This window comes from Prionailurus bengalensis, chromosome B2 (assembly GCF_016509475.1).
Source record: "Prionailurus bengalensis isolate Pbe53 chromosome B2, Fcat_Pben_1.1_paternal_pri, whole genome shotgun sequence".
NCBI lineage: Eukaryota > Metazoa > Chordata > Mammalia > Carnivora > Felidae > Prionailurus > Prionailurus bengalensis.
In genome coordinates this window covers 5,820,096-5,892,184 of record NC_057349.1, presented here as the reverse complement: position 1 = coordinate 5,892,184, position 72,089 = coordinate 5,820,096, and the positions used below count along the sequence as shown (strand labels likewise).

General features: G+C 40.0%; 1 protein-coding gene across 1 annotated transcript; it reads left to right on the top strand.

Moving 5' to 3' along the window:
- Window positions 1-46,297: 46,297 nt before the first annotated feature.
- Window positions 46,298-46,721, top strand: LOC122490259 (nuclear transport factor 2-like). Its single transcript, XM_043592856.1, is given in 3 exon segments — window positions 46,298-46,439; window positions 46,442-46,459; window positions 46,462-46,721. Coding segments are annotated over 3 exon segments (420 nt in total).
- Window positions 46,722-72,089: the final 25,368 nt, after the last annotated feature.

Below are 72,089 nucleotides of genomic sequence, written 5' to 3'. Positions count from 1 at the left end.
TATTTGCAAATTAGATGTCTCACAAAGGAATGGTACCAGGGTGAGGGGAGGAGAGTGTAACAAAAAGGCAACATGAGAGAATTTTTAGGGTAATGGAACCATTCTTTACCTTGATGGTGGTTGTTACACAACTGTGTGTATTTGTCAAACTCACAGAATATACATTAAAAGGAGTAAATTTTAGTGTATATAAGTTAAAAAATAAAGAAAAGATGATGTGAGTCGACAAATTTTTAACCATTGGTACGGCCATATGGATGTGTACTAGGTGAATAACAGCTCTGAATAAAACCAATACCCATGAGAAAAAATTTAAATAGTCTTATGAACCACGTGCTTTAGGTCTGTATCTATTTGAGGAAGTGCTTGATTTGTGTAGCTGGATTATCTTGTCTCTTCAGGGTTGTGACACTTCCAGGGAAAATTCTGGAAATGAACTGAGTTTGTCTCCAGAGAAAGACAAAGTGCTACCTCAAGAACCGTCTCATGGGGGTACGACTCTCGAAGTAGAGCCAATGGTGTTGATAAAAAAATCAAGACTAAATATTTAAAGGATTCACAGAGCCCGTGTTGACTGAACAATTAACATCTCCTGGTCTGCAGACATCCAGAGACAGTCTACATGGGCTTTTCACTTCTCAAAAGGAGAAAACGGGAGCTTCTGAGGAGAAACTGAACACATCTTTTAGTCTCCAGTCCCCACCTTTCACATTTGCCCCCTCATAGATCAGAACCTCAGGAGGAAACCTGATCTCAGTAGGCTGGCCTTATAACTTTGAGCGTGAGGGTAAACTTTGCAAGTGTAAAGCATGAAAGCTGAACTAGCATAGGACATCCATCAATGCAGTGGTACCTAGAACCTTAAAGAGCAGGAAACCTGAATTTTGGAGGAAATGCCCCCCCACCTCACTCTGCTGCCACTCTGGCCTTTTTCCCTATGCACAGCACCCTCCCCCCCTCCCCACACACACACACTAGCCCTCCACTTTGGAAAACAGTTCTTGCATGCATCGGTGTTCATTTACATCAATCCATTTACCGATCCCAAAGGCACATGCATGTTGAAACCTCACCTAATTAAGAAATGGCAGATATATGACACCTGTTAAACATCCAAGCTGGTGAGAAAAAGTTTAAGAAGCTTGGGAACGCATGTGTGGGTGTGGTGGGTGCTCACAAACAACCCCACATGGACGGTTTTGCTTAAAAAATGAGGATAGGTTTATTGGCTCGCACTGTTCAATACTCCTTATTCAACTAGCAGAAAGTTTCAAACATCAGGGAATTTCACAGCCATGCAATGGCTGTTTGGGAAGCAATTTGCCAGATGTCTATGAGAGTTAACTCACTGTAGGTCCCTGTGCAGCCAGGCCCCTAGTTGACAGCTTTGGAGCCATTAAAAAATCTCGCTATCAGTTGTCTGGTGCAATATCCTTTATCCAGAAATGGTCCCTGTGTGACACCGCAGAAGAGAACAACGAGCACCTGGCACACGGTGAGCATGAACTCAAATCTTACCTCCAATTGTAAAGCCTCCAAATGGGAGAAATAGTTCCCTGACACAAGTGTGTCGTTAATACGTGTTTACTGCAATCACTGGTCAGAACTTCTTTTCATTAAAAAGAAACAGGTCAGAAATCGCTCAGCAAATGAGTAAATGCTGAGGATGCTGTGATTCTTTAGAACTTGAAAGAAAACGGTGAGGCTTCAGGAACACTGCTGAGTTTGCTCTGCCCCATCTCCTTCCAAAGAGGGAAATAAATAAATAAATAAAAGCAAACTATTCACTGTCTGGGAAAGAAATTACTAGTAAGACATATGACAGGGATCAGTGTTGGGAGGGATTGCAGATTTTAATTATGTATACAAATGACTCGGTACTGAGAACAAGATTTGCAGATTACATTAAACGGGAAGGGGGAGGGGCACAGCACAGTAAATAATAAGGTACCCAAATGCCAAGCGGCAGTCAAGGATTTACATTATTATGTGTTATATGTGGGCTTAGAAGATGGAAAATGCAGATTAAGTGTAAATAAATGTCAAATAATGTGCCCAGTGGCCAAGAAATATTGAAAGTGAATCTGAGATCAGGGGAACAGTGCTGCTGCATAATGATCAGGATGAGAAGCAAACATGGGCTTGTTCCACCCAAACACGCTTCCAGGGAAGCCAGAATGTTTCTGTACAAACTGGGATGAAAGGGAAAACCTACTGCCTCTGGTACACAAACATCCACCTACTACCTCCCAACCACAAAGGCACTGGCTTCTCCGTCTAATTCATCTTTGATCTGCAGGTGGCATTTCGTTGGTATTTTAAAAGGAAGCATGGAGTTACGGGGCTGGTTTTACTTAGGTCTATGTCTGTCACTGGCCAGCTGGTCAACCTTGGACATGCTGCTTCATATCTCTGGACCTGTTTTCTCATCTGTAAAATGATAAGATAGGCTCGGTGATGTTCCTCACATTTATTACAGGACCTCTCAGCCAACTTTTATGACAAATGGTCACAGAGAGCTTTGTCAGGGCTGAGATCCCCTGCACGTGGCAGTGCCCTGGCATCTTGGATACTTAGCACACTAGGAAAACATCTGTTACATGTCGAATGAATGGTTGGGTCCTTTGTGACATGTTCACTTCCATGATTCAGTTCATCCCTTGTTGAAATTTCTTCTTTAAAAAAAAAAAGAGTCTTGGGGCGACTGGGTGGCTCAGTGGATTAAGTGTCTGACTCTTGATTTCGGCTCAGGTCATGATCTTACGGTTCACGAGATCCAGCCCTGTGTCAGGCTTTGTGCTGACAGCACAGAACCTGTTTGGGATTCTCTCTCTACCTCTCTCTGCCCCTTACCCCTCTCTTAAAACAAATATATATAAATACTTAAAAAAAAAGAAAGAAAAAAAGTTCCTTTTTTTAAATTAAAAAACAGGGGCTCCTGGGTGGCTCAGTCAGTTAAGCGTCCAACTCTTGGTTTCAGCTCAGATCATGATCTCAGGGTTCCTGAATTTGAGCCCTGCATTGGGCTCTGTGCTGACAGTGCTGGGCCTGGTTGGGATTCTCTCTCCCGCTCTCTGGGCCCATCCCTCATTCAAGTTGTCTCTGTCTCTCTCAAAATAAATAAATAAACTTAAAAAAATGTTTTAAAAAATTAAAAATTAAAATAAATAATTTTTAAAAGATTTAGTGTTTCAAATAAATATTTTCCAATTGAAATCTAGAAGTCAAGGAAATATCTGATTCATTAGAGAGCAAAAAACTGGGTGTTTCTTGCCAAAATATCTCAGAGTCCAGAATCATATAAAAGCCACTTGTTTAGAATCCCTACTTGGAAGGCAGGGCCACTCTGCTATCAATTTCTAAGGCAGTTTGACATTCATTATTTCAAGTTTTACAATAGTCCTTTGAGTTAAGAATTGTTAACACACTCCCTATTGTATAAATGAGAAATCAAAACTCAGAGAAGAGCAATGATATATATATATATATGGTAATATAAATGGCATATATTTATATATATAACATATGTATTCAAATGGCCATTTTTTTCTGTTTTCTTAATTATGCAAATAGTTCAGATAAAAACATAAAGAATGAAGAGTTTCTAACACAACTTACGTAGACAATAGCCTGAATACTAGAGATTCACTCCTTAAGGTAATTGGTAAGGACCTGGGAACTGGATTCGCACCTTATGTGTGGCTGCTGGCCTCCCCACTTACTAGTTGGGTAACTCCAAGCAACTTACTTCAGTTTTCTACTATTAAGCTGCCAGGTCTATAAAATGGCAATAATCAGAACCCCTACTTCAAAGCACTGCTGTGAATATGAAGTGAGATCACACATTTACAGTAATTGATATGTAAGAAATGCTCAATGAATCCAAGCCACTGAGTACGAAGAGCATATAAATATGGGACTAAAACAGGCCTGAAATATACATTTTAAAACATGGAGGATGAAGCTCAAGAAATAAATATTTTTGAAGCATGTTAATAATATAACACAAAGATGAGAGAACAGAACAAGATATATAGCCCTACATTCAATATCACTTTGTTGAATAACAATATAAATGGTTGAAGAAAACACTGGAAAGAGAACTCCAAAGTATTTGCAGTATTTGTTCCCTGGTGGGGACATTATTGATGATATATTGATGAATAGTGATTTCCTATTTCAGTGGCCTCACCAGAAAAGATGAGCCTCTGGCAAATCATCTTACTCATTTAACCAGTGGAAATACTGCAAAGTAGCTCAAATTCATTGCCTCACACTTCAACAATAAGAATGAGCAGGCAATGTGAAAGGAAGTGTGTGCTTAATTAGTGAACTCTGCAGAGCCCAGCATTACAAGGACACCATCCCACTCATGGAGGTTCTTCCTTGGGTTGTGTCTTATTAGTACTTCTGTCATCACTAGGTATATAAAAACAAGAAATCAGGACTTGAGAACTAAAACATAATTTACAAGCACCTCATAGGACTTCTTCAATGTATGATTGAAAGAATACAGGTGCAACTATGTGACTGGACAAGGTCCAGCAACTGGCTAAAGGTACAGTCTGGTCAGGAGTCCATGTTTTGTGATCTGCAGGCCCTTGAATTTCCCCAAACACCCTTATGGCCAAGAGGAAGTACATTGACATATCCAGCCAAAATTGCCTTAACCAAATATTAATGAGGGAAAGGATGTGAGTTTCAGCATATGTACCCAAAACAAATATTTAAATCCAGAACAGCTTTTCAACAAATCATCAAAGTTCCTTTGCCTTTCTATTCAAATGAAAACAATATGCAATACAAACAAACAAAAAAATCAATCCCGAAATCAAATCCCTTATGATGTACGTTTTGCACAGGTAACAACAGCACTCTTATCTTTGAAGGTCACAAATATCCACGGTGTCATTCATTCACCAAGAAATAGTAATGGAAAGAGGATAAATATTGCCTCATATAACAATTACATTTTTTTTTCTGAAGGGCAAAGTAATATGTCTTGCATAATCTCAGAGATTTTTTTTTTATTAGAGAGGCAAGAACACCAAATCCCCTTTTCATGAATGCTTCACATAATAAAACTCAGGCTCGTAGGCAGATAGGCAAGCCAATGTGGGCAGAATGATTAAGATCCAAGACTATGAAGAGCTGAAAAGGAAGGCAGGCTTCTAGCAGTGAGGAGTAACAGAGTGATAATGAAAACATAGGGATAGTGCCCTGGAAGGGAGAGGAAAAGGATTGGAGACCTAATGGTTTTGGTCTCCGAAGCGAAAATCCATCTGCCCATAGATTTGATACACAGAGCCCACCCACGTCAGACCGTGTGCTACCCAGCGGGAAGGCTCACTCTGCGTTTGAGCAGCCCAGTTCTGAAATTCGAGCAGCAATTGAGAATTAATAGCTGCGAGGAAGGTTACTTGGGCATCTTGCGTGTCTTCCCAAGAAGAATCCACCTTCACAGCTTCCGAATTCTCTACCCAAGGCTGTTCAAGCTTAGAAAGAGAGACCTGAACACTGGGAGTCTGATCAATTATATTAAAAGTGAACAAGTCCCCTTTCTGCCTTGAGAGCAAGCCACAGAAATACAGTTGATGTTGTCACCCGGCAATTCACCTCTTCATCAGAGAACGTGAAAATCTTAAAGAATGAAAGACGCCACTTGGAAGGTGATGAGGAATAATAATGGCAAGCTGTCCAGGTTGTCTAACTGGGCAGCATAAAGAACAGTTGAAAGAAACAGACCTAAGAAAGTATTTTACACATTAAAAAAGAAATCGTAATTGCCTTCCATGCAAGATTGTTAAAGGCAGAAACTGGGACCATTTACAAAGCAATTAGGTGTTATCCTGGGGAAAACATAACATTAAAAAGATTACGGTCAATTGTTCAAAGCCTTTTCTTGTGTCCTGTAGGGTCCTGTGCCTTAAATGTCCCATTGAAGAGCTGACCTACCAGGGATATCTGGTGAGGTTCTCCAAGCCACGACGCTGATGGCAAAGGACAGCTTCATTACAGTACAATAACAGCTCAACTTGGCTGCTTCTTACAGACCTGAAGTGCCCCCAATATAATTGGATAGTTTCCCCCCAACTGAATTCCAACATCATTGCCAGTCATTGACAGAGGACAAACTCAGCATTACACAGAAAGTCCAAGGACACATAAATTAGTTGAGGAGAGCTGCTTCTAAAACATGAAGGGTGAGGGAAGGTAAAGCAAGAAGACAGATGAACAGCAGAGACGTTCCCCTGCTTGCATCAACCTTGCAATCATCTGTTTTCCTCGGGGCACTCCTCTTTATCAGCTGAAGCCTCTTATTTCTTAGTTTTCTCACGTTTCAGCCATTAAACAAAAATCAGGGGCTAGTGGTCACAATGCTTGCTGAGATGGTTCACCTGGGACTTTCCAACTGGAAACTCGAGCCATGAATTCCTCCCTTCTAACAGGAATGCTGTAGTCGGTCCTCTTATTCCCTGGAGTGTGTGTCCGCATTGTTCGTTCTGTAATCTGCCCCACTTCCAAACCCCTCCAGGTTTCCCTGAATTGCTTTTCTCTCCTGCCTTATCTTCTACTCATCTGCTGGGTCAACATGTGCTGCTGTTTTCCAAGAACTAAAATATCTGTATTCCATGTACATTTGTTCTGGACGTGCAACCAAAGTGAAATTCTGTTGGATAGTACATGTTTAAGGTTATAACCAGCTCCAACCTTTGGGGCATGTCAGTTGGAACAGTGACAGCGAGTACAAATGGAAATTAATGCAGTACTAGCATGTAATTGTTCATTTTAGACTATGGTTGGAAAGATCAGAGTGTAAGGGGGAACTAAATAGATTTATCGGCACAGGTTTTATTAGTAGCTTCAGCTATGCCTTAAATACTCAATAGCAAAGACCTTTATAGCACAATGATGAAGAACAAATATCAGACTACTTGGATTTGAATCCCAGCTCCCTTTACCGGCTTTGTGACCTTGACCTTCAGCACATTATTCAACTTCTTACAGTCCCAGTCTTCCCATCTCTAGAATGGACATAATAATAGTATACTGTAGCAACAATTATGTGAGATAATCTTTTAAGAGCTTAGCACAAAGCAAACACACAGCATCAAGAACTAAACAAAGGTTAGCTGTCTTCGGAAAGTATTAAAGAGAAAATGAGTGGAATTAAGGTTCATTTTTCTTAAGGGACATCCTAGAAAATTAGTGAAATCTCAGCAACATCAAAATTTCAAGAGCCAAGATTCTCAAATTTTAGCAAGCATCAGAATCATCTGGAGGGCTTGTTAAAACTCCAGTTGCCGGACCCCAGCCCCAGAGTATCTGATTCAGTAAGATTGGGGTGGGGCCTGAGAATCATTTCTAACCAGTTCGAGGATGGTGCTACTGGTCTGGGGACCACCTGATGAGAGGCATTCCTATACCAACAGGAGGGCTAGAGCGAGCTGATTAACTATTAGGCACCTACCATGTGTCGGCCACTCTGTACACCCACCATATTTAGTTCACTGAGAGGCACCGACCTTGCTCTCGAGATATAAAAGCCCATATTTCTAAGTCAGTCATAAATTTTGCCATTCAATTCTCAAAGGTTGGCTGGTATTGAGATATTTTCTTGGGCAAGAAAATTATTTTCACTTACATACATATGATTTGAATCAATTCTGCTCAATCACTATACCCAATAAACAGATTTCTTGATCTATTAGTATGCTTTGGAGGTTGAATAATATACTCTACCCAACGCTCCAAGATTCACATGCCAAAGGATATGTCATACCTAAACGAAAAAGGAACACGGGAAGGGAAGTAAGTGATAGGTCAGGAAATTAAATTCCTAATAAAAGTATCACTTTTCAATATTCTCTATTTTGGTATTAATCCAAATTTAGCTATAAGTAACATTCATTTCGTTATTAGTGAAATTTTAGTAAGAATAGTAACTACTCTCTTTCTGATCATTATCAGCACTTAAAAAAAATACAAGCCACATAATAAAATAACATCACAACATGAACTGAAAGTTTAAATCTATGTTTTAAAATTTTCACAAGCACGTGGCAGAACGTGATTTGAGGAAAAGAAAAGTTTCTTTAAAATGGGAATGGGATAGGGGTGCCTGGGTGGCTCAGTCAGTTGGGCGGTCGACTTTGGCTCAGGTCATGATCTCACGGTTCATGGGTTCGAGCCCCACGTCAGGCTCTGTGCTGACAGCTCGGAGCCTGAAGCCTGCTTCAGATTCTGTGTCTCCCTCTCTCTCTTCCTCTCTCTCTCTCTCTCTCTCTCTCTCTCTCTCTCAAAAATAAATAAGCATTAAAAAAATTAAAATGGAAATGGGATAAAGGCTCTTTTAAACCCTTGAAACTCCATGTTCAAGATGAAGAATGAGGACATTTCTACCTTTCATCTAAAATATTATTCAGAGTATAATTTTTGGGGCGCCTGGGTGGCGCAGTCGGTTAAGCGTCCGACTTCAGCCAGGTCACGATCTCGCGGTCTGCGAGTTCGAGCCCCGCGTCAGGCTCTGGGCTGATGGCTCAGAGCTTGGAGCCTGTTTCCGATTCTGTGTTTCCCTCTCTCTCTGCCCCTCCCCCGTTCATGCTCTGTCTCTCTCTGTCCCAAAAATAAATAAACGTTGAAAAAAAATTAAAAAAAAATATTATTCAGAGTATAATTTTTGAAGTCAGTTAAATCAATAAATGCCATGCAAAACTCTGGTATGAACCAGGTGACCTCATTAATGCCAGCTTCACAGTTTAATGACACTCCATCATATTGAATGTTAAGGTGTAAAGTACAAATTAATCATGGCAATAGGAGTGTGTGGTCCCATTTTGACTTGTTAGAATGCATTCCTTGACTACAGTTAATTTGACCTTCCTAGCAATACCAAATGAAACAACTTTTAAAATAAGTGTATAACAAGCCTCTATTGGGTGAAATTTAATACCTTCTTTCAAATCACTAGCAAGTACCTTCTAGAGCAAAGCTTCTTACAAAATGCTTTAGTTTCACTAATGCTCAAATAATAATAAATCAATCGCATATTTCTTCTAATTATTGGCACCTAAATCTTGGATTTCCCCAATCTTCTTGAATGTTTCAATAACCAGGAACATGTTCAAAGAACTGTAATCTCACAAATAAAAGTGTGATGTATGACTTAAGAGGAAAGCATTTCATCTCCATTTTAAATACATTCCTTATTGTTATGTTAAGCCCTCTCTGCTTAAACATAGAAATAATTATCAACTGATGGATGGATAAAGAAGATGTGGTTTATATATACAATGGAATACTACTTGGCAATGAGAAAGAATAAAATCATGTCATTTGCAGCAATGTGGATGGAACTGGAGGGTATTACGCTAAGTGAAGTAAGTTACTCAGAGAAAGATATCATATGTTTTCACTCATATGTGGATCTTGAGAAACTTAACAGAAGTCCATGGGGGAAGGGAAGGGGAAAAAAAGTTACAAACAGAGGGGGAGGGAGGCAAACCATAAGAGACTTAAATACAGAGAACAGACTGAGGGTTGATGGTGGGGGTGGGGGGCAGGGGGGAGAGGGGAAAGTAGGTGATGGGCATTGAGGAGGGCACCTGTTGGGATGAGTACTGGGTGTTGTATGTGAGCCAATCTGACAATAAACTATATTTAAAAAAATAGAAATAAATGATATTTTGAGAGGAAGATTTCTGTTGCTAGGAGTTTGAATATTTTTCTTTAGCCAAAGTGCAAACCAGAGCTCATTTTTGCCTCTAAAAATGGGCAATAAATATTCTTCTATCTCATAAAACAAAGCCTAATTTTCATGACATGCCTTGGTTAGCCAGATTACCCCATTTAGCCTTTCAACACAGACATTTTCTAAAAGCTGAGACCACTGAGATAATAAGGAACAAAATGTGATGATGAAGATTTGCTGAAGGAATAAGGAATTCTAGGCACATCTGATGAGTCTGTTCACCAACAATTATGGGAGCCAGGCTCCCTACAGAAATAGCTATTCTCCAAGCTGTGTAATTATTGATCTGCAGATGCTGTACATGAGCTGACTTGGGGAAGAAGCACTAACTCCAAGCCCTCTCTGCTTAAACATCATCAACTGATCTTCTTCTACCCGTCAGCCATTATTCTGGAGATACCAAAGGAAAAGAAAAAGACATTGCCCACCCATCCTCACACCCTTGCCTCCCAACTCAACTCTGTTTTGCAATCTAGAGGGTTTGCAGTCTCCTGGGAGAGAACAGTCACATGCATATTCTGTCCTTCTTTTCTTTTGCTGTCTCCTGCAGGTGCCCTGAACTCTAGCACGTTGGTTCTTTCAGGTTCTTGAATGCACCATGGCACCTCCCACCCCAGAGCCTGAGTACATGCTCTTCCCTGTCACTCGGAAAATGCTCTCTGCCTTGATCATGGTACATATTACTCAATCTTCAAGTTTCTTAACTCACATTGCTTTCTCAAGGAAGCTATCCCTAACCCCCTGTTCTATATCCTCAGAGCTCTGAGATTTTTCCTTTATAGCATGTAGCACAGTTGGTAACCATGCATTAGAAATACTTGATCCATATCTACGCTGCCCACTTGTCAACATCCAATGTTCTTGGTTGCTTACCATGTGCCATGTAGAGTGTTGGGAAGATAAGTGTGTTGGGAATTTGTGTTGGGAAACCAGACAGAGTCCCTATCCTCATGGAACATTCATCAGATAAAAATCAGAATAAATACTATGAAAGAAACACACAAGGTTTTATGCTTTGTGTTTATACCTAGGTGTTTATACCTATTTGATATAATGGAGTCAGGGACACTGACACATCAGAAATGAGATGGTGCTAACAGAAAATGTATTTCAGGGGCACCTGGGTGGCTCAGTTGGTTAAGTGTCCAACTTCAGCTCAGGTCATGATCTCGTTGTCCGTGGGCTCGAGCCCCATATTGGACTCTGTGCTGCCAGCTCAGAGCCTGGAGCCTGCTTCGGATTCTGTGTCTCCTTCTCTCTCTGCCCCTTCCCTGCTCACGCTCTCTCTCTGTCTCTGAAAAATGAATAAACTTTAAAAACAATTTTTAAAAAAAAGAAAGAAAATGTATTCCAGGCACAGGGCGAGGCCAGTGCAAAAAGGCCTGGAAGAGCTTCCTCCAAGAAAACCATCAGATAAGGCAAACAGAACTGGGACTTAGCAATGGGGAGAGGACTATGGGATAAAGATGAAGTGCTCAATTAGGCAATAAATCCCATAGTCAAAGAAAGACTTGTTTTTACTCTGAACCAGGTGGAAGAGTGGATTTTAGTACAATCAGGGAAGTGGTTTTGCTGAATGAGAAGAAGCATGAAGTGCAAAGAGCATGGACGGGAGAATGCAAGAGGTCATAAAGGGACCAGCCAAGAGAAAAAGGAGAGGTCATTAAGTCTACACATGGTGGCTTGTTACTCGGTTCTAAGACAACCACTCTTTAGCCGACGTTCTGGAATAGACAGGATACTGCAATCACCCATGAGGCACTGTCTGTTGTGCCAGCCTAACCACCTAAAACAATAAAGAACTTCCTTTATGCATTGGCATTAAAAAAAAAGTCTACACACATTGCCTTTGCAACTGGAGATTTCACAGAAAAAAACATATTGAGTTGCTAAGGTCCTTTTACAAACACACAAGTCCTCTTCATGCCCCTGTAAAACAACTCTATTGATATAAAAGACTGAAATGAGCAAAAATAAATGTTTACTGTCAGCTCGAGTCAAAGGTGTGTGTTCAGTGGTCTAGATCAAGGAATGGCCAGCCATGTGCTCAAGATCTTGGACTGCTGCATGCATGGGTACAGAACCAAGCCAGGGTAAAACCACAAGGCCTCTCCATAATGTGTGTGTGTGTGTGTGTGTGTGTGTGTGTGTGTGTGCGCGCGCACACACACATAATACAACCATTACCCAACATTTCAGTTCTATGGCACCGGAGAGAGCTTTCTCAGTGGAAAGCCCAGGCAGTACAATTTTCAGCTGTCAGGATCCTACAGCACTAGATGGTTGACGCATGACTAGAGAAAAGTGCCCAGACAGCATCTTTCCACTACCCTCTTAGATTCAGTGACTGTAAAAAACTGAAGCCAAAGTAAAGGTTTTCTGTACTATGATGTTCTAGCCTAATATACCCTGGAAGACATAAATATTATAAACAAAAGCAAGGGAACGTAGGGGGAGTCAAGAAGTTTCCTTAGAAGAACGGGTCTGGATGTGGGATGCTAAAATTTTTTCTGAGGGCTGCCATAACAAATTACCCCAAATGGGGCCATTACTCTCTCATGTTTCAGGAGGTCAGAAGTCCAAAATCAAGGGGCTGGCCCCTTCTGGAGGCTCTGAGGGAGAAATGGCCCCATGCTTCTCTTTCTTAGCTGCTGATGGTTACCATCAACACCTGACTGTACTGTGCACGTCATAGCATCTGCACACAGCCTTCTTATAAGGACCCTCTAAATCCTGAATGGTTTCATCTAGAGGTCCTTAACTAATTACATCTACAAAAGACCCTATTTCCAAATACGGTCACATTCCGAGTTTCCATGCAGACATGAACTTGGCACAACACGACTCAACCCACTCCAGATGCTATTCCTGCTGCATGACTCCCACACAGAGTTTCTCTAGGCTCCAAATGGCAAGGGAGGGGGTTCCTTTAGGTCTAGACTGGTAACTGAGCACTTTCTACTACAAGGTTAACAGAAACGATGCAGACATCTCTCTGTGTGTCTCCTCCATCATGGCTTTTGAAATGCTTCTTTGAAAGAGAACCCCCTGCGCTAATATGGTTCTTCACATAGTTTATCAGTACAACCTCAGGAAAATTAAACCATAAAGGCATTTCCCAAAAAGCACTTTGGGAATTTGAATGACGTCCACAAAAGTTCAAAAGCAAGAATAAATCCTGGTGTCTGTGCCTTCTCCATTCATGAGGCTTTCCGGCCGTTCAAAAACAAACAAACAAACAAACAAACAAACAATGCCAAGCACAAAAAGATTGCTGGCCTAGATTTAGAAGTGTGAATGTGGAGAGCTTGGCTGTTGGCTTAGAAGAGTGGACATCACAAATGCTTACTGTTGCCTTCATTCAGGTGGGTGCTTTTTTTTTAACGTGGCTCAGTCTTTTCTGCCATTAGTAATGAAAGAAATACCTTTTGTTTAGCTCAGCCCAGGAAGAAGGGCCCCAGCCTCCCATCAGAATAGAGAGCACAGAGATATAGCCCCAGGTGGCACAGACCCGACCTAATATAAAACTTAGGGCTTTACTGTTACAAAATATCAGAGAAGGCCACACGTTAGCTTCAAAAAAGAGAGGTCAAATTCTGTAGATCTTTCTTAGGCAACATTCCCTGATGCTCCATTATTCCCTTGGTTCCTTACAACGGATGGCAGGCTTCATTTATACGGCGTTACAGGAGAAGGAAATGGTACATGATACTAAAAGTCCCTGGATTACACTTGGAAACTGGATGGGAAAAAAAAAAAAAAAAAGAAACTGGATGAGACTCTGTAAACCTCCCTCCTCCTGTCTAGTATGGCTGTCAGCACAAGGAAATTTGGGGAAGCTTCCATTTTTAAAAGAGATATTAAGGAAGCACATGTTCCGTTTGTCTTTGTTACATCCTTTTGTGGCACCATTTCATTCAGTTGGATTAAAGACTGCATTCACTATTGAAGAGTCAGGACTTGGAAGTCCTGTTGGTTTTCTGCTTTCTCTTCATTACCAACATCCCTCAGACTAATCTTTGACAAGACTGGTCACTATGTTATTTCAGAAATGCAGAAAATGAGAATTCTGAATCTCCACAGCCATGCGCAGTGCTTTGCACAACTGGGCAATCTAGAAGAATTGGTTGAAATAAAATGAGACAGAGACAGAAACCACCCTTCAGAAATTCACTGTTCGGGTATTAGAATAAAATTGACAAGGGGCATCTGGGTGGCTCAGTCGGTTAAGCGTCTGACTTCGGCTCAGGTCATGATCTCACAGTTCATGGGTTTGAGCATCGGGCTCTGTAACTGACAGCTGGGAGCCTGGAGTCTACTTCAGATTCTGTGTCTCCCTCTCTCTCTCTGCCCCTCCCCTGCTCACACTCTGTCTCTCTGTCTCACAAAAATAAATAAAATGTTAAAAAATTTTTTTAAGTTGACAGAAAGTGCCATGATGTATTTAGGATGGGGGAGTCCTAGCTCTTGATGCAAGAATACCATTTACCTTCTGGCACTATGACAGCCACACTGTTGTGTCCTTTGGACTGAAAAAGGTAGACATGTTCAAACTCTGGAATTACATAAATTACAGCCCAGATAGAAAAAGAGAGAGAGAGAAGGCAACACTGGTCTATTTCACTTCAAAGCTGCACACTTTCAAAGCCACCTGACACGTGCTGAATTTCTCCGTGTTATGATATGTCATTCTTTGGCCTCACAGGAAATTTGAGCCACCACATTGAGCAATCAATAAAAATCCTCTTTCTTCTCACAACGCCCAAGTAATATTTCCTAACTTTGTTTTGAGTCACTCAAAGCAAGCTTTTTTACAATTCCTTTGATATGTGCTTCTTTAAAGAAACACCCTTGTGTTTCTGTTTCAAAAATCGAATGCCATTTTGAAATAGACTTCTAAAATTATGTTCTGGTAATCCTGGATTGTAAGAAAAAGTATGCCGAGGTTCATGCAAGCTTCAGAAGAGATGGAATTTGGAAGATCACCAGGGTTTCATCCCAGTTAAGGTAACAGAACACTGGTTTGGAGGAACCGGGAGAGGAATGTTCAATGTGTAAATCTAATCACAGTCTCTAGTAATAACTGCAGTCTGGCTTTGCAAGACCTAGATGCTAACACGCACTGAAACTGTGGTGGACAGTGGAAAATGATACTTTAAAAAATAATAATAATAAAGACTTGACATTATCAGCTGTGTCACTGAGCTGATAATGTGGATATCTCTTCTTTGTAATTTTTTTTAAAAAAATTTTCCAGAATCTTAACAAAGCCAATAATAAATGGACGTGTACCCACCACTTAAACTTACTATGAACATTTGATTCAGACCTTCGTTTTGTGAAAGATCAAAAGTACTATGGGTAGAACTGATCTCTTCTCCGACCCCTCCCCCATCCTATACCTCTCCCTCTATCCCCAGCATCAGTCACTAGCCCATACTGGTTGAGTATACAATCCGTATTTGTATGTATTTGTAACTAATACATATTTGAAAACAATGGACAAATCATACATACAGCGTTGTTTTTCATTTACAGAAATGTTAACACATTTTATGCAACTTTCTACAATCTGCTTTTATTTTTGCTCAACCTCGGGTATTCTGAAATCCATCCGTATACATTATTCATATAGTTTATTCACTTTGCTGTATTATATCCTGAATAAAGAGTTTCTTTAATCCCTTTCCCAGCTTATGAGAATTTGAGGATTTTTTTTTCCTTTTATAAATAATGCTGTCGTTTTCACAGTTATGTACCCTAGAGCTTTCTAGGACAAATATCCAGAAGCGGAGTAGTTGGGTCATGGTATCCATGCATTTTCAACTATAACAGACGTTGCCATGATGCTCTACAAAGTGTCTGTTCCATTTGCACAATCAGTAGCATTGTATGAGGCTTCCCACGTTTTCTCCAGCACTTGATTTTCTGTACCTTTGCAATGTTGTACTGATTGGGTTTAAAATAAAATCTCGTTTCATTTTGCTTCCATACGTTATGAATGAAGTCAACCATTGTTTCATGTTTGTTGACTTTCCATGTCCTCTTCTACGGCTACCTGTTCATATATTCCGTCCATTTTCCTATTGGGTTGCTTATCTTTCCTTTCAGATTTGTAGCACATATTTATACATTCCTGGCTTCTGATTATTCATCTGTTGTATATATTACAAATATCTACTGTTGCTCATCTTTTAACTTTGTGGCATACTTTTTGAGCAGAAGTTTTTAATGTTTATAAAATGTATCAAATTTTGTCTTTAGAACTTCTCCAGCTATCTGGTTTAAAAAATTCTTTCCTACACGCTGGTTGTAAATATATTTACTGTATTTTATTCTAACATTTTTAATGTTTAGGACTTCAATGTATATTTAGGACCTTTATAAATTTTGTAAAATGTATTAATTTATATAAGTTTTAAATATGCATATTTTAATAAATAGTATATACTAATGTGTTTTACATTCAAATATTAATATATTTTTCAATGTTTGGGATTTTTATGTGTATTAAAGTATTAAATGTATATTTAGACCACAAAGTTTATAGATTTTCTTCTTTCTTTATAACTTCTTCATCGTATCTGGTTAAACAAATTTTTTCCTAGCCTGTGGTCATGATATTTTACTACATTTTATTCTAACACTTAAAAAGCTTTTTCATTTGAATATAGTTGACCACCATGTTACATTCGTTTCAGATGTCCAACACAGGAATTCAACTTCTCTGAGCTACCGTCTGTCACCACACAACGATATTCCACATGCCACTGACTATATTCAGTCAAAAAAAGGCTGTGCCTTTTACTCCTATGACTTACTTAGTCCATAACTGGGATCCTATATCCCCCTCTCCTGTTCACCCATTTTGTCTAGCCCCCTACCCATTTATTTATGAATTTGTTTTTGCTTTGTGTTTGTTTATTCATTTGTTTTGATTTTTAGCTTCCACATGTGAGTGAAATCATACGGTATTTGTCTTTCTCAGCCTGATTTATTTCACTTAGCATAATACCCTCTAGGTCCATCCATGATTAAAAAATTAAAAGTAGAAATACCACAGGATCCAATAATCCCACTACTGGGTATTTACCCAAAGAAAATAAAAGCACTAATTCAAAAAGATATATGCACCCTATGCTTATTGTGGCATTAATCAAACATTTTTAATGTTATTTTATTTTTCTTTTTATCACGGAGAATCAAGTAGCTCAAATCCATTTATTGAATTGACAATGGTCCCTTATAGGCTTGGGTCTATCTGAAGGCTCTTCATCTGTTCTATTTTCCGGAACTAAAATATTAATGTAGATTCACTAACAGTCTTCTTCTACCATGATATTATGGCAGAAATATTTAACCATGCTCCTGAATGTAATAGGAATGCTTCTAAAGTTTTCCCATTAAACATGAAGCCACTGCTTTCTGAACATCCCTTCTAATCCGAATTTGTACAAAACATTACTGTAAACATGCTGACTTGTATTACCAGCTTTAGAAAACTGCTGTGTGGCTTTTTCCTTTAACCTATAAATTGGGTGGATTAGATTAATAAATTTGGGTGGGGAGATGTTAACTAGCCTTCCATTCCTAGTAGAAATCCTATTTTACTTTTTTCTTCTTTCTTTTAAACCTCTATATTTTGTGGTTGGTATTTTATTTAGGATTTCTGCATCTATCCATAAGTCATACAGTATGATGATTTTCTTTTATACATTGTCCTTAATCAATATTGTTATAAAATTTGTAATAACCTAAAAACAATAAGCTAGATATTTCTTCACTCTTCTTCCCTTTTCCAAGACAGGAAATATCTATTTCTTTAAAAATTCACCTACAAAACTTCCTGGGCCAGAACTCTTTCATGGGGGAGATTTTTAACTGGTAAATTAGTTTTTTTGCCATGGATTATTTCATTTTTCTATTTCTTGTAGGGTTTGTTTTGATATGTATTTCACTTATAAATGCCCATTTATCCAAATTTTCAATTTGTTCATATATTACATACTCATAGTACTTTCTTCTGATTTGTATATTCTCTTTTCTAGTCTCTTTTCAACCAGGAGACACAGATTCAGGCTAGGCTTTTTTTGAGGTCAGCATTTACATCCAGACAACCATTATTTCATCAAATATACATGGATTTGGAGAGGTCCAAAAAACGCAGCTAATACAACCACCTAAGCCCAGAAATCAAAATCAGAGTTAGTTTAAGTAGAGTTTAATTTTTTAATGAAAAATACTTTTCTATTATAGTTGTTGGTCTTTAGTTATATCATAATCTATATATTATCTATTTGCATAATATTTATATCAATACAAGCTTTTATAGGTAAACATATTTCAATAAAGTATTCTTAAGAAAAACAACCACTAAAAATATGTAGTATTTAATTTTCTCTCCCAATATCAACATCAGGCATGAAGAAATAACCAAAACACTACCTCTATCTGGAGGAAGTTTATGGTAATTCCAGAACACAGGGACGCAACAGCCTTTAGAACAGCAATATGTAAAACCTAAGCCTATAGTACCATGCATATAAAAGTCACCAGTAATTTGTTTTCAAATGAGAAGAAAACAAGCTACTTTTTCTACAGAATTAAACGGAGCACCTCAAATTGGAATTATTCAGCTGACTTGTTTTATAAAAACATTTCCTGAAGAGACAACTCACAGACAATGACTTCTAAAGAAATTCTGTTAGGGGTATGAGGATAGATTGCTTAGATCAAAAAGTATTTTTTTAAAACTGCACATAATTCCCTCCTCTTAGAGACTTAAAATGCAAATAAACATAAAATATGTTTGAGTAATTTAGCAATAAAGAAATCTGTTCAATTTCATTAACCCACTTTTTGGAGACTATTTAATCACAGACTCTTTTCTTCCCACATGGCATCTATTTTGGGTCATGGAATATGCTTTGGAAAATACTACTGAGGTAGCATTTAATAAGAATGGAACTTAAGAAGGGAAAATAGAAAACATACATACAAATCAATGTGATAATTTATAGACAGGTTCGTAATTCGTATATAGAATATAACCAAAGTCCAAAGCACTAGTCCTTTAGACTAGCTAAGTTAACAGGACTCTCATTCAAAAAAACACAGAGTTAAAATTCTTACCCATCTGCAATTCTAAAATACTGCTTCCCCTTCTTCACAGCAAAGGAAACAATCAGTAAAACTAAAAGGCAACTGACAGAATGGGAGAAGATATTTGCAAATGACATATCAGATAAAGGGTTAGTATACAAAATCCATAAAGAACTTATCAAACTCAACACCCAAAAAACAAATAATCCAGTGAAGAAATGGGAAAAAGACATGAATAGACACTTCTCCAAAGAAGACAACCAGATGGCCAACCGACATATGAAAAAACGCTCAACATCACTCATCATCAGGGAAATACAAATTAAAACCACAATGAGATACCACCTTACACCTGTCAGAATGGCAAACATTAACAACTGAGGCAACAACAGATGTTGGCGAGGATGGGGAGAAAGACGATCTCTTTTGCCTGCTGGTGGGAATGCAAACTGGTGCAGCAACTCTGGAAAACAAACTAAAAACTAAAAAACTAAAAATAAAAAACAAAAAACAAAAATAGAACTACCCTACAACCCAGCAGTTGCACTACTAGGCATTTATCCACGGAATACAGGTGTGCTGTTTCGAAGGGACACACGGACCCCCATGTTTATAGCAGCACTAACAACAATAGCCAAAGTATGGAAAGAGCCCACATGTCCATCAATGGATGAATGGATAAAGAAGATGTGGTATATATATACCATGGAGTATTACTCGGCAATCAAAAAGAATGAAATCTTGCCATTTGCAACTATGTGGATGGAACTGGAGGGTATTATGCTAAGCGAAATTAGAGAAAGACAAAAATCATATGACTTCACTCATATGAGGACTTTAAGAGACAAACAGATGAACATAAGGGAAGGAAAACAAAAATAATATAAAAGCAGCAAGGGGGACAAAACATAAGAGACTCTTAAATATGGAGAACAAACAGAGTTAGTAAGTTACTGGAGGGGGTGTGGGAGGGGGATAAGGGGCATTAAGGAATCTACTCCTGAAATCATTGTTGCACTAGATGCTAACTAATTTGGATGCAAATTTTAAAAAATTAAATTAAAAAAAAGAAGAAAAAAATAATAAAATAAAATACTGCTTCCCAAAAACAGTGTGGCTAATGCCCTATCCATGTAAGAAAAGAATCATACAAGAATCATCTCCTTACACACACACACATGCACACACACACACACACACACACACACACACACAATTTGGGGTAGGGTATGAGGAGTGTACCATTACTCTTCTTCTAAAACACAAAAAGGCAATAGTATTAAGCCATCTCTGACACTGGCCACATTTAGGTACCCATCAATACAACCAAATTCCTGTATTAAGTCTGTCAATGTGACTCTCCCTTTTTATTGAATTTACTTAGAGAACTAACTAAATAGACTTTATTTAAGTACTGCTGGAGATATGAGAAAAAAAGGAAAAACCACAGTCTTGCCAGGATCTACAGAATGCTGACCTGTCTGAATGTCTCTTTCCTTTCTCTTGATCATCTATCTTTACACTCTGGAGGACCAAAAGTAACTGAATAAACATTATCTTGTCCTTGGCCTTCACCAAGCAAAATTGTTTATATCAGAGGCCATTTCCCTTTAGAGCCTGAGATCATTATTTTAAAGTAAATTGTCAAATGCTCCACAGTTGATCTCAGTTCAGTTCTGCCATTTGCTGCTCTATGAACCAAGTCCAGGGCATGACATTAAGCCTGTGACTACATAACATGAGAAAAATGTTTTAAGGCAGAATAAAATATCACGTACAGTTCCTGGCAGTGAATCTTAACAATTGAAATACCCTTGTCCAAGCAAACACTTCAAGACACTGTTTCAGAAATATGACAATCATGCCTACCACACATGCTGTTGTAAGAACTTAATGAAATAATGGAGAGAAAGAGCATGATGCTGTAACATGTACAGTAGATTTTCAATAAACATTATTTGAATCAGAATTTATTGAAATATATTATGACCCATAATGGAGGAAGGTAAAATTTAACCAAATTAAGCAGCATCCATTTCAGGAAATATGTTAGCCATGAAAGGGAGCAGAGTATGTGACCCCAAGGTATGCTTCCCTGGTATGTGGATTATTTTGAGCTGAAGGCAGTTAAGACCAAGCAGACTCAAGAAAAACAGCCTTTACTTCTATTTTAACTGTCTAAAATAATTTAGAAAGGGCATCTGGCTAAGAGAGCCCTTACCAGAGATAACTTTTGTCTAAGTTATCTGTATGGCAGGGCAAACCTCTAATTACCAAACAACCACTTTTCTTATCTTCCTGTGAATTGCCCCCCTCTCCTTTGAAGCCCTAGGCCCTTATCCCATTCCTTAGCTCAGGAGGGCACATAAGCCTCAACTGCCCAACTTGTCTGTGGATCTCATATCCATACATACATAATTCACTTTTTTCCTCCTGTCAATATATCTTATATCAATCTACCAGCCACAGAATTTAGAAAGGTGGAGGACAATTTTTTCCTCCCCAACAGCCATCTGGCTGCTTTTTTTCTCCTTTAACCACCAAACAGACCTTCAAAATATCTGAATGGCAGAATAAAAAAGGTAGGCCCAGCACAGTCTCCATGAAGTCTTTTGTACTGAATAGCTCTACCCAGATCTTTCTCTCACCTGATAGCACCCTGTTTCTGACACTTCAGTTGCCAATAGGCAGCTTACTTCTTCATTTTCGTCCTCTTAAAAATCTCAGTATTGGGGCGCCTGGGTGGCGCAGTCGGTTAAGCGTCCGACTTCAGCCAGGTCACGATCTCGCGGTCCGTGAGTTCGAGCCCCGCGTCAGGCTCTGGGCTGATGGCTCGGAGCCTGGAGCCTGTTTCCGATTCTGTGTCTCCCTCTCTCTCTGCCCCTCCCCCGTTCATGCTCTGTCTCTCTCTGTCCCAAAAATAAATAAACTTTGAAAAAAAAAAAAAATCTCAGTATTTCGGAATCTCTGCCCAAATTACATGTCCTTATTTACTCTTCTCATTTCCCCTAGTGCCCAGAATGAATTTGGCCCCCCTGCCCTAAACCTCATCTTCCTTTGAAGACAGAGTTTCCAGTAGGCTTTTCAAACACTGAAGGGGGTAGAAGTATGTGGTGAGTGTCTTGCCCAAAGTTACATTTCTTTTTTGCAGTGAAGTTGAGATTGAGAATCAAAACCAACATAGTTTCTAATTCTGAGACAAAGCATAGTTTCCTGTCCCTGTATGAAACAATTCTGGGGCCAAACATTATTTCTAATTTCCTAAGAGTCCTAATTTCTTAAACAATTTCCTATTTCCAGTTTTCTAAACAATAAAGGGGCTCTGGCAAAAATAACAGCTATTTCATCTAGGATATACTTAGTCTGGGTGATCAGACTGTATAACTAAAATAGTTAACTTGTCAAAATTAACAGCTCACACATTAATGCTTACTTCAAGACTGTTACTTTACTGTGCCCACCATAAATGTCTAAATTCTGTCCAGTCTCAACTGGTAAAAGTACCCAGCCCAGGTCCCCAAAACCCTAATAATAATATCCTTCTCTGACTTGCTCCTACTGTAATATTACTAAGACACAGTCTTACATTGTATCCCCCTTACTACAGTAAGTCTAATAATCTTAGCATTGGTTGATCAATAGTTTTTCTGGTGGGTTTTCCATAGCCAGGAAACACAAAGTGATCCCCAATTTGGTGTTTATCTTTTCTACTACCCTAAGCCATTATAATACGGTCTTTTCTATTCAAAAATAAAAGTTTCCCTTTAAAATGTAAACCTTATGTGTTGCTGTTAACATATAACCTAAGTCTACTTATATGCAATATATACTTCACTGAATGACACATGCACAGATTTTATTAATAACAGCACTAACAACAATATCTTTTATGTGTCTTCCAAGTTCTAGACACTTTATATGCATTATCTCATTTATTCCTAACATCCTATAAGCAAGGCAAGTTATCTTCCCCATTTCACGTGATGGAGTTGAGTTTCAAAGAGGTGAAATAACTATCTTAAGCCCACACAGCTGGTAAGTACCAGTTTGAATTCAAATCCATGCAACCAGCTTCTAGAGCCCAGGTTCTTAAATGGGCTGTACTGTTTAGAATCTTAGAATAGCTCTGATTTCAAAAACCACTCCTTTTCTACTACATAAAAATATCTTAAAGGGGTGCAAATATCAGGAAATACATAGAATTTCTGAGTAAAATTTGTTGTGTAAGGATTAGGTGGAGGCTTGCTAGTGAGGGAAAAACAAAGGCAAGAATGATTATCCTGGCCAGCTGAGCAGTAATACAAATTTGGCAAGGAGAAGGCAAAATAGCAACTTTCATACTGAAGTATTATAAATTGGTGAAGACTCTATGGCATGTGCTTTGGCAATGTCTAACAAAATTACACACATAAAATACAGCTCAAAAATACATTAAAAAGAAAACGTAGGAGACTGGAGAAAGGGATCGTGAAGGACATCTTTTCACTGTATAACTTTTCCAAGTTTTGAATGTTAAACTATGTGAATGTTTCCTTATTAAAATATAAATGTAATTTAAAATCAACAAACAAAAATAATGACTGTTTCAAAATACTTTTACTCTAACCAGTTCAGGTTCAAAAGAAATTGGTGGTATTATAACCACACTCCCCACCTGCTCAATCCTCTTCCCAAACCCTGCCTAGTACATATTTGATGGCTAAATTTCTTATAAATATAAAAACAATATAATTTCATTAATCTTCAAATGTCTGCAAACCCCGCTGGGACTTTAATCCATATGTATGTTACACCTACACAGCCTATTCAATTTTTATTTTGGTATCAGTATTTTTTAAGAAATATTTTAATCTAGGGGAGCCTGGGTGGCCCAGTCCGTTAAGTGGTGACTCTTGATTTTGGCTCAGGTCATGATCTCATGGTCATGAGATTGAGCCCCACATCAGGTTCTACACCGACAACATGAAGCCTCCTTGGGATTCTTTCTCTCTCTCTCTTTCTCTGCCTCTCCCCAAACTCACTCACTCTCTCTCTCTCAAAATAAACATTTAAAAAATAAATATTTTAATCTACTGCCTTATCAGATGCCCTCAACATCTGCAAAGAGCATGAGGTGGTGAAGGAGCCTGTTCCTTCAGTAGTTGAGCAGTCTTACTTAAGAAGTGAACTTTTTTCAACGTTTTTTTTTTTATTTATTTTTGGGACAGAGAGAGAGACAGAGCATGAACGGGGGAGGGGCAGAGAGAGAGGGAGACACAGAATCGGAAACAGGCTCCAGGCTCTGAGCCATCAGCCCAGAGCCTGACGCGGGGCTCGAACTCATGGACCGCGAGATCGTGACCTGGCTGAAGTCGGACGCTTAACCGACTGCGCCACCCAGGCGCCCCAAGAAGTGAACTTTTAATAGACGTGAAATACAAAATATTTTTTTTTCTTGAAGGGAAATAATTTTCAAAGCCTGTGGAGACTCTGAATGTGTGTGTGCGAATTAACATGACTCAACTTCAGAGAAAAATGGGGCGGGATCTCCTTCAGCTCTGGACTTGGGGTATGGGAAGCAGCCACCCATGAAGCAGCTACCTATGACTACCTCTTCCTCATTGTGTGAGATGCTGTGGAAGATTTAGACAAGTGCGAGGAAATTTTAACATTTCCTCTCAGACGTGGGTATGTGTCCTCTAAATAGCTGAACCAGAGCCTAAGTTAGAAAGAGGCAGGAGAGTGCCACTGGGCAACAACCGAATGCCCACCAGTTTTGCCGTTCAGAGGCCATGGGCCCACCATGTGCCACAAAAGGGGAAGTGCATGTGGGACTCTGATACTGAGGTACTTCTAATACATGGGACCCATGATTCTTTGTGAGAGAGCACATTTCACTAACTTAGAGTCTGCTGCTTTAGAAAAATAGACCATCATCAATAGCCTTATATTACTCACTTGATGGCATTATTATTATCTCCATTGTCATCATTCTTGACCATTTACTGTGTGCCTCTATTTGCCAACTACATCAGTAGACGTTTTGCGTACATTTTCTCTAACCATCACAGTGACCTGAGATGGCAAATACAATCTCTTCTTTTTAATGAGGAGAAACTGAGGCTCAGAAAGATTAAGTGACCTACCAAGATTACCTGGTAGAGCCAGATGGGAGCTCAGGTCATCCTGACTCCTTGAACTACAAGATAGCCTTGTAACTACTTAGATGGAATTATTTACAAAAAGATCAGCCAACCAAAGCAGCATCAAACATACTTGAGGTCTACAAATGGTGTCAGTGGGTCATGCAATCTCTCAGCCTCTCACAATGAACATCACCCCAGATTACTCAGAGTCTCCTGGCAAAGAACAAGAGTTCTCTGCCCTATCACCCTCCCTCTCATGTCTCCAAAAATTCATCACTCTCCATTCTCAGAGTGGGATGAAGAGCTTTCTTCTAGCCAATTGGCTTTCACACACCCTCAGTTCCTCTGAAGCCCAACCTCCTTCAAAGCAGGTATGTCTCCCTAGCAGAAGCCTTCTCAAAGACCTCTATATTAGGGAAGCAAGAAGGGCAGAAAGTCTACTACCCAGAACATTTATTTTCTCCTGATGTGGACTTTTCCTTGGCCACAAGTCCATCTCAAGTAGAACTGCTCTATATGGCATTTCAAGATTTTATATCTTGGGTATCTGTCTCTCCTCCTTTTCACAACACACCTTCTGAACATCAGGCTTTCTCTAAGGACAATGATATGTCTCACAACTCATTAGGAATTCCTCTTTTTCACCACTATTGGCTATGATGGTTTATCAAGAACTGATAGGAAGAACATATGTGTGTTAATGAAGGAGATGGCCTCCTCCCCCCTGTTCAGCCATGAACACCAATAGGGAAGCCAGCAGAAGAACCATGGCATTGAGCAACTCAGCTCCCTCATCATCCAGAAAGACACATGGCTTGTGCTCTCTATGGCGATAAGGAAGAGTTTCTCTCTCTCTCTCTCTCTCTCTCTCTCTCTCTCTCTCACCCCAACTCTCACCCATTCTTTAGCTTACGAGTCAAATTGTATCCTCATTTTTTAGAGGACCTTCCTCTGACTTACCTATCCCTAAGCTGGACTTTCTATCCTCTGAACAAATGACAGCATTTGTTATTGATGCTTGTTGGCACTTGACATATACAACATTATTTTCATAAAACCAATTATTAGCTTCTTAAATTACACTATAAGTTCCTTGGAAATAGCAACTAAATTTTGTCCATGACACCCAGAGTGATGCTTTCTTTGCCCAGAGCAGACATTCATGAAGAAAAAGTTTAAACATAAAATGATATTTTAAACTAAAATTTTAAAATGCAAGCATTACCATGAATATTGTACCCCTTCAAGGTAATATTTGAGTGTTATACACTTACTCAAAGATATTTCTATTAATTCAATACATGCATAATAACCCTCTTGTTTCATTCCCTCATATTATTTTAAATTTGTTCAAAAAATAATTGTCATAAGTTACCACGAGCCAGGAATTTTGATAGATACCAAAGACTTAATGTAGAACAAAACACCAAACAATAAGAAACCTATAAATTATATGAAGAATGAAGCCATATGTGAAGATGTACTACAAGAGACAGTGGGAAAGTTGAGTTGTGAATCACTTGCTGTAGCAGCACAAGAAGACCCCAGACAGTCCTCACTAGAAAGTTCTAGAACAAGTAAGGCTTTTACAGAGAGAGAAGGGGACAGGCATTTCAGAAAACACAACAACCTATCCAAAGGTACAAACATTGGTAGCAGGCAATACCTGTGGTGTACTTGAGAAAGGCAAGAGGCTGGAGCTAATCTTCATCCTTTGAGGATCAACATGATTTTGTTTTAGAACTTGTCAAAGTCCTCTCAAAGCCAAGACTGATGGACAAAATAGTCAATAAAATCTTGGTAAAACCACTGGGCCTATGGATCATGAACTTCGTCTGGGGGAGTATCTAAGATAGAATTAACAGATTTGAACAACAATACAAATTACTTCAGGGTATAAAACTCTCTTCAGTGCATACATTTTGGTAAGTCTGTTTGAAAATTAATCTTAACTTCTTTCAATCCAAAGCTCTTATTTATTATTTAACAAAAGAATCAGTGATTTATGAAGAGTAGAAGTTAATAAAATCCTGACTTCAAATTATGTTTGACATTATTGGCCCAATTACTGTGAAGAGATAATTCTGTGTCATTGGATTAGACAATTGGAAACTATTAGAAATAAGACCACATTTTTTTCTTTTGGTCTCAAACTGTTTATTACTTGCAGCTTACAGACAAAGAAATAAAATGTTTTCAACTTTTTCTAGGATCATTTATAAGGTTTTGTCTCATGCTATATTCTTAGTGATTTTACCAGATCTTGCCATAAGAATAAGCACATTATTGTCAAAAGCTTGCCAAAAAAGCCAAATTACTCTTAGCCTTTTGATTATCAAACAATTGAATGTTTATGGTAGAAGGTGTGGAAAATACTGGAAAGTCAAAATAAGAATGAAAATTACCCATGACCCTTACCACAGTCATTATTTTAGTAAATGTCCCTCCAGTTCATTTTTCTATTCATTTGTATTTTTTTCAAAACAATAATCATTAAATAGATGTTTTGTATCATAATCATTTTTCCTTAATCATATATTATGAATATTGACTACTAGAAATTTAGATTCAGTTTTTTCCAAGTCAGAAAGCCAAAGAAAAAAGTGATCAATTTGGCATAGAGTACCATTTTCTTTTTCAGTACTGAAGAATAATCAACATGGCTTCATTTAACCATGATATCCTGCGTGGCAAACACTCGCTGTGGGGACAGCTTACTTGGCAAGACGCACCACAGACTTAAGATAACTAACTCCAAATGGATCCTTTGTTTTATTCCGTAAAAACAAATGATTTTTACTTTTAGTGGTATGCAGATTTAATTTCTTCCATACTGCCTTTCACCAGAATACCATCCAGTACAATGGTCACAAAGACCATAGCTCACGTTTGGCCTTTGTTTAGGCAAGGCCCGCTTTGTTGCTGATAGGTAATTTTCCCTGTAAATTCTGTTTTATACCACTGGAATGAAAAAAAATGCAAACAGATATTAAAGCATTTAATGGGAAAAAATTATTTCCATGGTATTAAGCAACATTTGAAGAATTTTCAAGAAAGAAAAAAAAATCAGGACTGAAGTCTGAAGTCACTGAACAGAGAAAATGAACTAAGGCACTGAATGAAGTGTACTAATGTCAAATCATGGTTTATGTTAGAAGATGTGGAAGACACTGGAAGGCCCAAATAAAAAGAATAGAACTCAACCATGGCTCTTGCAGCTATGATTTTGGCCACTGTCTCCCCTAATCTGAGATGTCTGTGTTCTACCCAACTATCACACAGGGTAGAATCCATTTTCCATGACTGGTTTAGGGCAGATTTTCACGTTGCCAATTACAACCCTTAGGTACATGGTAAAATCAATTTAGTGTATCACAACTAGTATTTTAAAACTTGAAATAGAATAAAATAGAAAATATATGAGTGAATTGCACAACATAAGAGCAAATATAATTTCTAAAACATTGAAAGCCAGTGGGTGGGTAGGTCCAGAGTAGGTCTGATTTTAAATGTTCAAAAGCCCCAGCTCAGAGCACAGCTTTCCAAGTGCCATCCTACTGATGGGTTCACAATGGATTACATTTAATCGGGAGAGGCTGATTTCACCAGCTCTCAGGGTAGCCAGCCAGGGCCGAAATTTGTGGGAACCCCCAGACCAGTTCCTTGAAGGGGTGAAACATTATCTGGGGTTCTCAGAAGGCACCCTGAGTGCAAAAAGGACTGTTGGTCATGTGGCAGTCCTTGTGGTCACACGCACAATAAGGGCCACCCAGAACATGCTGTTCACCCCACAAGGTCCTGGCTCTGGCCAAGATGTCCATCTGGACATCTAGTTCTGTAACCAGCTGAGATCACACTGCTGCCATTGTGAACAGGGAGCCCTGATGGAGTTCATTTTCTAGGCTCCCAAGAGTCAGAAAATGTGGCTCAAAATAAGGTAGTTGTACAATTGGAGCAGGATGTCCATGAAGGTCCAGGAAAGATCCCCAAATCTCTGCATTTATATATATTAAGCCTATCTATCCTTCTGTAATGGATATGACCTTTAGTGACATCCAAGCCAGCTGAATGTGACTGCTTTAACAATCACATGGGTCATCTGCAAATTAGGTTTGATCTATATTTTGGGAAACTTATTATAAAAATTCTATGATAAAATTCAAAACTCATTCACATTATCACCAGAAATTTCATCCTTACCTACACTGATGAAATAGGAAGAATGTTGGGCTCTTTACATAAAATGTCAAATGTTATACATGTTTGAATGGTTGTAAAAATGGCTTTAAATTTTATATCACCTACTTGTGCAAAATAATTCTTATAAGAATGCAAAAAGAATTCTTAAGAACTCAGAGAGATCACCATTAAAGAGGTTTAATCAAAAGTTTCATTAGCCATTTCAAACTGATATGAAATGGTAATGTGCACAGATGCAAACTCCATTCATCATTAAAATTTGTGAGCAGAAATTATTCGGAAATTTTATATAAATTCACTAACTAGCACTTTGGTTTTGTTTTTACAACATAATAACCTACAATATAAAGGAAATGCAATGAACTTTTTAAGCCCAACCTCATCAAAAATCAAATCAAAATACTTAAAATATGTAAAATACATAATGAGATATATGTGTGTGTGTATATATATATGTATATATATATATACACACACACACTACATATATATATATATATATATATATATATATATATATATATAGTGTGTGTGTGTGTGTGTGTGATTTTTTTTTAAGAAAAATGATATCACCTAACAGAAGACTAACCGGACTAATTCACTGCTGCCCAGCCCTGCTGTTCTTTTTACCATGCTGAAGATCGGTGCCGTATGACTTGAACAAGACTCAGCATATCACTGATAATATATTACAGGTGCTGCACAGGGAGAGGATTAAACTGAAGGGGGCTAGCCTTTCACAAAGAATCGCAAATGAGCACTGTTGCCAGCCATCAATGCCATGGTATAAATGATTCTTGTAGCTTATTCAGAATGACCTTTTACAACAACGTTTTTGGTTAATTTTACATGCCAACTTGACTGGGCTCATGGATGTCCAGAAAGCAGGTAAAACGTTATTTCTGGGTGTGTCTGTGGGTGATTCTGGAAGAGATTAACACTTGAATCCAGAATCTAGGTCAAGAAGATCACCCTCACCAATGTGGGTGAAACATCACCTCATCTGCTAATGGTCTGAACAGAATTAAAAAGATGGAAGGGGTGCCTGGGTAGCTTGGTCGGTTGTGCATCCGACTTTAGCTCATGATCTTGCAGTTTCTGAGTTCAAGCCCCGCGTTGGGCTCTGTGCTGACAGCTCGGAGCCTGGAGCCTGCTTCAGATTCTGTGTTTCCCTCTCTCTCTGCCCCTCCCCTGCTCATGCAAGCTCATGTGCTCTCTCTCTCTCGCTCTCTCTCTCTCTCTCAAATATAAACATTTTTTAAAATTTTTTTAATAAAAAATTAAGATTAAAAAAAAAGACATTAAGAGGTTTCAATTCGCTTTTCTCCACCTAAGCTGGGATGTCCGTCTTATCCTTCGGACTCAGACCAGGACCTGCACCATTGGTTCCCTCGGCTCTCAGGCCTTCAGGTATTGGCTAGAAACCTATCATGGTTTTTCTGAGCCCCCATCTTGCAGGTGGTGGACTGTGGGACTTCTCGCCTCTGTAATTCATGAGCCAATCCCTCATAATAAATATATTTCTATATGTCTACATATGTCGTATTGGTTCTGTCTCTCCGGAGAGCCCAACTAAAGTTCTATAATTGATGTGGCTCACCTGGTGGACCCACTGGGGCACCAGACAAGGTAGAGTTGACTATAATCAGAGTGTCTACAATACTTGGGGACATCCTTCACTAGAGACCTCATGAATAAGATAAAAAGTGCTCATTAAGAAAAGCAGTCTTTTATATTTATTTTACAATAGAAATACCTCAAGCAGGACTATAGACCACCATCTCTGAATACTCCTTATGGTTGGATTCTCTGAATATCCATAAACCACTTACTTAAAAGAACAGCCTCTGATATGATCTGCTTTCATTCCCTTTTTTGCAGGACCACCTCATCCTCTTCTGTACCCCACATCAGTCTCAAGTTATGTTTTCTTCACAAAATTTGGGACCTTGTTATTTGACAACCTGTCTGACTTGTTAATGCAATAGCTTAGAGCTCACTGTGGAAAAACAGACTGATCCCAGGCATGGGATTTTAAAATCAGGCTTTTCCATGTGTAAGGTTGAAGGCGAGTAAGAGAGAGAAGAGGGCTTCCCAGCCAGAGGCTGGGGGCCACTACAGACTCTCCCTTGACATATCAAAATGACACATTTTCCTCTACATGCAGGTATAACCCAAGGCCCTGCTAAGAATTGCTTTGTGGTCTGCCTGAGAAACAAGACTGTGTGGTCACAAGGGAGAAAGATCTACAAAGGTTATTTGAAAGGCTCCGATAACATACCTTTGAAAGAGCCCATAGTATATCTCTAATAAATGGCATGGGTCCACAAAGCTACTGCAGTGCTAGGTCAGGGAGACACTGGAAATGTATGAAGAAGCCACACTGTTTGTGCAGAGAAGTAGAACACTGAAGTTCCTGTTGCTAATTGAGATTTTAACTTTCGTAACACGTGACATGGGTTTCTGTTGAGACAACCTTCCTCTTCTGTACCAAGACGGCACTGATTCACGTGTACAGAAACCTATCCCTTCCCACACACACTATGCAGAGTAGACACCTGCCATTTTACTTATGGCCCGGGAGTGGTTTCCCTCTCATTGTACACGCGTGTCCTTCGTCATCAGTCATGTTCTGTGTATTCAGACCATAACCTCCAGGAGAAGGAGCTATTTCACCTAGTTCCCCAAGTAGCCCAACAGCTTACAGCCGCAGAATAAACAGATAAATGGGAAGATATATTTTATCCATTGTAGCACAAAGAGTGACTCCCTAACTGGCATCCAAGCTGGAAACATCCAAGCTGTTTCTCCCATCCCAGGCAGAAACATGAAAACTTTAACAAATTCCTGTGAAGAAACACCAATCTGCCATAGCGTTAGTGGTGTTCCTAACTAAACCACTCATGCGTTACATTGTAGGCACCACCACAATAACCATTATTGCCATGGGTAGCAAATAATCGAAAGTGAGGAGACAAGTTCTGTTCTTTATTTCACCCTGACTGTAAACTCTGAACTCCCAATCTCCCTTTTCTCTTTCACTCACAATAGTTCTGGGTAAACAACTACACACCAGGTAAGAAAAACAGCCAGTATCATTTGCAAACTTTGGGCCTTGGTGTTTCTTAACTAAGAGAACTACGTCATTAGTTTACTGAAGACTTTCTTTTTTAAAAAAAATGTGTGTGTAATGGCTTCTATTTTTTTATTTATTCCCCCCACCCCATTAGTACCTAATAAAATATAGATGAAGAAAGGACACTCAAAATATGTAGTGGAGTCTGGGGTGCCTGGTGGCTCAGTCGGTTAAGTGTCCGACTTCAGCTCAGGTCATGATCTCACGGTTCGTGGGTTCGAGCCCCACGTCGGGCTCTGTGCTGACAGCTCAGAGCCCGGAGCCTGCTTCGGATTCTGTGTCTCCCTCTCTCTGCCCCTTCCCCACTCACACTGTCTCTCTCTCTCTCTCAAAAATAAACATTAAAAATTTTTTAAAAATATGGTGGAGTCATACTACACTTCTACAAAAAGTACGGGAACCAAACACCAGTTCAATCGCCAGGAAATTCGAGGAGGCTGTCCTTGCACTGTGACAAGTGGAGAGAGGCAGCCCCCGTTCTCCCAGAGGGCCCACAGACTGAAGATGCTTCAAAGCAAACTCCCCAAACTCTGTCTTACAGGGCAATGCCTTTTAAAGGAGACAAAAGTCACCCCCTCCCCCTCTGTTCTTTATATCTTTTTACAGTATTTTGGAAACAGCACGGGAAGTGACTTGTAGCGGAAAAGCCATTTGCAGCATCACTGAGCCACTAATGGCAGCCCCCTCCCAGCAGGCTTATTTGTAAAAATACGGCTTTCCGTTAACCTGGTGAGCTGCATGCTTCTAATAACATCCGGCCGTCCAGAGCCGATTGTGAATATACCCCAGGTTCCAAGTGGATCATGGAACTAAATCATCTCTTATTCCAGCCTGCTCATTTTGAACCGATTCATTTTACAGCGCGGTTAGCATAGCCTTTCCAGTTAAGGATGATTGCTCAAAGCACTTAGGGCGATGTTGTCTTAGCACAGCATCTAGAGTGAGGCAGTTGACACAAATTGCATCGTATGCTGCTTGAGATGTAATGTTGTTACTGCCAGGAGAATATTTTTGCAAAGGTTACTGATGTATAACAAAATAAAACACGCACCAACACCAAACCCTCAATCAGACTTCTTCTTTACTCTGAGATTCCAATTATATCACTTTTCTTAAATGGAGGCTATTAACCAAGAAGACAGTCAACAAAAATCTGTATTTCTCAATTAATATCAAAAGCCTTTGGTATAATAACCACATGACAGAAAATACTGTCCATTGTACAAATCCTTTGTTTCCAAAATAAATGCAACGGCTGCTTCTAAGATTTCACACCGTAAGTGCTACATGTTTACTTTAACCTTCTTACTCTATGCTAAACCTTGCAACATTTCATTTCTTCTCTCTGTATTCTGTATTGAAGGAAAAGAAGGATAACGTAAGGAAGTCACTAGAAATATATGGAGGATATACCAGGTACACTGTAAAATGATCTCTGAGTAACAGAACATCCTTCTTTCATTTCCCGGAAGCATATTGTGCCAGAGGTCATAAACTTTAAAACTGCCCAATTAGATTTTATACCAAGCAATACAATTTAGCCTTCTGTGGATCCATGAACTCTGGCTCCCCGTGAATTAAATGGGCCCACAAATCACTACATACAAGATAACTTGCACAGCATGTATATATGCCTATTAATTATTTCTCCAACACTAATATAATTAAGAACTGGCCCTAATACGTTGGGTCCTTATTTTAATTGTTCTACATCCTGTAATAATTTCAAAGAAAGCTTTTTCTGTGCTTACCTGGCTTCATGATCAGAATTTTCCATTTCTCTGATTTCCATTTTAATTGGCCTGCTCTTAACAGGTCTAATTTTAGATTTAGCTATAGTTAGGTGTGGCTTTGGTCAGAGATATTTTTTTCCTCTTCTATAAAGTTCTACCTATTCACTGTTCGTCTCAGTGGGTACATGGGAAGGACAGAAATAAAAACAGATACAACTAAGAATAAATAGATTGCATTTGTTCTCATAAACTATCAGCATTGGTATGTTGGTTACCCATCATCTACAGCCATTTAATCGCACTGCTGGATATAACATAATAGTCTTCCAAAACCGGTAAGAGGATCAGAAAGGCAATGTCCCAAACATCTTAGGTCTTTCTTCGAGGTCTGGGGTCATCAAGATTATCATGTCTTCCATGTACCATGGCCATCCTTCAGGTGAGGGATAACCACAAAAAGAAAACTATGCCACAGGGCACTTGGGTGGCTCAGTCAGGTAAGTGACCGACTACTGACATCAGCTCACAGTTCATGAGTTCAAGCCTCACATCGGGTTCTGTACTGACAGCTCAGAGCCCGCGTGGGATTGTCTCTCTCCCTCTCTCTCTGCCCCTCCTCTGCACTCACTCCCTCTCTCTCTCTCTCAAAATAAATAAACATTAAAACAAATTTAAGAAAAGAAAAATATGCCACTAGAAAGGGAAATTTTCTCATCTCCAAACCATTTACTTGCTTTGAAAGAAAAAGCCTCCAAAACTTCCAGATGAGTGGGCTTAAATGGGTCAGCGGGCATGTTCTGTTGAGATATAACCTCTCCAAAGTTGGAAAACTATTCAATTTAACCTAAATCACTGAAGCCTCTAAAGTAACCTAAGCATACAAATACTCCTCTGGGAAGGCAAGTGTTTCTAATTCAAACTGCAGCCTTAAAAAGAATATAGACAAATGTAAAAGAAAAAAACCTGAAAATTGGGAAATGAATCCACAGAAATTTTTAGAAGATGATTATTTTGGTATTAAATAAATAAGGGTAATTCTGGGACCAGTCTGATACTTTCTTTAAATTTTATTTTCAAATCTTTCAAGATAACATTATGAAACATTTTTAAAAGAGCTAAACAAACAAAAAAAAAACCTTAGAGAGGGGTGAAATAGACAGGATTATGTATGTGTGATTATATGAAACCAGAAACTCAACATGAATATTCAAGGTGATCCTGTGAAACTTAAAGGAAAGGTATAAATACATACTACAAAGTTGGTGAACCTGAAGACATTATACCACGTGAAAGAAGTCAGTCACAAAAAAACACTTTAGGTAACTCCATCTGTAGAAAAGTCCAGAAGAGACAAAGGCATAGGGATATAAAGCGAACCAGTGTTGCAGGAGCTGGGGTGGGTGGTGGGATGGCAATGAGGAGTAACTGTGAACAGGAACAGGGCTCCTCCTCGGCATGATGAAAGCATTCTGAAATTAATGATAGTGGGGGGTGCACAACTCTGCAAATACACTAAGCCGTTGAAGGCACACCTAAAATGGGCAAAGTGCACGGTACATAGAATATGTCAGTGAAGCTGTGATATAAAAAACAACACACAAAAGTCAGCATGCTAATGTCCACATAAATAAGGATAAAAATCACCTTGTATCAGGACTCTTAATAATAATGGCCAGTGAATTTTCTCCTGAAACATTCCTAGATTAGTCACACAGATCAGAATTACCAACATTCAGAATGTGTTTTGTTTTGTTTTTAACAGAGGTGAACATCTTATGCACCATCTCAGGAAAGGTTGAGGTTTGAAGAGTAGGAACAATCACGTATATCATGGGGGTAAACTCCTCCCTATTCCACGGAAAAGGGCTACAGATCCATTGCCACAAAGGGAGAAGGGCTACTCAGCATCCATGTTGGACAGATTATCCACCTGATCCATCCATCCACTTCAATGGACCAAACCACTAGACTACTGGTCGCCTCTCTGGCTGGCTCTCTGACCCTCAATACCAATTTGTTGTAGGTCCTCAGACACTTACAGTGTACCCACATATCCTAACAACTGTTGTGTGGATATCCCCCTGCCCATCTCACTGGTTTTATTTTTATTTTTCTTAATTTATGTAGAGTGCGCGTGGGAGAGGGGCAGAGGCAGGGAGAAAGTGAGAATCCCAAGCAGGCTCCACACGGCACAGAGCCCGATGTGGGACTCAAATTCACAAATTGCAAGATCACAGCCTGAGCCGAAACCAAGAGTCTGATGCTCAATGGACCAAGCCACCCAGGCACCCCTCACGTGTTTATAAAAACAAAGATTTACAACTCAACACACAACTGAAATAAAGCTCAAGAACTCTAAGTGACCAATTTTTCACTTATGGCAAAGAAGTGTCTCTAAAACTATAAAACGAAATTAAATAAAACACTCGTGAACAGAGCCGGGAGTTGGTTTTACCAGCTGTCCCTCAACCCAACATAGGCCACAAGTGACAAGAAAGAACTCACAGAAGCCAGTTTCACTCCTCCTGACGAATTCTGCAGGCATCGCCCATTTCACATATAAGCTCAGGAAGCCAGGTCACAGAGGGTCTGAGCAATGAATTTACAGTTTTATGAAACTAGAAATTAAAGCTCCTATCTCAACCTTACTTAACAAAAATGACAATTTTTAAGGCATTCAGATCATGCCTACATGTTTACCAATACTTTCATTTTGGGGGTGAATTTATATAAATCCAATAGTGGATTTAAAAATAGATGAAGAGGGGCACCTGGCTGGCTCAGTCGGTTGGGCGTCCGACTTTGGCTCAGGTTATGAGCTCACACACCGTGAGTTTGAGCCCCGCGTCTGACAGCTCGGAGCCTGGAGCCTGCTTCGGATTCTGTGTCTCCCTCTCTCTGCCCCTCCCCCACTCATGCTCACTCTCTCTGTCAAAAATAAATAAACATTAAAAAAAATGTTTTTAATAGATGAAGAGGCAGATGAGATGAATAGATAGACAATAGATAGATGGATGATACAGAAAGAAAGAAAGAAAGAAAGAAAGAAAGAAAGAAAGAAAGAAAGAAAGAAAGAAAGAAAGAAAGAAAGAAAGAAAGAAAGAGAAAGAGAGAAAGACTTGGAAAAAAGCATATTCAGGGTGAACTGCAAGATCAGTTGAAAGTCAACCATCCAAACCCAGGGCTGCTCATGCCTCTGACTCTTGAGGAGAAGAGATATGTGTCAAAGACCATACATGTCAAATATACTAGGGCCCATCAAACCTCTCTTAGCAATCAGGGAATTTTCACCGGTGACTTAGACTAAGTCACTTGTCTGGTGATCCTGGCAGCAAATGTCAGAAAATGTTGCCCTTCACTTTATCTGTCACTGACACTTGACCAGAGTGCTTTTCTTTCTTCACCAGAGAAAAGAGAAAGTCAACTTAGTGGAGGAGGTATGGCTGTCAGGGCGATGACGGGAAATGCACACACGTTTTGAAAATGATGGAGTGTCCCCACTGAGTCCATACTGTTCAGAACATTTGGGACAGTTGATTATTACCCTAGCATGATTCACAGAGAGCTCACTCCTTCTGCTGGCATGGAAACAAGAGGAAAGGCTAAGACATCCCATCCAGGAGAGATATATCTGGCACTGCCCACACAGGGGCCTCGCTGATGTCTGGGAGAGCATCCCTTCATGCCCTTGGCCTGAAAGATGCAACTAGCAAGCTTTTTGTAGAGGAAAGTGAGCACGAGTTTTGACCGTCATTGAGTTGGGTTAATTGTTGCAGCTGTCCCCGTGGTATGGAGTGGGGACAGAACAGAGATTCCACCCCACTCCAATGCAGTCTTTGGGAATTTTGGAAGATGGGGAAAATATGTAGAGGATGCGTGATTTTCCATGGAGAAAGACAGGGTCAATGCCCACATATCCTGAATTGTATTTCCCCCAGCAAACATCAGTGTCAAATAAGTAGCAGAGAGAGCATTTGCCACTGGAGCTCAGAGAGTACATGGCCCGGTGGGAGCAAGAGCAGGAAGTATCACGTAGTCTTAAAGGCTGTGAAAGCTTCCATTAGATAAACAAGCGTACCCCAGTCGGTAGGCACAAGCTGAGCAAAATGTGCACCTGGAAAAGAGTGAGCCGATCGGTCTGGCCCCACAAGAGAGAGAGGCTGTGTTCTCAGACTACACTTTGTCCTCTTGGCTGGAAGGAAGAGAGGCAGGCAGAGGAAAGTGAGGGAACACATAAGACGCTGGTGTTCGGGATTAGCAATAGAGTGTGCTCACTCTGAGACCAGCAGTAATGGCGCCACATCCCTGTAATGCACTCAAGCCACGAGCATCCTTTCTGTAAGAGACCCCTTCGGGTCATACGTTGCAGAAAGCCACCCATGACCACACACCCTGCCTGCCACGTCTCTGGGCATTCTGAAAAGGACATAAAAGACTTAGCTGAAAAAAAGCTACAATTATTCCAGACATTTTAGAACACACCTCTGCCATGTTCAGAATGTCCCATCATAGGCTTTAACGTGTGAACTCATATAGGAGAAAGTCTGGACTGAAGTCTCCTCTTGAAATGAAAGCTTACCTGTATCCAACTTTACCTCAAATTGAAACAGACTTTGGCAACTAATTGGAAGGTCTTCATCTTACCCAAGAGAAAAGTATCAGTAACTCCTTTTGGCTTTACGCTGGTTAATTTTTGATTATGAAGTGAAATTTGGAAATATGGATTTTGTTGTTGTTGTTAAGAGGCTAGGAAGAAATGTGTCGCTCAGGCAAGCTCTAGGTGCAAGCTTATTAATGATATATTTTCTTCTTTATACTTATCTGCATTCTCCAGTTTTCCTTTAAAAGGCCCATGTTATAGGGCACCTAGATGGCTCAGTCAGTTAAGCGTCCAACTTTAGCTCAGGTCATGATCTCACAGTTCATGTGTTCGAGCCCCGCGTCGGACTCAGTGCTGACAGCCCAGAGTCGGGAGCCAGCTTGAGATTCTGTGACTCCCTCCCTCTCTCTCTCTCTCTCTCTCTCTCTCTGCCCCTCCCCCACTCAGGCTCTGTCTCTCTCTCAAAAAATAAATAGACATAAAGATTTTTTTTAATAAAAGGCACGTTTTTATATTCAGAAAAAAATGTCAAAAAAAAAGAAAAAGAAAGAACAATATTACCATTAATCTTTAAGTTGGCAAAGCAATGAAAATAAAACAAAGCCAAAATGCCTACATGTTACCAGCAATTGGTTTCAACAAGAAAGTGAGTGACACCTTCTTCTTTCAACTCTTCTGCATTCTTCAAATTTTCTACCAAGAGTAAGTATTTTTAATTAATAAATAATTTGAGGAACAAAGAAAAATTGGAAAGAAAATGTTGCCTTATTTAGTTTTTAATTGCCTGGAAGTTTAAATGACAGAAAGCTTAAATGGAAGAAAGCTTAAATGACAGGAAGTTTAAATGGAAGAAAGCTGAGTGGGCAGGTCCCACAAAGCTCACCGGAGATCGAGATAAGGACCCACCAAGAGTGTGCAGCAGAAGGCTTCCAAAAGCCTGGTCTCCAAAATATCAGTTCTTTTCGAAAAGAGCATCCACACCAACCCACTAGTGTCTCTCACATTGTTGCTGTTGAATCATTTCTTCAGCTTCTAGAATACCAATGTCCTTGGGAAGGGGACTAGCAGCCAGAAGCAAATCAGACAAGTTGAAGGTGCCATGAAGAGAACGCAGACCTGGAGCGCCTGGGTGGCTCTGTCGGTCAAGTGTCCAACTCTTGACTTCGGCTCAGTCATGATCTCACGGTTCATGAGTTCAAGCCCCACACTAGGCTCTGTACTGATGGTGCAGAGCCTGCTTGGGATTCTGTCTCCCTCTCTCTCTGCCCCTCCCCTTCCCGCTCACTCTCTTTCTCTCTCTCTCTCCCTCTCCCTCTTAAATAAATAAATAAATAGAGAGAGAGAGAGAGAGAACACAGACCTGAACCCAGGCTCCAGTGTCAAGGTTTTCTCTAAGTAGCAGTGAAATCTTGCACACCACCTTTAACTTCTTTTGCAATTGATTCTCTTTTCTATAAAATGAAGGGGTGGACTTAGAACCCCTGGTGAGTCTTCCTGGATCTAAATTCTGTTAGCGTAACTTAGCTTAGATGGCTGTCACCTTGAAAAACAAAGACCAGTGCTGAGGGCACAGAGAGAAAGATGGGTATGTGTTCAAGGCAGACATGGAGGGAAAAGGAAAAATCCAGGAACCTGGGATATTTCTGAGGTGCCCGGTCAGCACAAGAGAACTAGCCATAACCACATGCCCCCAAAGGAGATCATCTCCGCAAAGAAAAACTCTATTCACTGAACACATTTTTTTTTTCTGAGTGGGTCTTAATTGTGAGTCAAGAGCCTCAGTTTAATTTTTAATGTCAAGACACCATAATATTATATGAGGTTTTTATTTAATTATCTTCTAACATTTATTTATTTTGAGAGACAGAGAGAACGAGCGAGCATGAGCATGAGTGGGGCAAGAACAGAGAAAGAGGGAGAAAGAATCCCACTGCACTGACCGCAAAGAACCCAATGCAGGGCTTGAACTCACAAACTGTGAGATCGTGACCTGAGCTGAAATCAAGAGTCAGACACTTAACTGACTGAGCCGCCCAGGCTCCCCTATATGAGGTGTTTTTAAGTGACTTATTTTCTGGAGGAACTGCTGACAGTGCTCACTCTATCGGGATCCCTATAAAGCGGAGGTATTAAAACTTGGGTGGCCACGCTCCCAGATGCTTACACGAGTGAGCTCCCAGCTCCCTTTCAGCTGATTGACAGAAGACAGTAATGCGGGGTTCTTTCTGCTCGTGAATTCATCAGAAATGAGAGTGAGTGGAAAACACACACATACATAGTAGGCTTTTCTGTGGGCAGAAAGGAAGGGTTTATTTATTCTCCTCTGTAGGAAACAAAGAGATTTATTAATGAGGAAGGAGAAAGGCAGTACCAGTTTAAAGAGAAATGAATCAAGGACAGGAGGAAAAAAAAAAAAAACAAGTGTTTCCCTAGCAAATGACCTTATTATTTTAGAAGAAAAATATGTTCATGTTTTGAATGCATTTTATGCTGCTACACAATTATCTTCCTAGAGAACCGATTCAGATCACATTAAATGCATCAGCATGGCATAAAATAAATCCTGCAGCTTTTAGTGATGGACCACTCTCTCTCTTAAATTTCTGCCCTGCCACTCACTGCATGAATGGCCACAAGTTAAGCCCAACAATGAAAGCTGATCTTGTTCCTAAAATTTAAAAATTTGCTTTTACCAAGCCCTCCTTTTCATCATCAAGTTTCTGACCCTGATCCATCACAGCTCCACTGGCTAGACTTCTCCCCAACTAGATGAACTGAATTGTAAAAGTTGCTCAGTAGAAACTGAAAGCCTAAAATAAATGGGGATGATTCATTCTGGAGCCCTTTGCTATTTTCGGGCTTTTGGACAGAATCGCTGGCGTTCAGAAGTCATAAATGAGCCTGACTTTACACCATGATTTGTTAACTCAGAGAGGTCCACAGCCAAGTCTCAGACTGGATTCATGTGGAGGTCAACGATGCAAAGGTGATGAAGAGGGAAAAGTTTGCCACATCACTTTTAAAGTTCTATGAGTCAATCTACCATGCATTTTTTGACATAGGTAGCCCAGCAATATTCTTCAAGGAATTCCAAAGCAGATGGCTAAGACTAACAGAATCAGTAACTCATATGGCTGGAAATCTTTAATTTTTTAATTGAAAAAAAAAGCAAGCAACCATTCCTCTGGAGTACCTGACCAGTTTGACTTTAAGCTACAAAGTCACAGGCAATCTCTAAAAGGTAAACAACGACGACCGACCATTTACAGGATATACTTTGAGTAGTTTTTCTGGCAGTGTTGGTGAATTGAGAGTCTTCCATCCGCACCGTCTTTATTGTCTTCCCCTGCCCAAGCTAAATACTTGTGAGATGGTCCAACAATGGCCAGTGTAAGGTGGTAGGCACCATCATCTGATTGACAGAAGCACCAATCCAAGAGCATGGCATGTCAGACCATAGATGTGATTCTAAGCCCTCAGTGATTCATCAAGGTACCCCAAACCTGTAAGCTCAAACCTCAAATTTCACTCTTTAAATGCTAGACTATGCCAATGGAACAGCCATCAGAAGAGAACAGTGCTGGGAAAAAAAAATTTTTTTAACTTTTCCTTTCTTAAGCTATCTCTGGTTTTTGGAAGTGTACCCAAAATACACCAGGAACCAAAACCTAGGTTGAACTCCTCAATGTTAATCACAGCACGTGCAGCTAACACCTACAGATTGCCTACATATGCCAGATACTCTTCCTAATGGTTTGTGTGCATTAACTCATTTAACCCAAGCCAACTACATCTGTCTTATTTCAACCAGAATCTAGTAGTAGGGCGACTGTCAAGAGAAGTAGATAAAAGGATCCCAACTCAGGGCTTTGACCTTTAAAGGGCCTTAGACTGTTCCTCTCCCAGCCATGTCCCACCCCACATAGGCTACTGGATCCAAGAACCAAGAAAATATGCCCACCTGGAGCCCACACTCCCTGTCTAGACCACACCCTGGGTCCCAAGATTATAGACTCTGCCCAGGCAGCACGGAGCCTGCTTCCCAACCAGAACTTCCTCTTCCCTGGGAGCTGAAAGGTGTTGAATGGATGGGCTGAAATAGATGTAAAGACATTAATTATTTAATTGATCCATTAGTACACAAATCCTAGTACATGGGTTTTCTGGAATCTCTTCTGATTATCAGAATTTATTTCTACCTCCTTGTTCTACATCTGTTTCCTGGAAAGGTGAAGGGGTTAGTTACCTGGACACAGGTAACCAGGTTAGAACCTGGACACAGGTTTGTGACGGTGGCACTTTCTTTGACGAGGGTAGAAAAAGAGTCTGAATTCTCACACATGTGGCTTCTTTCAGAAAAACATTCCTCTTCCACTAACATTTAATTCTGATTTTAAATACACACACACACACACACACACACACACACACACCCAGCATTTTCAGTTCCCAGGTAGAATAATTAACCAAATATCCAAATACCTTTCCATTCTTTGGCCTCCTGCGACAGATGCAATATTTTATGTCTTATTTAAGCCAGGATCCTTCCGGTTGTTTTATGACTTAGTGACGATGATTGCATCATGTGCAGAGACTATGTCAGCCCATTGTGGCACACACTTTGCTATGACACCCTGAATATAAGAAGAATCAATGGAATGTTTGCTGGATGCAAAACCCACTCCTAGGCTGTGACTGTGAAGCAGGAAGCTTTTCCAAGAAACCATATAAAATCATTACTGGGGGCGACTGTGTCTCATACAGCCAGACTGCGTGTCTGCTTTTCAATCTGTAGACTTCAAATAGATCCAACACCTCCCTTCTTCCTCATCCGAGGAAAGCTCGGAGGCCAGCACGCACTGTTTACACTCATTACCGGGACAGGCAGCAGCAATCTAGGGGGACAAAATGCCGGAAGACTCTCATGTAACTAACTGTACTCAAATATAAAAATGGGATTTTTTTTTCTCTTTCTGAAATCTGCTTCAAACCTTGCAGGCCACCAGCTACTTTCTATGAGCACCAGCCGAGGCCCAGATCCGAGCACAACCCCATCTCAAGTTGCTGGGTTGACCATCCAAGCATGTTTTTGAGCTGGGCTTCTCAACAGACAATGACTGTACAGCCCAGAGGACGTTTGGCAATGTCTGGGGGCATTTTTGCTCGTCACATCCCAGGAAAGAAGGAAAGGATGATACTGTTCTCTAGTAAAGAGTGGGCAATGCGTGCAAGAGCTGGTGACAATGACCCGTCCATCCCCACATGCCGATAGTCCCAATGCTGAGAATCCTGTCTTAGAGGAACAAAGATAAGACAAAAAATGCTGCTCACATTGAAACTTAAATGGTTTCCCCTCTTGGGCGTCACTACCCGCACACAGCAAGAAACACTTAGATTGTTTATGGAGTCAGGCTGGGACCACAGAAATTAAACTTGTGGGTGGTACAGAACCAAGTATAATTCTGTGTTGCTGTAGAACACCCTTCCCTATGAAGATCAAAACGCTTTTCAGAAACAGTTATTCCCCTGGGAGACAGAGCTGGGCATTAGAGGGATCCTCATTTCACAGATGAGAAAACAGGAATCTAAAACAGGTTGTCATTTGCTCAAGGTTATTCAATGAATCGGGTTTAGAGCTAGGGAAACCAGGAAAGGCCAGACAGTGGAGAGAAGAATCCTGAAAGGATGTAAAAGGACAGAAACATGCTCTCAGCTGGATACCGTCTTAGTGACACACATCTTTTCCACATCCTGAACCCCTGATGTCAAGAAAAGCAGGGTTTTCCGTGATGGGCAGCTTGTGGTTCTCCCCAGAACCAGCAGCCCCAGAAAAGCCCCATGCCCCCTCCCTGCCAGCAAGAGCCCTCACCTGACAAACCCAATCCCCAGGGCTATTCTCCAGATGTTTATACTGTCAAATGATTTAATGGTCTGCAGAAATGAGTTGGTCTGTTCGTTAAAATAGTCATCATAATGAAAAAGACGGACGACATCTGCCCTTATCCTCTGTCAGTCTGTCACATCTATGTACCTCCTTCCTATCAATCACCATAGTATGCATTATGTAAATACCAAAGATGAAATGTCAGCCTATGTATCTAATTGTCCCTGTGTGCCATATGGGAATATGACTGGTGGACCCTGCTGTTCCCCTTTACAGCCAGCATTAATTGGCATCTCTGTTATCTAGCCATGGAGATTCTGATCGGAATGGTTTTAGGCCCCAGTAACCCTTTCAATGGGAGACATGATTCAGGCTGATTCTTACCCAAAGAAAAAAATGCAGAGAAATCTCAGAAACTTTATCATCCTACTAATATTTGATCAAAAATGTACAGAGTCATTTGCTATATTTGTTGATAAGAGAGGAATCCAAAAAGCCTGGAGATGAACATTTCTGCATTCCCCCCCCCCCAAAAAATGGGAGACCTGTAGAGAGAGGTGAAGTATGTTCACAGATAACTGGGGAAAACAAAATGGAAGGGTCATTTTCTCCCTCCAATTCCTGGGCTACTTTGCGGAACGTGCATTTGTCCATCTTCAAGGACTGGATCATGAATGTCAGTGTAAGAACGGGCTTTAGAAGTCCTAGAAATGTAGAATTCTACTGGGCATGAATCCTATGTAAGATATCTCCAACAGCAAGACTTATGTCTCTGCTTTAATACTTTCAATGAAGAGGCATTCACAGCTTTGCAGGGTTCCACTTAGATGAAAGTAATTTAAAAGCATCAAAGAAGCAAATCCTGAAATGTCCTAGTGCACTCACCATAGTGTAGATGGTATTATCAAAAACTTTGTATTCATAAACACAACCTCCCTTGCCCAACTTTCTTAAAATGAAAATGATATTGAAGCTACCTTCAAGTCCCTATAGAAGTAAGCAATCTTCCTGTCTTATTTGCAAATATACACAGTACATAAATTATTTTCATCTCAGAGGACAAGGAAATTTGACATATTCCATGTTGGGAGAAAAGATCTCCCCTACCCCCAAATATGCTGTATCCTGTCCTACCCAAAGGGGGAAAAAAAAACTATGAATGCAATGGTAAGTGCTACGTTAATTACCAACACAGAGCTCAGTCCTGAAAATTCCAAAGTTTTAGTTGATTCCATGTTCAAAATGTTCCACATAAGGTCACCAGGAAAAACTGGCTGCATACAGTCTCGCAACTAATGAAATGAGATAAATAGCAAATGAGCCCACCAAAGGTATTTGCAATAAAGGTTTATCTTCTTACACAAGATAAACTGGAATCATTGTGTGTACAGCTGGAGGTTCTCTCCTGTTCCACTTACCCACAAGTGCAGACATGAAGTCATCTCTCTGTGTTCTGTATTTACTCTAAAGATTAGTGACAAGCTACCATGCTGCCCCTAGGGTTTTCGTCCTTGTTTATCTGAAAAAGTGCAAGGAGACTGCCACCATGGCCATGGAGCCAGCCCCTGGGAGACCCGAGGGTCTGTGAAGGCTGGAGCCCAGTGGGTGAAAGGTCAAGGTCACTTCTGCTCCTCAAAGGTCCTGGCCTCAGTCAGCCTGCAGACGACTGGAGTGAAGTAGGAAATGATGTATGTGTCAACGACCCTCTTGGAAGTCACAGGAGAAGCCATCCTGAAGGTCTCAATGAGGTCGGATGATATTCCAGAATGGGAGACAAGCCAATTTGGGAGCAGACCGGATCTGGCTTCATTAGAAATTATTACCAGTTAGTTGATAACAACAGACTCCAACTAGGCACAATTTGTATTGACACATCACGGGAAGGACAACAATTCCTAGGGAAAGATGCCATGTAGAGAAATTGTCTAGCCTCCGTTCCAGAAAACCCAGCACGGCATCGTGGCGCAAGACCATCATCCTGTGCCGGACAGCTGCATCATCAGCATGGTTGTGGGCCAGCTCAAGGTCGGTGGAGACCCCATTGTGGGGTTCCACCACACGTTCCTATTAAAGAACATCAACGATGCTTGGGTTTGCAGCAATGGCATGATCAGGCTTGCCCTGCACAAACTGACCTCCTCCCCCTCCCAGCCAGGCACTCTTGCTGTCTCCTCCCCCTCCTCTTCCTGACACTATTCGCATTCTGCAGATGCTCCAAATCCCATCCCTAAATGAGCCCTGCAGTGGGAGAGGGAGCCGGGCACACTACCCAGGTGTCGTGTGGGATGTCTGCATGCCAGACCAGGTGCATCTGCCAGAAGTTTGTGTTGTTCCAGTACATGCCTCGGAAAGACAAGTAATGCAAAGGTTTTCTTCTTCCTTTTTTTTTAATCTACTGACAAGTTGCTCTAGTAACCCAAAAAAGTGAAAGATAAAGCAGCTGCCTCATCGCCCAGATATTGATTTGTTCAGATGTTACAATGCCTCGTGATACAATAAAACCATGAAGATTTTCTTTAAAAAAACAAAAAGAGAAGAAGAAGGAAGGAAGAAAAGAAAGAAAGAAAAAGTACAAGCAATCTGTTAAGGTTAAAGAGACAACATTAAGGAATGTGACTGTACAGTCGTACAGCCGATGACTCTGGCCTGTGCTTAATCCAGGGCCTTGTTTAAAAGAGCTTTTCGATTTTAATTAAAATAAAATGGGCCCTGGAAGAAAACACGTCTCCTCCAGCAAGGATTGTATTCAGCTTGCTCCCTGTAATTTTGCCCATCACACTGCTGGCTGTTGCTTTTTGCACAGCTCTTAAATGGTGTCTAAATTGACCAGCTCTGTTGCCAAGGAAACGGACAGGACAATGCTAATAGAAGCTACTTAGGACACACTGTGAAAAGCTTAGAAATAAAATTGTTTGACATGAAAGGCACCGTGTCAGCAGCCAGGCAACTCTGTTAAAGGCTGCACTGAGCAGAAGGTGGTGCCTTGTCTCCCCCTACTCTTTCCTCTCAAAATCTCTCCTAGAAAATGAATTCTGTCCTAGGAGCTTGGATGCTTTTCCTATCAGAATCACTTTGTTTTCCTGGCTCAAAGTACAGAAAAATCCTCATGTTGTGGTTCTGAAGCACCCAGCACAGACTTCAATTTCTACCCATGAAAATAGGCTGCTTCCCCCCACACTTTTCTTTCCACCAACAAATTCCTTTCCCCTCATGAATAAATTGCAAATATTCTGAATTTTCTAAGATTGTTAATTAAAACCCACTTGATTTAAGCTGCTTCTCCCATTTTGCACTCACAAACCATAAATTATGGAGGAGGTCAAAGAATGAATGGCAATTTGACATGAAGAGGTTGATTTATTGCTTCAGAAGGAGTTTTATACCAGATGTGGCAGGAGTCATAAATTAAATGCTAAATGTTATGTACTATTATGCTTTCAGGAATATAAATGTGTCTAAAATGCTATGCAGGTGGAATGATAAAAATATGAATCTACTCTCCTGGCAATTTTAAAAGGCCCTTTAAAGCTGTCAAAAAGAAAGTAAGCTGAAAACAACCTAGATGAGCTCCTCAGATGCCTTTTACAGCACACCCATGCTTTATAAAAGTAACCCTTTCCTATGAAATGCGGGACATTGGCTTCTGTTGGTTTGGGTGGGGAGAAGAGAGAAAGAATTCTTTACGCTAAAAAAGAGAGAGAGAGAGAGAGAGCATGAGAAAGGAAAAAAAGAGATTCGGGGAGCTCTGTGCTGCTGAGGCATTAGGACATGCATCCAAATCAGCATTCCCCACTCACTCCTCTACACATGACCATAATTCAATTTATCAAACCTCATCAGAAAGCCAATCTGGATGGAACTTGCCTAACTTTACCTAGCAGCTGCAGGGGCTATAATTATTGGGCTTAAAATATAAAATATAGAATAGGACAAGATTCAGATACATGAAAGCTTGGAGCTGCAAAGCCACAGGAGAAAACTTCACCAGGGGGCAGGAGCTGTAAAGGGAAGGACTGGGTTTTGAGGGCCAGTCCATGCTGACCAGCAGCCAGGTGCTGGAACCAAAGGTAACGACTGACCATCAACTCACGCCTGGGATGATGGTACTTGGGACACAAATGCGGACAAGGTGGCTCATCTGGTCCCTGTTCCCCTTTTCCCAGAACTCTACCCACCCCTCTCTCCTAATTCCCCACCTCTCCGAGGTCTGAACACGCACTGTCTCAATTCAGTCAAGATTTCAACCTCCAGGTTTGAAAATCAAGTCCCTGTATTGTGGATACACTGGCCCCTCGGAGCGTATCCATGTAACTGCCTCTCCGACGTGCCAGGGTTACCCGCCAGGCTCCACAGCGGACACCCTGGCTGTCGTGGAAAACACAAGCCAGCTGCATTGGGCAAGAGGCACCTGTGCTAAAGAACACTCTGAAGGAAAGAAAGGACCTTACAAGCATTTAGTGCTCTCAGGAAGGTAGCCAGATTTAGCAAATAAAAATATACGACACCTAATTAAATTAGAATTTCAGAAAAAAAATGACTGATTTTTTTATGCAGATTCTGATTCCATAGGATAGAACCTGAGCATCTGCATTTTTACTGTTTATTTTTGAGACAGAGTGCAAGTGGGGGAGGAGCAGAGAAAGAGGGAGACAGAATCCCAAGCAGGCTCTGGGCTCCGAGCTGTCAGCACAGAGCCCGATGCAGGTATCGAACTCACGGACCATGAGATCATGACCTGAGCTGAAGTCGGACGCTTAACCAACTGAGCTACCCAGGTGCCCCAAAATAACTGATTTTTAGTATAAGTATATCCCAAGTGCTGCATAGGATATACTTACACTTATACTAAAAAAAAAAAAAGTGCCCATTGTTTACCTAATAGAAATTTAGCTGAGCGTGTTGTTATTTTATCTGGCAACTCCAGTTCTGATGCAATATCATCTGGCAACTCTAGTTCAGAGGCCATTCCAATTACTTTCATCATATCAGTAATAGTTGACAACATCCAAAGTCTCCACTCCATGGCCATGATGCGGCCATCACACTAGTGTATGTCTTGTTTTCCGAAGACACAGTACTTCTAGTAATTCCCACCACCAAATCAACAGGATCCTGACTCAGGAACAGTGTGGGGAAACTTAACCAGAAACTTAAGAAAAATGCTCCAAGAGTCCAGGAATAAAAAGAAAATATACTTAGACCACAAAATTCCCAGACGGCTGTGACATTCTTCTGCCCCTGAACAACACAGCAGCGAATCACCAGACATGAAGGGCACGACGTAAGTGGGGCCAGGAAACACAGAGGCAGCCCCTCTCAGCCTGTGTCCTGGTGTATTTTCCCACCATCTCAAGTAGAAGTCGTTATGATAGACCTTATTCAACCGAGACCTTCTTAGTGATCCCAAAAATAAAAGAGGGAAACATGCATATAATGCCATTTCACCAAGACCCAATAACAACCACTTACCAAGAGAAACCTCTGGAAACTAAGGAATGCTTAGTATCCCATTAAGTATCAGTATCCCAATCAGTATCCCATTAAGAAAAAGATAAACTAGGGGAGCCTGTGTGACTCAGTCAGTTAAGCGTTCAACTTTGGCTCAGGTCTTGATCTTACAGTTCATGAGTTTGAGCCCCCATGGGGTTCTCTGCTGTCACCACAGAGCCCGCTCCAGACCCTCTGTCCCCCCCTCTCTTCCCCTCCCCAGATCATGCGTTCTCTCTCTCTCTCTCGCTCTCTCTCTCTGTCAAAAACAAATAAACATTTAGGAAAAGAAAATAAACTTCACTTTTTTTTAAAGGGTACAGCCATTCTTTTTTTCTGAAATTTTTTTAATGTTTTTATTTATTTTTGAGATAGAGAGAGAGCATGAGCAGGGGAGGGGCAGAGAGAGAGGGAGACACAGAATCTGAAGCAGGCTCCAGGCCCTGACCTGTCAGCACAGAGCCCAATGCGGGGCTCAAACTCATGAAAGGTGAGATCATGACCTGAGCTGAAATCTGATGCTTAGCCGACTGAGCCACCCAGGTGCCCCAAAATAAACTTCACTCTTAAAAGCTCTTCTCTGTTCCTCAATGTTTAACAAAGAACTTCCATATGACCTGGCAATTCTACTTTTGGGTAATGTACTCAAACAACAACAACAAAAAAAAAAAAAAGAAAAAAAGAAAAGAAAAGAGAAAAGAAAAGAAAAGAAAACAGGAACTCAAATATGTGTACCCTAGCATTCACTCCAGCATTAACAACATCCAAGAGGTAGAATCAAGTCAAGGCATCCATCAAGAGATGAACAGACAAACATTGAAAACATTATGTTAACTGAAAAACAGCCAGACACAAAAGGACAAGCGTATGACACCCCTTATATGAGGTATCTAGAACAGGCAGTTCATAGAAACAGAGAAGCAGAGGTTAACAGGGGCTGGGGGAAGGACAGTATGGGAAGTTTATTGCTCAATGGGTACAGGGTGTCTCTTTGAGATGATGAAATAGTTCTGGAAATAAGTAGTGGTGATGGTTGCCAAAAAAAAGTTTTTTCTAATAAATTATTATTGCTTTTTTTTTTTTTAAAGTGTCTCTGCCTTTGGCTTCCTCATCTCCTAAAACCCCTCTTCCTTTCTCTACCTCATATCACACTTAAGGGCTCTGGCCACGTCTGACCATCACCACAGCAACTGTGGCCTCCTGACTATCAAAACAGAACAAGACTGAGTTTTAACTCAACTATAGCAGCCACATCACAAGCCTCCCTTTCCCACAGCCAAGACCTACCAACTGAAGTCAGAGGACATCCTTCCAGGGCTGCATGGCATCTGTTCTGTGAACTTGAGCACGTGGTCAATGTAACGTGCCCATGAGCTGTCCCATTTGTACCTACACGTTCCCTTGGCTGTGATGGCATCCCTTGCTCTCAACTGGATGTGCTAGGTTCCATTCCCCATGGTGACACGTTGCAGGGGAGCGTCTGTAACTGTTCCACCTATGAAGTAGGGCACTCGGGTCTAAGTCGGCTTTTTCTTGCATCCTTAAAACAAGGATGGTGCCATTCTTTTCTAGAAGCACTATTTCTGCATGACTTCTGGTGTGCGAATTCACTTCCAGAGAGAACAGACTTAATTCTCTCAATACCATTCCCAAAAGAAGCAGCACCAGATGCTACATCCTGGTCACACAGAACCTTCTTTTGTATGACCAGAGCCATTGTATAGTAATAAAATTTTAATTTTTAAAAAAAATTAATGATAAATTCATGAATATGGAGCCCATAAAAATACTGAAAGGACTTTTTCTTGTTTCTCTTTCTAGATGTGTGTGTTTCTCAAGTGTTTTCAGCTGTTGGATCAAAAGAATGTTTCTCAGACTTTTCCCCATCAATCTTAACCACAAAGCTATGTTTTCTTCCCCAACAAGAACTGATAGGTAATTTCATCGAACACTTCCATACAAAACTGAGTTGGGAAGCAATATTAGTGCTTTTATTCACTATACATATTCACTCCCTTACTGTCTTACTCTTAACCATTTAAGAGTAACCAGTTAAGATGAGCTGCATACATTTATTGATTGACTCGGGGTGGACAAGTACAAAATGTAACGTGTTATCTCTCCCACGGGGCATCTGTATTTTAAATTCTCACTAAAGAATGAATGATTAGTAGGGACTTATGTAACAAGTAGTAGGCACTCAATAAATAGTTCAGTTGCAATGGTGCCTATATAAGACACTCCATCTTAAAGACCCAGAAGCCTAGGAGAAAAAAGTAATAGACAGTGGAGCCAATAGGCACAGCTAGCTACTGCTCAGTTCAGTTGCATCCATGACACTGCCTCTTACTTTGAGTAAGAATGCCTAAGCCAAGCTTTCTCATTCATTCCTTGTTCCCCCATCTCTGTACCTAAGGGGCATTCTCGGATGCACAGCTGCCATCATATTTCTTCCATCTAACCCATTTACTGACCTCTTATAGGCAACTCCTAGTGGCTGCTAACAGCACGAACCAAACACGCCCATCCCCACAACTTCATAGTTTAATTATACGTTACGGTTGCCACCGCCATCACCTTTGCAAATCCTGATGGTTGTCAGACTGCTTAGAACTTGGGGACAAGGACCTCTTTGGATGCAAAATTATACATGCCTTGAAACCGTAAGCATATGTAGACTGTGTTGTTAGAACACAGAAAACCTGTTGGGAGAATTCTGGCGGGAGATAGTGAACACACACATTTAACAGTTCTTCCTGCCAGCTCATACTAAAACAACAGTAAGGGATTAAACACAATAATGATAAGTTCAAGTACAAGTGAAGAGAAGAAAACAGAAACAAAATGTTGGACAATGTAATGTAGAAAGAGGAGGTGTAACTCCTTTATTAGATCCAAGAAAATCTAAGCTGGGCCATCTTGCGTGCTTCACAATCCTAGGGCACTAATTGCATATGGTGCCATTCACACACAGACCACTCACGTGGGTGCAATGCACAGCCTTTAGAACCATATGTGAGGTCCCAAAGTTCAATCCTAAATCAGCAGTGGGAAAAGCTGAGAATTAATCTGATTTCAACACAGAATCCTAAAAGAATAGGAATCAGCGGGACCAGGCAACTCTGGAAGCAGGGACAAAGATGGTGCTAAAAATACGAGGACAGCTGAAAATCAATTTAACAATTCATCCCTTTCACTGCTAGAAAGCTGGAGGTTTATCCCAGGGGAAAGGTAGAACAGAGGGTCTGGGGGCTGCATGGCATCAAACATAGCTAAGAATGGGGATACGATGCTCAGAGAGATTGTGTGAATGCGTACAGACTGAATGTTGAAATTCCCTGTCTTCTTTTCCAGCTCAGATCCCAGAATTCTGGCAGCTACTTCTGTACTCTCTAGGCAAGAAAGCAGAAGAGCATTCTCTGGGAAATCTGACCATCCCCAAAGGAAAAGTCTTAAAATAATTTAAATATACTAGCATAAGGGATTCAAAAGATTACCCAGGCAGATAACCCTACCCATACAAACATAGCTACTATCAACTTTTTGTTTCTCTGCTCTTAAATATAAGCAAATAGTAAAAATCCCCTGATGTCTGAAAAAAAAAAACAAAACACCTACAGGTGAAATACAGAGGCAAAAACCAGCAAATAAAAAAATCACTCTGAAGAAGACTACACCCTGGGAAGTAAACTCTAAGGCTTTGGAATGTCCTGCCTGATAAAAGTGTCTTTGTTTACCTGGAGGCCCTAGGCCACACCAGAGACTCAAAGGTGATTTATAATAGGGGCCTGGGTGGTGCGCTAGGAGCTGGACCTCCAGAGGGGCTGGAGACTCAAGTCAGCCATGTGGCAAGGTGACTTGTCTGTGTGACTGAGCTCCAAGAGAAACTCTGGACACTAAGGCCGGGTGAGCTTCCTTGGTTGGCAGTACTTTCCGTGACCAATCACATGCTGTTGCCAAGAGCCAGTAACCCTGTCCACAAATCTACTTGGAGAAGACAACTGGAAGTTCTGTGTTCAGAACTTTCCTGGACTCCAGCCCATGTGTCTCTGCCCTTGGCTGATTTCAATCTGTAGCCATTCACTGTACTAAACCATAACTATCAGTATAACTGCTTTCTGTGAGTTCTGCGAGTCCTCATAAAGTATCAAATCTGAAGCTGGTCATGTGAACACCAAATCTGAAGTTGATGTCAGAAGTGAAAAACATCTTGCGTTAGTCCCTAATCTTACACAGGAAGAATACATTCTCAAGAATCCCTGTTATTAATCCCTCAGAGAGATAAGAAGTTGACATTATGCCCATGAAAGGGGTAAAAGACTATGAAAGGAAATATTCAGAGAACACAAAATATGCTTTTCCACTGGATATTAAAAACAATAGGTGAAAAGTTAAAATTAAAGCTAATGATGTCAAAATTGAAAATCTCAGCAGAAAAGATTAAGTTGTGGAAATGTCCCAGAAAGTAAAGCAAAAACACATGGACTGAAAAAAATATGAGAGACAAAAATAAGAAAAAGATCCAACATCTAAATAAGAATACTAGTGGGGCGCCTGGGTGGCGCAGTCGGTTAAGCGTCCGACTTCAGCCAGGTCACGATCTCTCGGTCCGGGAGTTTGAGCCCCGCGTCAGGCTCTGGGCTGATGGCTCAGAGCCTGGAGCCTGTTTCTGATTCTGTGTCTCCCTCTCTCTCTGCCCCTCCCCCGTTCATGCTCTGTCTCTCTCTGTCCCAAAAATAAATAAACGTTGAAAAAAAAAAATTAAAAAAAAAATAAATAAATAAGAATACTAGAAAGAGAGACAGAGAAAAGGGTGGGAAAATAATTATCAAACTTGTAGTTAAATAAAATCTCCCAGAACCGAAAGGCATACATTTGCGGACCGAAAAGGTCACCTAAGTAAATAAGCAAGTCCAGGAAAAAGAAAGAAAATAGTTCCATCATTATGACATGTTGGAACATCAGAGACAAAGAAAAGACCCCACAAACTTTCAGAGAGAAACAAAGTTCGTTTTACTTAAAGGATTTAAAAAACGGCAATTTTAAAAAGCCAGTGGATCAATGCCTTTAAATCTCTGAGGGCAAGAGGCTTCTGCTAGCCAATAGGCAATCTAACCATCAAACACATAATGACAGCAATTGAGTAAAACAAATTAACTATTAAAAAGTCATTGGTTCATAAGGAATTAAAAAAAGATAAAATTCATTTGACAATAGAAGAGGCTTCCAAGGCACACTACCCTGAAAGTAATTAAATGGGAAAGATTACCTTATTCCTCTAGTATAAACTGTTCAGCCCTCCTAAATAAGGAAGAGTTATTCAATCAGAAGGCTTCCAAGGGTGCCTGGGTGGCTCAGTTGGGTGAGCCTCCGGCTCAGGTCATGATCTCGTGAATTGTGAGTTTGAGCCCTCCGTCAGGCTCTGTCCTGATGGCTCAGAGCCTGCTACAGATTCTGCCTCTCCCTCTCTCTCTGTGTCCTTCCCCCACTCTCACTCTCTCTCTCTTTCAAAAAGAAATAAACATTGAAACATTTTTTAAAAATAAGATTTCCAATAATATATGAATGGAAATGATAGAAATATCATCTTACAACTTCCATAATAAGATTACTGATTAGATGATCATCATTAACAGATATTAAAATAACATGTGAAAAATTGGTGACCATTACAAAGATGAGATCAGGCTATCACTACTGTTCTAGCTTAGGATAACTAAAAGTGAGAGGCTCTTACCACCTATGGAGCATTCTTGGGAGACAGCAGAACTAGATAGAAGCTACTCAAGGCTTTAAGCCTATCTTTGGTCCACAAGAAATATGGGAAATAGAAAAACAAGTCAGCCTACTATGAGGAGGCAATCAGCCAAATCCAGAACATGGAGCATTCTTATCACTTCAATAAGTCAAGGGCACTGGGTGGGGAAAGGGTAGGGATATTGTGGAGGAGGAGATTTGGGGCCTTAAGAGAGAAGGAGATTTGGGGGCTTAAAACTTTCAGAAACATAACAACCAAATACAATGAGTAGAAATTGTTTGGATCTTGAACCAAACAAAGTATCTATAAAAGTTATTCACAGGCAAATCAGAGAAAGTTGAATACGGATTTGTTTTGGGGGTAATATAAAGGAATTATTGTTAATTTTGTTCAGTGTGATAATGGCACCGTGTTTACGTAAAAAAAAAAACGTTCTTTGTTTTATTGTGGAGATTCATTCTGAATCAGCTAGAGGTGAAATGAGATGATGTATGAAATTTGTTCGAAAATGTTCCAGCAAAACAAACCAATAGGTAGTAGGTGGAGGGACGGGTGGAGTAAGTAGGCAAAGTGCTGATGGCTGTTGAGGCCACTAGTTTGGGGATGAGCACACGGAACTTCTCTGAACTCTGCTTTTTTATATGTTCAGAAATGTTTGTAACAAAATGTTTTCTAAAATTCTGAAAGGAAATTATTTCCAACTGAGAATTCTAACCTGGTTCACCTTGAATTAAGTGCAACCATAAAATAAAATCGTTTTCAAACACGCAAGATACCAAATAACTCATTTTTCATATAGTTTTTTTTTTTGGTTTTTATTTTTGCTTTTCTCAGGAGGCTACTCAGGAGGGTAGACTCCATCAAAATGAGAGAATAAATCAGTACAAGGGAGCTCCGCAATCCAGGGTATTCAATACATGAGAGAGGTAAAGGTGTAAGAGAAGTAACATAAAACAGAGAGAAAGAAACCCAGACAGGAGCCTGTGCAGCAGGCTCTAGGAGATGATTCTTCCAGAAGACAACGGAAGAATACCAGGTATAAAGAATGGGTCTAGCACACATTTACATACTGGTGTGGGAAAATTTGGGATGAAATTGGTACTAAATTCAAAGAAAATTGAGCAAAGCTATTTTTTTATTTTTTTTACTTATTTTTTTAATATATGAAATTTATTGTCAAATTGGTTTCCATACAACACCCAGTGCTCATCCCAAAAGATGCCCTCCTCAATACCCATCACCCACACTCCCCTCCCTCCCACCCCCCAACAACCCTCAGTTTGTTCTCAGTTTTTAAGAGCTTCTTATGCTTTGGCTCTCTCCCACTCTAACCTCTTTTTTTTTCCCTTCCCCTCCCCCATGGATTTCTGTTAAGTTTCTCAGGATCCACAAAAGAGTGAAAACATATGGTATCTGTCTTTCTCTGTATGGCTTATTTCACTTAGCATAACACTCTCCAGTTCCATCCACGTTGCTACAAAGGGCCATATTTCGTTCTTTCTCATTGCCACGTAGTACTCCATTGTGTATATAAACCACAATTTCTTTATCCATTCATCAGTTGATGGACATTTAGGCCCTTTCCACAATTTGGCTATTGTTGAGAGTGCTGCTATAAACATTGGGGTACAAGTGCCCTTATGCATCAGTACTCCTGTATCCCTTGGGTAAATTCCTAGCAGTGCTATTGCTGGGTCATAGGGTAGGTCTATTTTTTATATTTTAAGGAACCTCCACACTGTTTTCCAGAGCAGCTGCACCAGTTTGCATTCCCACCAACAGTGCAAGAGGGTTCCCGTTTCTCCACATCCTCTCCAGCATCTACAGTCTCCTGATTTGTTCATTTTGGCCACTCTTGACTGGCGTGAGGTGATATCTGAGTGTGGTTTTGATTTGTATTTCCCTGATGAGGAGCAACATTGAGCATCTTTTCATGTGCCTGTTGGCCATCCGGATGTCTTCTTTAGAGAAGTGTCTATTCATGTTTTCTGCCCATTTCTTCACTGGGTTATTTGTTTTTCGGGTGTGGAGTTTGGTGAGCTCTTTATAGATTTTGGATACTAGCCCTTTGTCCGATATGTCATTTGCAAATATCTTTTCCCATTCTGTTGGTTGTCTTTTAGTTTTGTTGGTTGTTTCCTTTGCTGTGCAGAAGCTTTTTATCTTCATGAGGTCCCAATAGTTCATTTTTGCTTTTAATTCCCTTGCCTTTGGGGATGTGTCAAGTAAGAAATTGCTACGGCTGAGGTCAGAGAGGTCTTTTCCTGCTTTCTCCTCTAGGGTTTTGATGGTTTCCTGTCTCACATTCAGGTCCTTTATCCAGTTTGAGTTTATTTTTGTGAATGGTGTGAGAAAGTGGTCTAGTTTCAACCTTCTGCATGTTGCTGTCCAGTTCTCCCAGCACCATTTGTTAAAGAGACTGTCTTTTTTCCATTGGATGTTCTTTCCTGCTTTGTCAAAGATGAGTTGGCCATACTTTTGTGGGTCTAGTTCTAGGGTTTCTATTCTATTCCATAGGTCTATGTGTCTGTTTTTGTGCCAATACCATGCTGTCTTGATGATTACAGCTTTGTAATAGAGGCTAAAATCTGGGATTGTGATGCCTCCTGCTTTGGTCTTCTTCTTCAAAATTACTTTGGCTCTTCGGGGCCTTTTGTGGTTCCATATGAATTTTAGGATTGTTTGTTCTAGCTTCGAGAAGAATGCTGGTGCAGTTTTGATTGGGATTGCATTGAATGTGTAGATAGCTTTGGGTAGTATTGACATTTTGACAATATTCTTCCAACCCATGAGCACGGAATGTTTTTCCATTTCCTTATATCTTCTTCAATTTCCTTCATAAGCTTTCTATAGTTTTCAGCATACAGATCTTTTACATCTTTGGTTAGATTTATTCCTGGGTATTTTATGCTTCTTGGTGCAACTGTGAATGTCAGTTTATTTGTCTTTCTGTTGCTTCATTGTTAGTGTATAAGAATGCAACTGATTTCTGTACATTTATTTTGTATCCTGCGACTTTGCTGAATTCATGTATCAGTTCTAGCAGACTTTTGGTGGAGTTTGTCGGGTTTTCCATGTATAATATCATGTCATCTGCAAAAAGTGAAAGCTTAACTTCATCTTTGCCAATTTTGATGCCTTTGATTTCCTTTTGTTGTCTGATTGGTGATGCTAGAACTTCCAACACTATGTTAAACAACAGCGGTGAGAGTGGACATCCCTGTCATGTTCCTGATCTCAGGGAAAAAGCTCTCAGTTTTTCCCCACTGAGGATGATGTTAGCTGTGGGCTTTTCATAAATGGCTTCTATGATGTTTAAGTATGTTCCTTCTATCGCGACTTTCTCAAGGGTTTTTATTAAGAAAGGATGCTGAATTTTGTCAAATGCTTTTTCTGCATCAATTGACAGGATCATATGGTTCTTATCTTTTCTTTTATTAATGTGATGTATCACGTTGATTGATTTGCAAATGTTGAACCAGCCCTGCATCCCAGGAATGAATCCCACTCGATCATGGTGAATAATTCTTTTTATATGCTGTTGAATTCGATTTTCTTATTGAGAATTTTTGCATCCATATTCATCAGGGATATTGGCCTGTAGTTCTCTTTTTTTTTACTGGGTCTCTGTCTGGTTTAGGAATCAAAGTAATACTGGCTTCATAGAATGAGTCTGGACATTTTCCTTCCCTTTCTATTTCTTGGAATAGCTTGAGAAGGATAGGTATTATCTCTGCTTTAAATGTCTGGTAGAACTCCCCAGGGAAGCCATCTGGTCCTGGACTCTTCTTTGTTGGGAGATTTTTGATAACTGATTCAATTTCTTCTCTGATATGGGCCTGTTCAAGCTTTCTATTTCTTCCTGTTTGAATTTTGGAAGTGTGTGGGTGTTTAGGAATTTGTCCGTTTCTTCCAGGTTGTCCAGTTTGTTGGCATATAATTTTTCATAGTATTCCCTGGTAATTGCTTGTATTTCTGAGGGATTGGTTGTAATAATTCCATTTTCATTCATGATTTTATCTATTTCAGTCATCTCCCTTTTCTTTTTGAGAAGCCTGGCTAGAGGTTTATCAATTTTGTTTATTTTTTCAAAAAACCAACTCTTGGTTTCATTGATCTGCTCTACAGTTTTTTTAGATTCTATATTGTTTATTTCTGCTCTGATCTTTATTATTTCTCTTCTTCTGCTGGGTTTAGGGTATCTTTGCTGTTCTGCTTCTGTTTCCTTTAGGTGTGCTGTTAGATTTTGTATTTGGGATTTTTCTTGTTTCTGGAGATAGGCCTGGATTGCAATGTATTTTCCTCTCAGGACTGCCTTCGCTGCATCCCAAAGCGTTTGGATTGTTGTATTTTCATTTTCATCTGTTTCCATATATTTTTTAACTTCTTCTCTAATTGCCTGGTTGACCCATTCATTCTTTAGTAGGATGTTCTTTAACCTCCATGCTTTTGGAGGTTTTCCAGACTTTTTCCTGTGGTTGATTTCAAGCTTCACAGCATTGTGGTCTGAAAGTATGCATGGTATGATCTCAATTCTTGTATACTTATGAAGGGCTGTTTTGTGACCCAGTATGTGATCTATCTTGGAGAGTGTTCCATGTGCACTCGAGAAGAAAGTATATTCTGTTGCTTTGGGATACAGACTTCTAAATATATCTGTTAAGTCCATCTGATCCAATGTATCATTCAGGGCCCTTGTTTCTTTATTGACCATGTGTCTAGATGATCCGTCCAATGTTGTAAGTGGGGTATTAAAGTCCCCTGTAATTACCACATTCTTATCAATAAGGTTGCTTATGTTTGTAATTGTTTTATATATCTGGGGGCTCCCGTATTCGGCGCATAGACATTTATAATTGTTAGCTCTTCCTGATGGATAGACCCTGTAATTATTATATAATGCCCTTCTTCATCCCTTGTTACAGCCTTTAATTTAAAGTCGAGTTTGTCTGATATAAGTATGGCTACTCTAGCTTTCTTTGAGCAAAGGTATTTTTAAATGATAATCTAAAACCATTTAAAAAATGTTCTACAGGATAACAAAAAAAAAAAACCGTAGTGTGTGACATGGCCCAGCCATGAACACTTTTAATATAGTCATGATAATGTAGATACGGAATAGGGATCTTTCCAGAATTATGGTAAAACTATGTTGGGAGGAGGGGAAATAGGAAGCATGCATGTACTAGGATAGAGCTACTGGCTTATGTATAAAAGAAAACTAAATTTTCATCTTCCCAAGTGCAAAACCAACAGATAATTTTTAAAGATGAAAAATCAAGAAGTAACAATAATACCATGTTAACTAGAGTTGCATATGTCAAAAAGTGGTTTCCTCTTTCTGTATTCAAAAAACAGAAAAGAATTGTCATATGAGGACTTTAAGAGACAAAACAGATGAACATAAGGGAAGGGAAACAAAAATAACACAAAAACAGAGAGGAGGACAAAACAGAAGAGACTCATAAATATGGAGAACAAACTGAGGGCTGCTGGAGGGGTTGTGGGAGGGGGGATGGGCTAAATGGGTAAGGGGCACTAAGGAATCTACTCCTGAAATCATTGTTGCACTAGATGCTAACTAATTTGGATGTAAATTTTAAACAATAAAAAAATAAAATTTAAAAATTTAAAAATAAAAAAAAAGTGGTTTCCTGTAAGAAGGGGGGAAGCAGGTTAGGTGACATGGTTTTTACTAACAAGTAATGTAGAAATATTTGATCCTTAAATATATTCATGTATGTAATTTTGATTTAAAAAGTTAAAACTTAAAGACTTATTTAAAAAGAGTAATATAAACCTATCACTTAGACACATGGAGGTAAGTACTAAAATAACCAACCAAAAGACTTAAAAATGATTATCTCAGGGAAATAAGAAACATGCAAGTCCAGCTTTGATTGAAAAATAATAAAAATATGAATAAGTCCTTCTGGAGACACCTTGGTCTGAAAGTGTCAAGTAAAACTGGATCTAATCAGGAGAGAAAGGGTTTTATCTCATTTCAATGTTAAAGCACAAGCTAATTATTCCTACAACCAAAGTAATGTTTTCCCCTTCAGGGAGAGCCTTGTTATTTCAATTAGACATATATGCACTAACAGGCCCATAAATATTTCTAATTAGCTTGTTTGCTTCCATTTTATGAGACCGCTTTCAAATTAGCACCCACATTCTATAGAAATGGAAGGAGAATACACGAAGCTTGTAATTTCCCTCTCAAGGAAGGAAGAAGGACAATAGATCACATGTCCAAAAAGACTACTCATTAGACTCAAGCCATTTATAGTGCATGTTATTTGGAGAAACCTACTTGTCAGACCTGAATAAAAGGCTAAAAGTGAATCGCAGTTTCAACCAATTATTTTCAGGTCTTCAAGCAAACATGATAGAAGGGTGTAGGCATAGCATTAGGAGAGACAAGCATGATGCTCACAGCTCTTCCTCCTCAAGCTGTGATTTCATCTGGCCTTCCCTATTGAAGAAAAACCACAGGGAGCTCTCCCAGGACCCAAAAATGGTCCCGGAAATCAAGGATTCAGAAGCACATCAGAGCCTCAAAAGGCAGATGAAGTTAGCATGAGCCACCTTAGACCACAAAGGAAATATGCTTCATGTAGAGATGCCTATAACCTAAAAATTTCTCAGGAAGTTACTGTCATTGTCACCAACATCATTGTCACAATTTTGAAACTTGACTGAGTGGATGTGGCTTAAAGAACAGAAAAAGCAAAATAATAATAACATTTTGATCCTACAGGAGGTGAATGGGGCAAACAATCTGAAGTATGTGTCAAAGTAAAGATGAATAAAAGCTTTGATATGGCATGTGATTGTGTGAAAAATAATCCCTGAATTTCACTGAGTGGTAACTCTGTGCCAGGCACAGTCCTTGACATTTATACACATTATCTTAAACAACTACAACAATTCTGAAGAGGTTGTATCATTCGCCTGAATGAGACTCTGAGGCTCTGAGAGAGGCAATGGTTTCTCCAGAGTCCCTTGAATGGTGTGTAGGGGTGACTGGGTTAGCCCTCTGTCTGGGTCCAAGGCTCTACCCATTTGTAATTCTGCCTCTCCTCCACTTGGGTAACATATGACAAATCATGTCCCTCATGAACTTTTTCAAAAATCATCGTATTATATCCACATGGCCATTTAACATAAGGACCCGTTACTTCCAATCTTTAATTAACAAAATCTTGTGTTGGAAAAGCCAGGCAATTAGCCCAAGACCACACAGCTAATAAAGAGCAGAGCCAGGACCTCCTCCGACTGGTGGGGTTCCTATCAGTCTTCTCAACCATCACACCATCTACAAAAGATTAGGCCCAGCATCTATCCTTCTGTGGAAGTTCTAAAGTGAACCCCCTTTTAGGATTAGAGTAAGGTGACCATATACAATTTATCCAAACAGGAAAACTTTTGAGGGTGAAAAGGGGTACATTAGGTATAACGCTGAGCAAAATATATACAGCAGCCTATCCCAAGCAAACTGGGAACCTGTGGTCACTCCATCTAGACAAAGGGCCCTAACCATTACTCCCATGGAATCACTCTTCCTTGACAGAGTAGGGAAAATATATCTACTTCAGTTTTATTGCTGTATTTGCTATCGGGTGGGAAGACTTTCTATTTTAGAGAAGCGATGCATGCCTCATGCTTTATTTGCCTTTAAGGTTTGGTGGTTCGCCATTTTCTAGAGTAGGGGTCAGTAGACACCAGCACATGAGCCACATTCTGTTCATCTGCCACCCGTTTTTTAATAAATAAAGTTTTGTTGGAACACAGCCATGTCCATTTGTTTATGTATGGTCTCTGGTTGCTTTTGCACGACAGCAGCAGAGTGAAGTAGCTACAAGAAGGACCATATGGCCCAAAAGCCTAAAATGTTTACTGTCCGGCTCTTTTTAGAAAGTACCCCTATTTTAGAAAGTAAAATCCAAAGTCCTCAGCAAACATGTGAGGCCCTCCGTGATCTGCAGCTACTTCTGCCTCAACCTCACCTCTTCAAACGCTCTGCTTTGAACACTGTTCTTGTTCCCGGCACCTGCCAACTTGTTGAACAGCTCCTTGCACACCCTTCTCGCCGTGCTTGGGGTACCCACATTCCCACTACCCATTCTGAAGAGCACTCTTTGGGGTTGTCATGAGGGTCTGATTCTTATGTTTCGCAATATAACCTTAAGTCATCCAACTTCTCCTATTTTTTCATTTTGCCATCCATTAAAAAAAAAAGTCTATTGCTGTGTTAAACAGAAAGATTGGCATGTAAGTGTTTGTAAACTGTAGAGTGCCAAACAGAGAAGGTTTTAATATTAAAAGACTTAGCTGTTCAGGATCCTCCTCCATCATTTCTTTACCCAACCCAAACCCTGGCTACCCAAATAAGATGACAATAAATCAAGAAGCTCAAACCAGAGCCTGAATGGCTGTTTGGGATTATTTCCCACACTGGTTCTGACAATCTCAAATGGAGCCCATCGTGGCTTAAAAGATGGTGCCCTAAAAATGAGAGTGACTTCCTCTACAAACCATTGTAGCATCTTTGTTCCTTACTGAACCTTAGATTTAGGATTTGTTTTTTTCTTACCACCTTGTTTTATACTAATTCCAACTTTTCCTTCTATATCTGTACCACTGGATGGAATGTTAGTCATCGAGTTTATGATAGCAGGGGGAAAAAATACATGTTAAAAACACACTCCACGCACACCAAATGGATCTTTAATTTTAGGCTGCCATTCTTTTCATGGAGCTCTTCTCAAGAGTTTCCTGCCGTGTGAATAATAACAGAGTGCCTGGCCCGCTTTCTCCTTACGGATGCCTGAACTGGCACAGGAAGCATTTATCAGAAGGGAAAGGTCTTCTCAAAGGGCTCACTGACTTTTTGTCACATAGCTTTTTTAGCTACAAAAACGTGCAAAGGAAATCCTATCGCACAAATGGTTATACCAAACTAGAATTGAGCGTGAAACACTAATACTCAACTTTGTAGTTTTTGACACTGAGACCTAACAACACAGAGAGACATATTCAAAACCAAAATCAAGTTTTTATGCCGAGTTCAACTGTCCAATTTCAAATCCAATCTTGGTCAATATGTATTTGGGGCTGGTAGGGAATCTACCTCCTTAATCCCAGAGTTATGCCGGTAAAACTTAATGCCAGAAAATCTCCCCTGCCCATCCACAGCAGGCAGGGTCACCTGCTACAGAGTGGGGCTAAGAGCATGAAGAGTTCATTGTAGAAATGTTTCCATGTATGTGTGTGAGTTTCAATATGTACCACCTTCAGGGTACCATGTTCCCAAGTTCAGAATGGAACAAGATAACTAATCCAGTTCCTACAAAGTCCATGGGGTCTTCCCACAGGAGGCAAATGTGAGACTGCCCTATAGAGATACTTCCAGAGTACTTGGACTCTTACTGCAAACAATTATAAATAAAATTGCAATGGCGGAAAGACTTAACTGTAAGAAATAAAACTACACAAGCATAAGAAGAGTGACAAAGGTTTTTCTGAATATGATACAAAACCCAGAAGCCATAAAAGAATGAATTTGATTTTATAAATATGCATATTTTTTTCTTAAAACATAAACAGTATAATTAAAGTCAAAAGACAAATGAAAAATTGGGTCGTGGGAACCAAAGTTTCTAAACTTCTTAAGAACGCAACACAGAGGACCTATTTCCTTAATATGTAAAGATCTCCTAAAAACTCCATAAAGAAGTACACAAAGGATGTGAACAAACATTCACGGAAAAGAAAACACAAGTGTTCTGATCATATGGAAAGATGCTAAATAGAAGTCCAAATGAAAATGATGCTATACCATTTTCTATATGTTACATGGTCAGCAATTTAAATGTTTCGTAATATTTGGTGTATTAACCAATACACCTCCCAAGAGGAATTTGACAATAGGTATCAGAAATTTGAGCACAAGTGTGTATTAGCTTACTTTATAATTTTATTTTATTTGCTAATATTTACTGAGTGCTTACTTCGTGTAAATTAACGTATACATTATTGTTATTCTCATTTTTTAAGTGAAGGAAGTGAAATTTTTCCCTAAAATATTAATAACTGTTCGGTGCAGCTCAGGAACTGAGAAAGCACCCAGGCTTCATCATGGAAGCAGATAAAAAATACATTTCAAGAAACAGACACAGAAAGACAAACACCGCACAAACTCACTACTATGTGGAATCTAAAATAGTCAAACCCTGGGCGCCTGGGTGACTCAGTTGGTTCAGTGTCCAACTTCAGCTCAGGTCATGATCTCACAGTTCGTGGGTTCGAGTCCTGAGTCGGGCTCTGTGCTGACAGCTCAGAGCCTGGAGCCTGCTTGGGATTCTGGGTCTCCCTCTCTCTGTCCCTCCCCCATCTGCACTCTGTCTCTCTCAAAAATAAATGCATTAAGAAACAAATAAATAAAATAAAATAATCAAACCCATTGAAAGAGAAAGTAAAAGGGTGGGTGCCAGGGGCTCAGGGGAGGGGGAAATGGGGAGTTTTTGTTTAACTGGTGTAGGGTTTCGGTTTTGCAAGATGAAAAGAGTTCTGGAGATCTCATGTACAACAATACAGTATAATAATACGGTTTTGTATAATTAATTTTGCTAAGAGAGTAGATGTTAAGCATTCTCACCACACACACAGAATAAAGGTAACTATGTGAGATGGATATATTAACCTGATTTGGGGTTTATTTCAGGATCGGTATGTGTATACCAAATCATCAAGTTTTATACCTTAAATACATACAATTTTTAATTGTCAACTATATCTCACTACAGCTAGGGGTGGGGGCAGGGGGAAAGAGGAGAAGCCTCTGCCATAGACAGAGATAGGACTGCTAATGACAAAACAAATAGCCTAACGGAGGGAGAGCATTGATAGAAGTGAGAACCACTGACCAGTCAGATACTTTTTTGGTTCCAATTTCTTCGTTAAATGTTTACATGCACTATCATGTCCTCCTCTTAAAAACTCCTATGAAGCAGGTGCTATTACCATAAATGTCTGATGAATCAGAATACAGAAGCCTAGAGAGTTAAATGGTTTCAAGTGTACATGCTCACTAGGTGATAGAGCCAGGATTAGAATCCAGGTGAATCTGATTCCAGAGTCTGAGCACAGAACTGTTACATAGCACTGACCCTGATGGTAATAAGCACTCCAGTGTCACAGAGAACCAGCCAAGGGACATCTGTATGGCCCAGGGTTAAGCAGGAAGACAGATGTATCAGAATATATAATATACCTGCCTTCTCTGGCTTTGAAGTTGGGCCAACCAAAAATGCATTAATTGGAGTAGCCATATGAATGGCTTCTCTGGGCTCATTCCCCAAAGCAGCTGAGCTATTTGAGCAGGTCATAATTTTAGGGACTTCTTCACCCATACCAATTTTAATCTCATGGTCACTATATGAGGTGGTATTTTCTAATTACAGATAGCAATACAGATATTCAGAGAAATAGGGTAATTCATTCAAAATTATGAAGTCAGCCAATAATAGGGCACCTGAGTCGCTGGGTAGATTGCGCATCCAACTCTTAAATTCTTTTTAATGTTTATTTATTTTTCAGAGACAGAAAGAGACAGAGTGCAAAGTGAGAGAGGGGCAGAGACAGAGGGAGACACAGAATCCGAAGCAGGCTCCAGGTTCTGAGCTGGCAGCACAGAGCCCGATGTGGGGCTGGAACCCATGAACCATGAGATCCAAGACCTGAGCTGAAGTCAGATGCTCAACCGACTGAGTCACCCAGGTGCCCCTAGCATCCAACTCTTGATCTCAGCTCAGGTCTTGATCTCTCAGAGTTCAAGCCCTGTGTTGGGCTCTTCATTGGGCATGAAACCAACTTTAAAAAAAATAATAAAAATAGATTTAAAAATTTTTAAAAGAAAGTCAGCCAGTAATTAAGCTCAGGTCTTTTGTAAAATAGATATATATCCTCTGGGATGTCAGCAAGGACGCACCCAGAGATATAAGACCACCTTGAGAACCCACAGCAGCCAGCACTTTGCTTTACTTAAAACATACAACATAGATTTGTCATTTCTCGCTTTAAAAGTTGTGGAGTTCTTTTTTATTTTTTCAACCCGGACATGGTTAACTAATTTATAACCAAATTAACATAAGGCCAAATTGAAACCAAAGCGATTAAATAATATGTATAAACGTCACACAATCAAATCAGGTTTTCTAATTGCCCAGTGTTATTCTGCTCAAGGCACATCCCTGTGTTACAGAGGTTTCCTATGGTTCTTGACGTGCAAAGACAGATGTGTTTGCATGCTCTCACATGTTTAATTGTCCTGGTTTCACCTTGTGTTTCATTTTCCAGCTAAGTATTTTATAAATAAATATCTCCAAGAATTAGAATCACTGAAGTTATATAAATCTCACCAGCAAAAGGAAAGTCAGCTTGCTGGTGACTAGTTAGGATTTTCTCCTGTTTTCTTTTCTGTTTTTTCTTTCTTTTTATTATAATGTGGCTTCTGATTGTTCACAAAAGCCACAGCTTGAATCACATTTATAAAAATATCACTGAATTACACCCTCAAGGCAGGAAAATTGGCTTAGTAAGTCATGATCTCAGCCTCTTTCTTTTCAGTGCCTGTTAATTCTATAATTTCATCATATTTTTTTTCCTTTTCTTCCCTGCATCTGGGGGAGATAAGGAAAGGAAAAAGGGGAGACAGAGAACACAAACCATGCCATGATTTTCTGAGTAAATTGAACAAAAGTAATGTCACAAAACTGGGTTATATCCCATTATCGAGACTATCCAGAGCAATAACACAGCCTATGAAGAAGCTGAAAAGCTCCTTCATAGTGGTCAAAGGGGAAAACAGGTATTGAACTTGATGGGATTTTATCTCTGAAATGGATTCACAGCTACAAGTAGCCAAAGAGGGTCGGAACAGCCTAAGTGCCAAATCCCGCAATGCTGACAATACAAAACCGTCTTTCATTTCCTGAGTGTCATTTTCTGAGAGATCTCCCTGTCTGTCCTTCTCTCTCTTCCTCCATCACACGCACGCACACACACACACACACACACGCATACACGCTAACTCTAATGTTGACTCACCAACATCCAAAATTATTCGGATATTATTTTAGCAATGATTCCACAACATTTAGAATGACATAGAAATCCAGTAGGAATATTGTTTTTACCATTTCTTTATGAATAACTGAAAAAGAAATGTGGAAGGTAACAACACAAGCCCCACATCCTTTTCATGTCCTAGATTTCAGGACACAAAATGCCCCATCTTGAGGTAAGAAATAGGACTGAACGTAAGTGTTGGTACTGATCCTGTTCACGACTTTGTTATTATCTACCCATTAGTTACCTGTAAATTACAGTGGTTGATGAGATTTATCAGCTCTCAGGACTGATTATATTTTAGTTGGAGTCAGGGGAATGCTGCCTTACCCAAATCAATCATCTCAATAAAGTATGTTCCAAAGTATAAACACCGAAAAGCTCTTAAGCAAAAATCTCCATGCAAGACCCATGCGTCAGTCAATTCATCTTAATGTACCAAGAGTGGGAGTTCTTCCTTTCTCTCTGTTTCTCTCTTTTTCCTACTTCTTCTTCTTCTTTTTTTACTTATTTTTTTTTGAGAGAGAGAGAGAGAGAGAGAGAGAGAGAGCGAGCATGTTTCAGTGGGGAGGAGGGGCAGAGAGGGAGAGACAGACAGACAGAATCTCAAGTAGGCTTCATGTCCAGCACAGAGCCTGACTCAGGGCTGGATCCCACACCCCTGGGATCATGACCTGAGCCAAAATCAAGAGCCAGATGCTCAACCGACTGAGCTACCCAGGCATCCCTCTTTTTTTCAATGCGTATTTATTATTCTTTTAGTGTCTACACCATGCTGGGCATTGAGGATACGAATCTGACGAGATCAACACCAAAGAATTGCAGAACCACCCACTGAATGATTTTTGCTTACGTGAGAAAGGTCCTCTACTCCAATTTCTGGTCATTCTGGTATCATTTAAAGACAAACGATTAAACGTTATCAGCCAGCTACTGTAAACAATGACCTAATAGCTGCTTGCTAGGAAAAACATGTTTACTTAGTTCTGAAAATAAACTTGATACATTTTTGGTTTCCCCATGAAAAATGCTTTGTGTTACAGATTACAAATTCACAATCCTAACAATTTATCAGCTTTATCAGCAGATGTTTTATTTTCTTCATTTTTCTTTATACAAAGGCAACCCAGGCCATATCATCCTCTGCAAGTGAGTGACCTGGAAGCAAGGCCTTTCAAATTTCATGCCACCCGCCATTCTGGCTTCACATCTCATGACGTCCTTCCCCAGGCCTCCCCCACCTTGCCACCTCACTCTGAACCATCTGTGTTAAAGTCACATAGGACTACCTGTGCAAACAGCTCAAGCAAAAGTTCTGCTTCCTGTCTCTTGCCTGTTTACTTTGGGGGAAAAAAATGCCAGCTTACACTTTAAGTTTGAAGTCAAATGTCACTTCTCTATGATACATTCCCTGACACCCCCTCCCCCCCATATCCTAGCAGAGTCTCTCACACAAACAGGGTGAGGTACTTGATTCCAGAGAGCATCAGCCGGCATGATCCTGAACTGTCATCCAGAGGTCTCTGCATATTTCTGAACCGCTGGGTGAGATCTGCATGTGGACTTTAAACCAGAGGGGTTTCTTTAACTGTTGTTGTATGTTTTGCTTGTATGTTTTGGTGCAGCGTGTTGTCTGAGGCTTATAAAGGAAGCAAATCTGCACTTATCCCTGAAAGGACATGATGGGGAAAGCATGGAATTAGCAAATACAACTTGGCAGTAACTTGGAGTAACTTCTTCAGTTTTATAAACAGAGCTTGAGAAAATGGTATCAGACCCTACCACAAGAGAAACTGCAGGCAACATCCAAGGCAACAATCCTGAGGGATGTAGGGGCTAAGAGTGCTGGTTCTATAAGCAAGGTAATCACAGCTACCTAAATATGAACCTTACCATACATCTTCCAAAAAAACCAAACTACACAGATAGACAAATACAAATAAATCCACACGTTTCATACTTTCAACATATATGGATTTTAAAAATCACTACAATTTTAAATTCTCTGTATTTAGAAAAATTGATACCAATTTTCAGCAAAGCTTTCTCTAGAACTCCCACCACGGCCCATTCAAAACAGGGATGGGGGGGGGGGTTGAGGGGAGGAGAGCAAAAGCGGAAAAGGAAAATATCCAAAAAAAAGTGTGCAGGGGATGTGGGGGGGGGGGAGTTCATTCAGCTGAAGTCACCCTAAGTGATAAAATACCGATAAAGAGTATGGGAAGATCAAGGAAGCGATTTAAAATTGGAATCTGTGCTGAAGGAGACAGGCTTGGAAAGAAACATTCTGGAGAAAAACAGAGTAAAAGGGAAGGAAAGAGGTGCCCACTGGGGACTGGAGGAAGGAAACAATAAAGGTTACTTTACGATCCATCCAGAGGATGTTTTGAAGGGGAAAAAAAAATGAAAGACACCCTGTTACTTTACTGCCCTTCCTGGCCGCGCCCTCAAGCCTATTAAAGACCCTGCAATCTTCTACTCTGACAGAAGGTGGCAGTCTTGGACAAGAAATCTGGGAAACCACTTTGCTCTACCAAAGCAAACCAACCTATAGATGTGAGCAGTTTCCTTCTATACAAAACTACTGTAAACAAAAACAAAAGAAAGAAAAAAAAAACAGAAAATGAACATTAAAACTTTCGGCTGGTAAATTTCTCCCAAATAAATAAGCTTGAATTTAAAGAAAACTAACAGAAGCAAAACTGAATCATGTATCCTCAAACACGCTATGGCACATGCGAAAAGATAAAATTCGAAGTTCGAAACTAAGAATCTACATGGAAAACAAAACAAGAAGAAATGAAATAAAAGTTGGTAGGTTTCAGAAAAGAAACAGAGGAAGATAAAGTCATAGCACAGAGTAAGCTCAGTTATAGGATACTTAGGTAATTTTCAAAATAGATTCGAATGAAAATTTAATGAGCAGCATTGGAGAAAAGTAGGAAAACAACAAAAAGAATAAAAAAATGTTTAAAAAAAAAGAAGCAAAAGGAGTCTGAGAGAAATTGGTTGAAATGGAAATTAGGCAATGAAAAGTCAACATAGGTATAAGTGGAGGCTCCAAAGAAGAAAAACAATGCAGTGAAACAGAAACGATATTTTGAACTATAACTGAAGCACACGTTCCCTTTCCAAAAATACAAGACCTGAATCTACATAAGAGTCAACTAAGTACTTGGGAA